Source organism: Chiloscyllium plagiosum, unplaced genomic scaffold (genome assembly GCF_037043375.1).
Source record: "Chiloscyllium plagiosum isolate Xiang-an unplaced genomic scaffold, Cpla_swu_hap1 HiC_scaffold_1, whole genome shotgun sequence".
NCBI classification, from domain to species: domain Eukaryota; kingdom Metazoa; phylum Chordata; class Chondrichthyes; order Orectolobiformes; family Hemiscylliidae; genus Chiloscyllium; species Chiloscyllium plagiosum.
In genome coordinates, this window is record NW_028270139.1 from 132,175,382 (window position 1) to 132,236,329 (window position 60,948).

The 60,948-nt window shown below is 41.7% G+C and overlaps 1 protein-coding gene across 1 annotated transcript; it reads left to right on the forward strand.

Annotated features, from left to right (window-relative positions):
- Positions 1-18,061: 18,061 nt before the first annotated feature.
- smad7 (SMAD family member 7) lies at positions 18,062-60,698 on the forward strand. The gene is made up of 4 exons (XM_043718074.2): positions 18,062-19,315; positions 20,534-20,587; positions 26,805-26,879; positions 59,795-60,698. Exons 1-4 carry the CDS (start codon positions 18,676-18,678, stop codon positions 60,331-60,333), a joined length of 1,308 nt encoding a protein of 435 aa, XP_043574009.1. The 5' UTR covers positions 18,062-18,675; the 3' UTR covers positions 60,334-60,698.
- The last annotated feature ends 250 nt before the right edge of the window (positions 60,699-60,948 follow it).

The window sequence follows — 60,948 nt, forward strand, 5'->3', positions numbered from 1 at the left end:
GTGGTACAGCACTTGAGGATGTCATTTGCCCCATTTTGCCTGTGCCAAGTCTTTGAAAGATCTGTCTGCATAATTCCCATTCTCTGTCCTCTTCCTATAGACCTGCATTTTTTTTCCTTTAAATCATTATTCAATTTTTTAAAAAATATTATTGACTCTACTTTGACCATCTTTCAGGCAATTCATTTCAGGTTATGAAAACTCACTTCATAAAACAAAAATCCTCATCTATCTCTGGTTATTTTGCCAATCAAATAAATCTGTATCTTCTAGTTAGAGAATTCCCTGCCCATTAGAAAAAGATTCTCCTTCTTTTCTCAATCAAAGCTCTTCATAATTTTGAAGACCTCTGTGAAATTCCCTCCTAAAAATGTTGATTTAATCAGAAAGAAGGAAGCCCACTATCTTTGGAAAATATTAAGATTGATAAGTCCCCAGGGCCAGACCAGATTTATCCTAGGCTGCTCCGGGAAGTGAGAAAGAAGGTTGCTAAGCTGCTGGCGAGGATATTTGCCTTCTCACTCTCCATGGGAGCTATACCGAAGGATTGGAAGGAGGTGAATGTTGTTCCTCTTTCAAGAAGGGTAATAGGGAAATCCCTGGCAATTACAGACCAGTCCGTCTTACGTTTGTGGTCAGCAAAGTTTTTGAAAGAATTGTGAGGGATAGGATTTATGACTATTTGGCAAAGCACAGTGTGATTAAAGGCAGTCAGCATGGCTTTGTGAGGGGCAGGTCATGCCTCACAAATCTTATTGAGTTCTTTGAGGAGGTGACAAGATGGGTCGATGATGGTTGAGCAGTGGACGTGCTGGATATGGACTTCAGCAAGGCATTTGATAAGGTTTCCCATGGTAGGCTCATTCATAAAGTCAGGAAGTATGGGCTACAGGGAGATTTGGCTATCTGGATTCAGAATTGGCTGGCTGACAGAAGGTAGAGGGTGGTTGTAGATGGAAAGTATTCTGCCTGGAGGTCAGTGTTAAGTGGGGTCCCATAGGCTCTGTTCTTGGGCCTCTGGTCTTTGTAGTTTTTATAAATGACTTGGAAGAGGAGGTGGGGGGGGGTTAGTAAATTTGCAGATGACACAAAGGTTGGACGTGTCATCGATAGTATCAAGGGCTACTGCATGCTGCAGTGTGACACAGACAGGATGCAGAGCTGGGCTGAGAAATGGCAGATGGAGTTCAGCCTGGATAAATGCGAAGTGATGCATTTTGGAAGGTCGAACTCAAATGCTGAATAGAGGATTAAAGACAGGATTCTTGGCGGTGTGGAGGAACAGAGGGATCTGGGTGTGCAGGTACATAGACCCCTCAAAGTTGCCACCCAAGTGGATAGGGTTGTTAAGAAAGCATATGGTGTTTTGGTTTTCATTAACAGGGGGATCGAGTTTAAGAGCCGCAAGGTTTTGCTGCAGCTCTACAAGTCCCCAGTGAGACCACACTTGGAATATTGTGTCCAGTTCTGGTCACCCTACTATAGGAAAGATACAGAGGCTTTGCAGAGGGTGCAAAGAAGATTTACCAGGATGCTGCCTGGACTGGAGGGCTTACCTTATGAAGAAAGGTTGAATAAGCTCGGACTTTTCTCTCTGGAGAGAAGGGGGAAGAGAGGAGACCTGATTGAGGTATACAAGATAATGAGTAGAATAGATAGAGACTTTTCCCCAGGGCAGGATTGACTGGTACGAAGAGTCACAGTTTGAAGATATTAGGAGGAAGGTATAAAGGAGGGAGGTTCTTTACGCAGAGAGTTGTGAATGCATGGAATGCGTTGCCAGCTGTGGTGGTGGAAGCAGAGTCATTAGGGACATTTAAGCGATTGCTAGACATGCACATGGATAGCAGTGAGTTGAGGGATGCATAGGTTAAGTTAGTATATTTTATATTAGGATTAACCCTTGGCACAACATTGTGGGCCAAAGGGCCTGTTCTGAGCTGTATTTTTCTATGTTCTATGTTCTATCTTTCACAGCCTTCTAATTCGCCAGTGGTTCTTACTTGGAGGAGCAGATGGGGACTGTCAGAGTCACAGCTAGTGGGGAAAGGATGGAACATTAGGTTCTTGAACATGATTGGCATATTGAACAGACATGCTTTTTGACTGGAGTCACAGGGAAGAAGGAACTTCTGTTGTTGGTGTAGAGCATTTTCACATGTAGAATGAATGCAAAAGACATATGTAAGTGTCTTCCCTTGCATATGGTGCTAAAGCATGGTCTGGCTGACAGAGATTACCTGACAACTAACTCGCATCGGCCCGGGATGGAACTGGAAATCTTCCTGCCCTACTACTACCATACAATGCACTCACCCATGGTCCCTTTGGAGTGAGCTCATGCTATATGATGAACTCTAAACACCCAATCCATTGTAAACTTCGAACAGGCCTAGTGGAGACGGGATGCTTCCATCTATAGTTTTATATAATATCCAAGAGAGTGATGACAAAATACAAGATGCTTAGAATCAGGAAATTGGAAACTTCTAAAGTTTCAGAGGGCATCAGAGGAGTCACAGCTGTAAATGGGAAGAGACTAGACAAAGGGACAAAATTTGAGTCAAGGTAGGAAGAAATAAGTTCAGTGGGCAAGCATAAAGCCAATGGGTTTTATGTATAGATTTGGGGAATTTGGCAGAAGCAGCAGTTGGAGATTCTGAGATGGAAGATCATAGGAGGAGAATTTAAATCGACAAATATCCCACTGGCATTTCTCAGTAAGAGGATCTCAAAAGAGTATGAGACTAGAATGAGGCGTCTAAGTGGAGGCGGATTACAGGAGGTGATGAAAAGGATTGTTTAACAGGGCAGAGAATTGCTGGCCAAAGAAGAATACATTGAGTATTCTTGTACTCCGTATACAAGAATGGAAGAAAAGACCAGCATCATGCCAAGCCTGAAATTTATTAAGCTGGGACATAATGGAATAAAGACAAATCCTTTGCTAAAGACTAATCATTCACAGAGAGAAGGGTGGCATCATAAATACATGGCAAGAGTGAGATTAGAAGGAACAATGAAACACGATAAGGTTTTTTCCCATAGAATCATTGAGGTCCACAGCACAGAAAAAGGCCCTTTGGCCCATTGAGTCTGCACAGGTCAAAACCAACCACCTCACTATTCTAATCCCACTTCCTAGCACTTGGCCGATAGCCTTGTATGTCTTGGAGTCACAAATGCACGTTAAAGTACTTCTTAAACGTTATGAGAGTTTTTGCATTTATCATCCTATAGGCAGTGAGTTCCACATTCCCACCAACCTCTGGGTGAAAAGATTTTAGACTTTCTGCCCTTTCCCTTAAACCTATGCCCCAGTCATTGATTCCTCCGTCAAGGGGAAAAGTTTCTTTCTGTCTACCCATCCACGCTGCTCTTGATTTTATACATCTCATGTGTTTACATACAAAAAATACAGGTGAAGCTCACCAAGTCTGACTGTTATTCCTCAACTGAATCTAGACTAGGTCAAAGGTCTGTATCATGTATATATGTATATGTGTACCTCTATATCTAGATAGATAGATAGATAGATTGATATAAAAATTGTTCACATTACTGGGCATACACTGTAATTGAATCTTGAGCTCTAGACTGAATCATCTTGATATAGCACCAATGTGAAAGGTCAGGCAATCACCTGCAGCAATGTAGATCAAATATCAGGTGCTAAAACAGTCTATGGATAAATCACCTTAGCAGATTTGACTCTGTGGTTCTTTCTCGAACAATTACAGAAATCCAGTCATTTCCATAATGCATTTTATGTAGTCTTTTGTTGCTTTACACTAGAGTTTTAAAACCTGTCCCTATACTGTTTGTAAAACAATTAAGCCCTGGCTCCAAATTGTCTGTCACACAACCATCACTAATACAAATGTGGTAACTCTCTACCGTCACTACAGTATTCAGCTGTGCTTTGATTAACACATCTTTCGATTATGCAATATTTCCAGTATTGCTTATGTGTAATTAGCTGGAGGTGAGGTGTAGCATAGGGAGGAAAATGGAGAATGGGACAGTGACACAGCCTTGTTTGAGCCCAACTTTCACTGAGATAGGGTCTGTGGTGGCTCTGTTGATGAAGATTTCAGCTTGCATGTCAAAATGGACTATGAGAAGGGTAGTGATGTATTTCTGAGGGCAGTTCAATTTGAGGAAGGTATTCTAAAAGACTTCACAGCTGACAGAGTTCAAAATAATCTGTGAGGTTTAAAATGGTCATATACAGCAGCTGGTGCTGTTTCTTTAATTTGTCATGCAGTGAAAATCATATCTATGGGCCTTTAGATGGGTGAAAACTCACTTTGGCTTTGGGAGGCATCCTTTGGGAGGAGGCAGTTAAGGAGGAACTTGCAGTGATCTTCCTGTGGCAAAGTTAAAATTTACACAATACCAGGTTAAGTGGCAGACAGTAGGAGACTCCTCTGTATTGGTGCAATCGGGCCTGTCTCCCTGCTCAAACATAATCATGATCACAACATCCTTAAGATCCTCGATATATGCTCCTTCTTCCTAGTTGAGGGATATGGAGGTTGTGCCACCATACCAAGAGTGTATCTCTGCTGTTTCAGAATTGTAGCAAGGCTTCCAACTGCTCTGAAAACCTTGGTGTTTTTCAATTTTTGAATTGCTTCTATTGACATTATTAACAATACCACTTAACGTTGTGTCATTAACAAATTTGAAGATGTGGCTTTCTATCCCATCACCTGTAAGAATAGTTGTTGTTCAAATATGATGGAAGCACAAAATTCATGCAAACATTTCAGAGGATCAAGGAGTAAAGAGCCACAAGTGATAGAGTAATTAGGGAATTTTAGTGGCAGTGTCGATAAATCCTCCCCTGCATTGCTTAGAATGTGATGTTTTCTGTGTTGGGAAGGCAGCTATTTACCTGCTATTTGCCTGTATGTATGTTTGTGCACATTACCTTTTGTTTTGTTTTTTGTAACAGGTAGCATCTTGTTCTAATCCAGTAAACCCTCCAAAATTAATGAGATTATGGTCATTTAAAATAAACAGTCATTAAAATACTTTGTGGGTCTAAAGAGGTATACTAAACATAAAACCTACATGATTTCCTCAAATCCTTTTGGGAAATGGAGTCATGTAAAAACATAGTGCAAGTTGTGAGTTTTAATTTAATGAAAGTACTTCAATTTTTGACAGAACCACTTATACAAGTATGTATTTTGGTATTTTGTATTTTGGTAAGGCAATCTCCTGAAATGCAGGAACTCTGTTGACAATCAACATAAACTGTCCTATTTACTATAGATTGACTGAAAAATGTGTTTCTTAAAAATAAAGTTTTCTACAGAATGGAGGAACTGAGCCTAATAGTTGAGTGACAGAGAGAAGGGAGAGAAGAAAATAAAGCAAAAACTGGAAGAAGGAGAAAGCGCAAAGAGAAAGAAAATAATATTTTAATAACTTGTTTTTCAAAGCACTGCAATGTTATTGTGATGTCTGGATTACAAGCATATACCTAATACACAGTTTCTGACTTTCTACACCAAGTCTTAAGAATACATTTTATAATAATTGGAAAAATGCAATGCCTCCATTTTATCTTCTGCAAATATTTCTTTGCAGCTATTTCTTTTAAAACTATTTTAAGCCTGTATTAGTCCCCTGTAATCAATGTAGACTCAACATTTTGATACCTTTTATTTGATCAGCTCTTATGTTGGTGCAATAAAAGTTCCAAATATTTTGTCTGTCCTCAAGGTTATGTGAAGTTGTGTGGTAGCCATCTGGGAGACTCACACTCTTGCTTCCAAGTTAGCTCTGATACATAGAAACTAATGATACAGCTTTGAATAATTTTTGCATTTTGTTTTTCTAAAATTTTCCTGATCACAAACAAGAAAAGATTAGCAGCTACGTAAGACCTTACATCTGTCAAAAGTGTTTCGAGTAGTACTTTGGAGCATAGTAGTTATTGTTATATTGGCAAATGTGACATTCATTTCATGCACAAGAAGTTTTCACAAACATTAATGATCCAATGCAAACAGCGAGGACATAACTTCCGTCAATCTCTGTCTCAAGCGGGAGACACAATGGTTAGCTTGGAGAGTTTAGCACTGCAGTCATATTCTGCATTTTCATGGAAAACACTGAATAGATTCAACTCAGGTAAGCAAATCAAACAAAGCTGTTTAATCAATGTCACTGAGGCTTAACAACTCAACCCAGTACAATTAGAAATGTTTGGAAATGCACTTAGTTTCCTGATGGCTAGTTATCTCCAGGTTGAAATTCATTCTGTTTACCACCGGACCCCACTTTCAATGAGGGGATGGCTTGTTTTGTAGAATGGTTTCAGTCGCAACAACAGTCCTTCACATAGTTTTTCAAAATATAAACTTATTCATAAATTTCTAATGTATATTGCAATAGCAGTTCAAATTTAACATTACCAAACATGCAATACAGTTTAATTTCTTTCAATACAGTCCATGATCCTCTGAGGTGCCTCACTACATTTCTAATTAGAATATTCATAATTTGCATTTACATTTTATGACAGACATTCTTTGCTGCATACAGTTTTCCATAGGTTCCAGTTTCTCGGTGATAAATAAGGCTTTCTGGCAGCTGCACCGCTGCACTGCTGCACCCATGCCTTAGTGCACCGCTCAGGACACAGCAAGACCATTCCAAGGTCTAGCCCTTTGACACTTGATTCTGGACAGCTCTTTTTATTGGGAGGCCAGCATGTTTCTGGCAGTCCAAGGAGCATCTTTCACTGGATCGATAAGTCTTCGACATGCAATCATAGGCACAGCATTCTGCTAAGTAAGGGCTTGGCCTCACTTCATCCCAACACGATCTCACTAAGGTAAGACTAGGTCAAAGCAGGACCAGTATCCCATTACCAAGTCACTCTTTATTTACTTGTGCACAATACACTGGCTGTGGCCTGCCAGGGTGGAGTCAGTCCCCTGCACTGAGGCAATTCTAAATCCCCTGATTATTTTGGTCAGCCAGGGCATTCATGATTGGCCCAGGTTAACAACCCAATCAAGCTAGCTTTGACAAAGGGTCAGTTAGACTCGAAACATCAAGTCTTTTCTATCCTTACAGATGCTGCCAGACCTGCTGAGATTTTCCAGCATTTTCTCTTTTGGTTTCAGATTCCAGCATCCGCAGTAATTTGCTTTTATCCAGTGTTTAACCCCAATCAAGGATCTCGTAAATGTGATATACCTGGGTGAAGTGTGGGCGGTACGGTGGCTTAGTGGTTAGCACTGCTGCCTCACAGCTTCAGAGACCTGGGTTCGACTCCCGCCTCAGGCAACTGTTTGTGTGGAGTTTGCACATTCTCCCCGTGTCTGCGTGGGTTTCCTCCCACGGTCCAGGGATTTGCAGATTAGGTGAATTGGCCATGCTAAATTGCCCGTAGTGTTAGGTGAAGGGGTAAATGTGGGGGAATGGGTCTGGGTGGGTTGCTCTTCAGAGGGTCAGTGTGGACTTTTTGGGCCGAAGGGCCTGTTTCCACACTGTAAGTATTCTAATCTAAATCACCACATCCTTCAATACTAAACCAATGAATATTAATTAATCAACCAGGCTGGGAGCTGCCTAGTTTTGTTTTAGTTCCTTGGAGCTCTCATCTTTTCTTCAAAATATCTTTGTCTGTTTTAGATAAAGTTCTACGAGCACCACCTCTGCCAAATGGCTATGCTTTGCACTGGTAGCCTGTTCAAATGGGAAGGGTGCTGTATTGAGCACATCCATTTCTCTCCCCATCTATCAACATATGTTGTCCAGACACCAGGTAATAATCGGAATAATGAATTGGACATGCCAAGGAGCAGCTCAACTACCAGAGCCAATGTGGTAGAGTCCAAGTATTTCTGATGCATCAGTCACCAAATCTACACAACACAGTACCACAACAGAACACAGACACTTGACTTGTATTATTCGTCTACAACAATTTGTATTTATCCAGTACCTTAGACATAGTAAAACATCTAAGATGTTTCCCAGGAGTGTTATCACAGTAAATATGACACTGATAATGACAAGGGTCATATCATTTATCCACTGAACTGCTACCAAAGGAGTCCCTATTGACTGTCAATGATGCAAAATGGCAGAGGCACTTCTATACTGAAAGGAAAGCAAAATACTCTGGGTGCCAGGCCTGAAAATGAAGGGTTGGATTTTACACACACATCGCTGATGGAGGGTGTTTGTTCAATCCAGTAGGTGGCCTGTCCACTGGTTACTCATCCACCCTTGCCCAAAGTGCTGGGAATGGTATTGGGACAACCATCTGCCAATACACCCCTTGAGGCCCTTAAGAGGGCAATTAATTCTCACTTAAGGGCCTCATCGTGCTGCCACCAGCTCATCTCCCATGACAGCCCTCCCCATCCCTCTCCAGGGCCTGGAAGCTCAGCATCCATGGAGATGCCCAAACATTCACCTAAATTCCCATCTAATGTCACACATCTCTGTCCCAAATACTGCAGATCTGCAGACCCTGAGCCAGGGGATCTAGTTTCTCCGGTGTGAAAACCAATCTTTTAACCTACTAATGGCCAATTACTCTTTAAAGGCAGCATATAGTTCCCTTGACAGGCTGTACCCCCACTGACTTTAGTGCCCAAAGTTGGGGAGAGGAGAGGGATTTGAGGGAATTCTGTGCCTCATACAATTCAGGCCAAGAACAGAAAATGCTGGTAATACACAGCAGGTCTGGCAGCATCTCTAAAGAAGGAGTGTTGATATTTCAATCTATGATTTTGCATCAGATGTGATATTTATAGTAAACCAGTAATATTTTACCTCAGAATCCAGGCAATTGGCAGTTGTAAGTGGCTTCCGTGTTTACAACCATTCAACCTAAGGGTAGCAAACTCAAAATACTTTAAATAACTGGGTCTACTAGTTTGTTGTGTCCATGAGGGAGGTGAATTCAGCAATACGCCAATCGCAGGTGCATATCTACTAGAATTAGAAACAAAATTCAGTATTAAAACAGCTTTGTATTTTTTCTCTGAGGTATATATGCATTGAGCCATATGTATGCTTTTACTGTGAATGCTGTAATTGCTTCAAGCATTTTGTAGTGACAATTCTTTACATATGCCCCTTCAAGTATTATGCATGGATAATGAACTGTACACAATAGGTATGAATAGGACATGGGGCTGGCCCATTGGAATTCACTGCTTTACTTGGATTAGAAATGCACTTACTTGAATTGAATGTACTGGTAAATTCATCATTCTGAGAGAGACTTTCATCTCACTTGCATGCCCCCAGGGTAACCTGGGAAGTGATCTTCAATGTCACCAGCCAGGACGACTTCCATAGAGGTGTGTCTGTGGCCAATCTCTGGTGACAATGCTGGTTTAATTGTTCTGAATATTCTTTACTGTCGATTGAAGACATTGACAAATCGTTTTGAAGACAGTTCTATCCATGAAGATATAAATATTAGGTGATCTGATCTGTGTGCCGTCACATGGATTTGATGGGATCAATACTTAGAAATGATTCCCTTTGCTGAGGAATCAAAGATGAGGTAACAATGTGGAGTGAACTATTTATCAAAGCAATCAGGAAACATACTTTCATTGAAATGGTAGCAAAAACTCGGAATTTGTTTCACCTCACAGCTACTCCCTTGGCCTTGCCATGCCACATGCTATCACTAGTCCCAGTATATAATTGGATGGTATTTAACCCTGATAAGTGAGGTGATGCACTTTCGAAGAAGAAACAAGAGGAGGGAATATTCAATGAATACAACCCAGGTCACTGAGGAACAGAGGGATTTTGGGGGTAATTAGTCACAGATCCCTGAAATCAGCAGAGAATGTGAATAGGATAGTGAAGAAGGCATATAGGCCACTTGCTTTCCATCAGTCATGGCATAGAATATAAGAGCAAGCAGGTAATGTTGGACTCTTACAGTGCGTTGGTCAGGCCACAGCTAGAGTACTGTGTGCAGTTCTGGTCACCTCACTACAGGAAGGATGTGGTACGACTAGAGGGGATTCACCAGGATGTTGCTTGGGATGGAACAATTGATCTACAATGAGAGCCTAGATTGGCTTGGTTGAGAAGGCTGAGTGTGGACATGATTGAGGTGCAAGTGATTATGAGGGGTATGGAAAGGATGAATAGAGAGAAGCTTTTAGCCGTGGTTTGAGGGGTCTTTTAATGAGGGCATAGTTTTAGAATAAAGAGCAGGAGATTCAGAGGGGATTTGAGAAAAAATCCTTACATTCAGAAGATGGTAGGAATCTGGAATGCACTGCTTGGGAAGGTAGTGGAAGCCAGAAATCTTTAAACCTTTAAAAATTATTAGGATGAGCACTCAAAATATCATAAGATTCTGAAATATGGGACAAGTGCAGGAAATTGAGATTATCAGTTGTAGTTAGGTTGGTGCAGACTTGATGGGCCAAAGGGCCTTTTCTACGCTCTACGACTCTAAATCGATCTCAGTTAATGCCATCTTAGATTGGTTTGTTGTATCATTGTCCACCTATAGCCCCCTTCCACATTGCTACACACCACTTTGTGTATCTATCTCTGGAGAAAACTATCCTCCAATTCAATTAAAGTCTGAAATGTTTTGACTATTGCCCTGCACTCACCCTATAACTTTACCCTCACTTCTATTTAGTAAGCCCCCCCCCCCCCCCCCAAAAAAATATTATTCTCTCCTTTCTTGGCCATAACCTCTACCAAGGCCCTCATGTCTGCTCGCTTAAGAGATGCAGACACAAAAGGATATGGTGAATGCCATTTGCCATCAGATATGGCTGAACTACTTGAATCATTATTGGTCCTGCCTTGTCTGCACAAATTACTCATCATTTCACAATTGTAAATGGGATGGTAAGCCCTGCTTCTTTTCTATACCTCTCTGTTTTTCCTTCTTAAACCCTTTCCCCTCTTTCCTCCATCCTCACATCCAACAATAAATGCCAGAAGCTCATGCGCTTTTTTTGTCACTAGGACTGAGACTATCTGATCAGCTATATCTATTGCCCTTCCAGGAGCCCACCAGACCAAACATTATTTAATTCCACTCCCTGCTCTAACCCTGTACTCACATCTTTCTCTAGTTTCTCTCTTATCTCCCATCAATGTCCTGTCCCAACTCATCTTGTCCTCTATATCCATTTCTGCACCTATCACATTCCCATTAAACTGTGAATCACCCAACTTCCCTCCTAATTCTTATGTTAGACAACATTAATAACTTCCTCTCTTCAGGCATTGCACCTCACACCTTTAAAATCTATCCTCATCAACCCTCTTCTCAAAAAAAAGCCTAACACTTAAACCAAATATCTTGGCAAACCAAACTCTCCCAAAATTCTGTTTGAATCCTTCCTATTAGGTTTCAGCCTCTGCCATAATACTAAAACAGTTCTAACCAAAGTTACCAATTACATTTTATATGCCAATGACAAGGGTCATCCTTCTTGATCCATTGACTGCATTACCCTCCTGAAAGGGCTTTCCATTGATGTTTAGTTAGGTGGAATTACTTGGTTACATTCTTATCAATCTTATTGAAGTCAACTGATAATTGGAAATAATTTATCTTCCTGATACTGTGCCTCTGATGTACCCCAGTGCCCTTGGCCCAGTTCTATTTCTCATTGACATGCTACCTCTTAGTCACATTGTCTGAAAGCACATTGTTAGCTTTCATGTGTACACTGATGCACCTCCCAGCTCCTCCACTGTTGCTAAACTATCAAATTGCTTATCTAATACTCCAGTACTGAATGTGCAGAAATTCTCTGCAGTTAAAATCTTGGGAAGACTGAAATCATTAGTTTTGATTCCCATTCCCAATTCCCCACTCATTCCTTCTCACTCACTACAATCTCAGACTAAATCAGTCTGTTCACAAACTTGGTGTCAAATTTTACCCCAAGTTGAACTTTCAAATACATACTAACATCAATATTGATATTCTGGATTAGTGGTGCTGGAAGAGCACAGCAGTTCAGGCAGCATCCAAGGAGCAGCTCGGATGCTGCCTGAACTGCTGTGCTCTTCCAGTACCACTAATCCAGAATCTGGTTTCCAGCATCTGCAGTCATTGTTTTTACCTCAATATTGAGATTGCCTATTCTGCTTCTATAACTTTGTTTGATTCTGTCCAGTCTCAGTTAACTGTTGCTGAAACTTTCCTTCATATATTTGTAAACACTAGATTTGACTATTTCAATGCAGTCCTAGTTGGTCTCTCATCCTCTAACCTCTGTGAACTTCAGGTAGACTAATATGCTGCTAGCCATGTCTTAACTTGAAGCAAGTCCCAACAACCTTTAATGACAGGGTGATCACTGAAGTACATTTACTCCTGATAAACATAAGAACTAGGAGCAGGAGTAGGCCATTTGGCATTTGAGCCTGCTCCACCATTCAATAAGATCATGGCTGATCTTTTCATGACCTCAGCTCCACTTACCTGCCCTCTCACCATAACCCTTAATAACTTTACTGTTCAAAAAAAAAATCTATGTTAGCTTTGAAAGCATTTACTGAGGAAGTCACAGCTACTTTACTGGGCAGAGAATTCCATAGATTCACAACCCTTTGGGTGAAGAAGTTCCTCCTCAATTCAGTCCTAAATCTGCTCTCCCTAATTTTGAGGCTATGTTGCAGCTGTATAGGCTGCTGGTGAGGCCACACCTGGAGTACTGCATGGAGTTTTGGTTTCCTTACTTGAGAAAGGGTGTACTGGCACTGGAGGGGGTGCAGAGGAGGTTCACTAGGTTGATTCTGGAGTTGAGGGGGTTGGCTTATCAGGAAAGACTGAGTAGACTGGGATTTTATTCATTGGCATTTAGAAGAAGGAGGGATCTTATAGATTCTTATAAAATTATGAAGTGAATAGATAACATAAAGGTAGAGAGGATGTTTCCACTGGCGGGTGAAACAAGCAATCTCCTGATGTTGCAATTCTTATCCTTGTTTTCAAACCCTTCCATTGTCTTGCCCTTCCCTATCTCTGTAATTCTATCAAATTCCATGCCTCAAGATATCTCTGATCATTAAATTCTGACTCCTTGAGAATCTCTAATTTTAATTGCTTCATCATTTGATCGTCTGATCTAATATTCTCTTAAGTGGCTTGGTGCCATACTTTATTTTATAATGATCTTGTGAAGTGCATTGGGAGGTTTTATGATAGTAATGATGTGACAGAAATATAAGTTGTTGTTAAGTGCACTCAGTCTTTCTATGTCTTCGCTTTATTAATTTTCAGCATACTTTCTGTTTAACTTAAACTTTCCTTGATTATGAAAGATGTGAATGCTGAAATGGTACTCTTTTTTTTATCAAAAATAAGTTTCCACCTTGGCCCCTAATCAACCCCACCATTCCCCTTACCATCTTTTTATCGGACTACCAAGGTAACCCATGGATTGATGCAGTTCTGTTGTATCCTACACTGCTGCTACACTGTTTTCCCATGCATATTAAATGCTCAATTCATAGTTGTGTGTTTTGTTCTCATTAAGACAAAGAATACCAGTACTGGAAAAATGAACTATTTTCTAATTTTCCAAGCCAATGTCCCACATGATATCTCTCAGATATACCATGATTTGTCCATATGTGAAGGAAATTATCTTACATTATACATCTTAATCAGATGGACCATAGAGGCCAAGGAGTGGCAGATGGAGTTTAATTTAGATAAATATGAGTTGCTGTGTTTTGGAAAGGCAAACCAGGGTAGGACTTATACACTTAATGGTAAGGTCCTGGGGAGTGTTGCTGAACAAAGAGACCTTGGAGTCCCCAAGGACAATAGTTCCTTGAAAGTAGAGTTGCAGGTAGATAGGATAGTGAAGAAGGCGTTTGGTATGCTTGCCTTTATTGGTCAGAGCATTGAGTTATATGAGTTCTGAGGTCAAGTTGCAGGTGTACAGGTCATTGGTTAGGCCGCTTTGGAATATTGTGTGCAATTCTGGTCTCCCTGCTATAGGAACAATGTTATGAAACTTGAAAGGGTTCTGAAAAGATTTACAAGGATGTTGCCACGTTTGGGGGGTTTGAGCTGTAGGGAGACACTGAATAGACTGGGGCTATTTTCCCTAGAGCGTCAGAGGCTGAGGGGTGACTTTTTAGAAGTTTGTAAATCATGAGGGGCATTGATAGGGTAAATAGACAAGGCCTTTTCCTCGGTTGGGAGAGTTCAGAACTAGAGGGCATAGGTTTAAGGTGAGAGGGGAAAGATTTAAAATAGATCTAAGGGGCAACTTTTTCACACACAGGGTGGTGAGTGTATGGAATTAGCTGCCAGAGGAAGTGATGGAGGCTGGTACAATTGCAACATTTAAAAGGCATTTGGATGGGTATATGAATAGGAAGGGTTTGGAGGGATATGGGCCGGGTGCTGGCAGGTGGGACTTGACTGTGATGGGATATCTAGTAGGCATTGACGGATTGGACTGAAGGGTCTGTTTCCATGCTATACATCTCTATGATTCTATGACTCTAAGAATCAATTTAAAAGAGATCTAAGGGACAACTTTTTCACACATAGGTTACTCTTTGGAATTAGCTGCCAGAGGAAGTGATAGAGGCTGGTACAACTACATTTAAAGGGCATCTGGATGGGTATATGAATAGGAAGGGTTTGGAGGGATATGGGCCAAACGCTGGCAAATTGGACTAGATTTTTTTAGGTTATTTGGTTGGCATGAATGAGTTGGACTGAAGGGTCTGGTTCCATGCTGTACAGCTCTTTGACTCTATGATCGGAAACAGTTGACCTGTCAAGAAGATCTGATCCATCCATCCAGCCCTATTCAGACATGAGCAGTCTGCATTCATTATCAACTCACTTTCACAATGCCAAAATTTAAATGAAAAACCCTTTCACCACTTTAGGGGACAAAAAAGTCAGAAGTTCCTTTTGAACCCCAAGGACAATCAAGCAAACTGTCACTTGATGCTGAACTAAACCCCATTTTTTAAATTCATGAATGGGCATCATTGACTCAGCCAGGATTTATTGGTTGTCCCTACTTGCCCTTGAGAAGGCGGTGATGAGCTACCCTCTTGAACTGCTGTAGTCTGTGAGCTGTAGGTAGACCCACAAAGCCCTGGGGAGGGACTTCCAGATTTTTGACCAATCGATAGTGAAGGAACAGTGATATAATTTCAAAGTCAGCTAGGTGAGTGGCTTGGAAGGGAACTTGCAGGTAGTGTTCCTATATATCTGCTGCTCTTGTCCTTTTGTAAGTGGTTGTCAGTTTGATTAGATTACCTACGGTATAGAAACAGGCCATTTGGCCCACCAACTCCACACCAACCCTCCAAAGAGTAACCACCCAGATCCTACCCCTTTTTTACCCCTGACTAATGCACCTAACACTATGGGCAACACAGCATGACCAATTCACCTGACCTGCACATGTTTGGATTGTGGGAGGAAACCCACGCAGACACGGGGAGAATGTACGAACTCTATACAGTCACCTGAGGCAGGAATTGAATCTGGGTCCCTGGCACTGTGAGGCAGCAGTGCTAACCACTGAGCCACCATGCGGAAGGTGCTGTCAAAGGATCTTTGAGTTTCTACAGTGCATCTTGTAGATAGTACAAGAACATGGAAGGAGGAAAATATGAAGTAATCCAATACTGATTCAAAAAAAATCCAAAATACTGGAACCAACAAAGAGACTTGAGGGTCCAGCTACACAGATTATTGAATCACAAAAGCAGAAATTGCTGGAGAAACCCAGCAAGGCTGCAAACTGTTCTGAAGAAGGGTCACTGGACATGAATTGTTAACTCTGTTTCTCTCTCCACAGATGCTGCCAGGCCTGCTGAGTTTCTCCAGCAATTTTTGTGTCTGTGTGATTCAGATCTCCAGCAGATCATTCCAGCGTCACAAACAGGTATGAAAAAAACTAAAGAAATGCTGGCATTTAACTGTGGAGGATTTGAATTTGGGGTGCTTCAAGTAAGTCTTCAACCATACAAATAATATCAGTCTGGACACTATGCCTAAGCAAGGATCTGATACGATGACAACATTTAAAAGGCATTTGATGGATGCATGAATAGACAGGATTTATGGGCCAAATGCAGGCAAATGGGACTAGATTAATTTAGGATATCTAGTTGTCACGGAGAAGTTAGACTAAAGGGTCCATTTCTGTACTGTCCAACTCTACGACTCTATTGGCCTTAGAAGGTCTGCCATCTAGGTTTACTGGAATGCTGCTTAGACTCAATGGTTCAGCTCAAGAAGAAATTTAACAAACTAGGGTTGTATTTCTGAAGAAGAGTCATAGTGGAGTCAAAACATTAACTCCATTTCTTTCTGCCCAGATGTTGTTGGACCTGCTGAGTTTCTTCAGCATTCTCTGTGTTTGTTTTTATGGTTGTATTTCCTGGACTATTGAAGATTAAGGTGTGGTTTCACTGAAGTTTTCAACATATTAAAGGAATTGATAGGATAGAGCAGAAAAAATATTTCTGCTGGTGGGAATCTAAGTCACAGTGTAGAAATTAGAAAGACTTGCAGGAGTGAAGTTATGAAACTGCTGTTCACACAAAGGACGGTAGAAGTTTGTCGAATTCCTTTACATGATTGGTAATTGATGCTAGATCAATAATTAATGTTAAATCTGAAAATGATAGGGATTTATTAACCAAAGGGATTAATGGAAATGGGGTAGGCTGGTCTTGTGATTATGATAAAATTGAACGGCTGAATAGGATCAAACAGCTAGTTGGCCCACAACTAATGTTTCTACTCTGCACGGTAACTCCCCCAGCTAGACTTTGGGAGAGGAGAAGTTCAACAGTGTAACATAAATTCAAGTTGTGGTTGGCTTCTATATGAAATATCTTGGATCTCGTCATAACAATAAGACTTTAAGACATAGGAGGAGAAGTAGGCCATTGAGACTGCCCCACCCCATTCAATGAGATCACAGCTAATCTGGTAATCCTCAACTCCACTCTCCTCATAACTCTCGATTCCCTTACTGATTAAAAATCTGTGTCAGCTTTGGATATCCTCAATGACCCATCCTTAATGGCCCTCTGCAATAAAAAAATCCAGAGAATCACTACCCTCTGAGAAGGAAGGAAAACCTTCTCATCGCTGTTTTAAACAGATGATCTCTAACTCTGAAATTAAGCCCTCTGGTCCTCCCAGATTCTCCCAGAAAGAACCTCTCTCCACTGTTAAGCCCCCTAAGAATCTTTGGTGTTTTAATAAGGTCACTTCTTATTCTTCTAAGCACTAAAGGTTACTAAAGCCCAACCTATTCATGACAAATCCACCCGTACCCAGTGCCTAGTGAACCTTCTCTACACTGCCAGATTATCTTTCCTTAGATAAGGGACCAAAACTGTTCATAGTGTTCCAGCTGCGGTCTGACTAGTGCCTTGTGTATTTTAACAAGACCTCCATTCTCTGTGTAATAAAAGCCAACAGTCCAATTACCTTCCCTGCTACCCAGTGAACTTGGATACCAGCGAGAGCTCATGAGACGGAAATTATTCTCGTTGGTCTGTGGAATCGCATTAAGATCAATAGTTTCAAACCTTCAAGGCAACCCTCGAAATCCGACTCAGATCTATCCCCCCCTCTCTGTCTCTCCGTGCATCATATCGCCCGGCAACAACATCTACAAGACAGTCTTGCTTGAACAGACCGTTTACCTGGTTCCCTGCTGGTTTGACAGAGGAGGCAAAACTGAGAGAGAGAAAAAAAATGACAGAAATGTTCATAGGAGAATCCGGATAGAGCAAGTTTCAGTTCCCAAAATTTCCCGATTGATTTTCTCTGCAACCCCCATTCCCCCCCCCCGCCAAAAAAACAAACAGAAAATTGATAGTGCATTGTTGCCTGCTGAATGTTGCCTGTAGTTTGTATGTTACAGGGGGGAGATTTGGAGGTTTCTAAGTAAAAGGGGCTGTTTGTAACGTGATCGCTTGTTTGCGTAACAATCACTTTAAACCGGGGGCCGCGACAAAGTGTCTAGACACACACGTGATCGACCGCGCCAATGCGCAGCCAAAGGCAAGAGCTTGTAAATTTCAAGCCTTGTGTCAGTTTCAGCCCGGAGTCCGCAACACTCAGGAAATCCACAAGCAGAGCTGTAAACGGAGACAACTTTCTCGGTCTTATTTTTTTTTTAATTTTCTTTTCCTCACCCCTCCCTTTAAAGGCCGCTGTGTTGTGTTTTAAATTATTGTTGGAGGGAGGCACTAAGTTAGTGAAAGGCAACTGGGAAGGAGAGACAGACAAGCATACGCACGTCAAGTCAAACCAAAGAGAAAGAAAGAGAGGAGACTGGAACGGATTAGAGACATTGCATGTGTATCTATAACCGCCGAAAGGAAGAAGGGAAAACGAAGGAAGAGAGCGATCTCGACAATCATCAGAACCGCCGGATTAAGGGCTTGGATTAAACTGTGGCTCCCCAAAAGCCAAGGAAGGAACAACAAGCGACCGCTTGGGTTACATTTTAATGGATACATATTCTTGGCTACATTTTCCCTACTTTATGCCGGTGGGTTACAATGCATGATTGTATCTGTGACCCATCCTCCTGTATTTAATTGTAGTATTGTTAAAACCAATTTAACAGGATCTTTTATTTTTTAACCTGCCTAAAGATAAGGGGCTGGCGTATGCTACAGATTTGTGCGGCTGTTACTGTGTCGTTGCCATCGAGGACAGGCTGGATTCATGTTTTGCGGATATGTTTTTTCTGTACCTGGCTGGGTTTTAGCGGATTTCTCTCTGGCGGATCTTCGTCTCGTATGTTCAGGACGAAACGATCGGGTCTGGTGCGGCGACTTTGGCGAAGCCGTGCATTGGGAGAAGCAGACGGCCAGACGGATAAAGAGGGCGATGCAAGCCGAGGAGGGGGAAGAGGAGGGGGTGGAGGTGACGGAGGCAGTGGCAGCGGTGCCGGGGGATGTTGCGGGGCGAAAGCATCCAAAGCGAGTACCTCGGACCCCGAACTGAAAGCCCTCACGCACTCGCTGCTGAAGAAGCTAAAAGAGAAACAGTTGGAATTATTGCTGCGATCTGTGGAGAGTAAAGGAGGAGCCCGCACTGGATGCCTCCTTTTACCCAAGATGATTGAGCCCAAACTAAGCAAACAAACTTACTCCTTGCCGGTACTGATATGTAAAGTCTTCCGCTGGGCTGACCTGAGGAACTCTTCAGAACTGAAGAGACTTTATTGCTGTCAATCGTACGGAACGAATAACCCGGATTCCGTCTGTTGCAACCCGCACCACTTTAGCAGACTGTGTGAACTCGGTAAGGTCTTTCTCAATTATCTGAATGCACCTTTTCTGTTACTGAAAAGTATGCCTTTAAGAGGAAAACCGAGTTGCGGGACTTTCCTTGTGGCTGTTCCAGTCCAACTGGGGGCCACCTCGGCGCCTCCATTTGTTGTTAAAAAAAATCCCACCACAGTTTACAGTAATTGGGATCCCAACTGAAGTTCTGCAAATTTTAACCAGCCGCCGCTTTATTCACATCCTGAAAGGTGTCCCTTTTATAAGAATTCTGTGAATCTAACATTTAAAATAAACACTCACCAGAGTAGATTTGATCTGGAAGTTTCATAGTGCTATTTCATGGACAAATCGCTTTTTAAAATGAAAAACTGGGGTCATGTCACAACGTTCTGCTAACATCTGAGATTGATCCCGGATTAGTATTAACTCCGAGCGATCCGGTTTACAACTGAATTTTATTCCATACTAATTCAGGGTCAGAGTTATTAAAAAAGAACATGCGCTGATTTAAAACTGCCCTATCAATCCAAATATTACTGGGCCAATATTGTCCCTACTCAATTATGTAAATTTGTTGCGAATTCAAAGTGTTGCCTAATAATAATCAATTCTCTATTTGCATAGATTCTCATTCAGGATTATGATGTAAAGTGAAACTTGAGTTAGATCGACAACGGAGGCGGGGGGGGGGTGATAAATTGAGTTTTTTTTTAAAAAAGTGATTGCGTTGAAGTATTTCTGGGAATTGCTTGAACATGAAAAGCTTGTTGTTTAAGTTCACATTGCTCTTACAAGGGAGCAGGAGGCAAGTTGTTTTAAATGCCCTATAAAACCTGTCAGATGTATCAATCAAATAACTAAAAGTTTTGTTTTAAGTTTGTCTAGAAGGCTTGTCGCCGCGGTAAATGGGTGATTTTCCAGTTAGATGGCGCGGTCAGATCTTCAGCCAGACTGATTCAGTGTAATTTCCAGAGCAGAAGTGGTTTACGTGAGCCAAGGAGGGGCGATTAGACACACAAGTTGCATATCAGTGAGACTGGCGCCAGGCTGACTCTTTTGTTTATGTGACTGTTAACTATCAAGGCAATCGCCGCCTTCGCTACGCTGCCTCCAGCCCCCAGAGCTAAGACAAATAGTTTGCGAAAGAATGCTGGCTCTCCTACCAGCGTTATCATCAATTTCTATCTCTTTTCTCATGGCTTTGACTTTTTTTTCTCTCTTTTTATGTTTCCAGAGTCACCCCCGCCTCCTTATTCTAGATTTCCAATGGACTCATTCAAGCAGCCTGGTAAGTGGTGTTTTCGCGTTATTTCTCATAGTAATCCAGATGTTTTTGTATGTAAATTGAAAACGATTTCCTTAAAACGTCCCACCCCACCTCCCCATCTGCTTAAAAGATTTTACTATGTGTGTGTGTAGAGGAGAAAAGTTGTGTTTTATTGTAAGTTCTAAAATATTTGATTTATTACATTTTGAAAAGTATTAACAATGAGTGAAATCTTGAACACTGGAAAGTTGATAGCAGCTTTTATTAGGAAAGGAGCATGATTCAGAACTAATCTGGGGCATAGCTAGAAACTCGATCCTCCAGGGGAAATTTGGGCTGGTTTCTCACTTTTATGGTGAATGTTAGAATTTTCACAGTGTACCATAGAGTAATAAATACACCTCCATATACAGCCCAAGACAAGACATAACATGTAGAGTTTTCACACAAATTGCTATGAAATTGTTGTTTATCTGAACAGATGGAAATTTTGATGCATTGAGTTTATTAGAGGTTCTGGAGCCAGTGAAAAAGTTATTACCAAATTCTTGGGTTTTGCCCCATAGCTGCCTACTTGTCACTTTACAGGGTTTTTTCCCATATGGTATAATGTTTTTTCGGAGGTTAAAACACTGATGGTTAGCCATCTATTTGTTGGGGAGAATCCTGTGACTGATCAACTTGGTATTAATCTCTTACACCCATTTCTCTCACTTTCCAATAGAAATCAATTGAAAAAATGATTGAAGGAAAGAAAACTCTCTTTGTAAGCTCAGAGCATTCTGTTGCAATGCAGGAAGTTTGACAGCTGATTTGCAAACACCAAGCTCCCATGCTGATCATGTAGTACACACCAAGCTGAAAATGTGTTGCTGGAAAAGCGCAGCAGGTCAGGCAGCATCCAGCGAACAAGAGAATCGACGTTTCGGGCATAAGCCCTTCTTCAGGAATCCGAAACGTCGATTCTCCTGTTCCCTGGATGCTGCCTGACCTGCTGCGCTTTTCCAGCAACACATTTTCAGCTCTGATCTCCAGCATCTGCAGACCTCACTTTCTCCTCAAAGATTACACACCAAGCTCCCATGCTGATCATGTTGTACACACCAAGCTCCCATGCTGATCATGTTGTACACACCAAGCTCCCATGCTGATCATGTAGTAATGACCAGATCATCATTGTATTGGTTGAATGGTAAATAGTAGGAATTGTGCCTTGTTGCCCCCTCACTCCAACTAGCTCATAACCGCTGGGGGCAATTGCATGGTCTCACTATGATATCAATTTGCATAAAGTAGCTCAATATTTCGGGGATCATGATTGAAAACCACTTCTACATGACTCAGTACCACACACAAGTCAGTGCACTTTAATTTTTGTCTTTTAGCGAATACCTTGCAGTTCATATATAATTGCGCTTACAAGAGGCTTAGGTGTGGACTCAGTGGTCTAGCTCATGTGAGTTCCAGCTCAGTCACCTGGGACTACAATGGGATCATTAACTCACATGCAATCTTCAGTAGCATAAACATAAAAATGTTGAAACTCATACAGGATGGACTGGTGTAAATAGATGAGTCTAGAGAACTATTGGAGATGCAATCCTGATGTTTCCATCTCAAAGAGACCATTCTTCTTTATGATCTCCAAGAGTTGGACAGTATCCCTTGGGTGTGACCTGTTAATGCCACTTGAAGCCATTCTTTATGGTGCATGCAAATAGAATACCTATTCAGGAAAGGCTGTATGACTCACACTTCATATTTGCCTAGCTATTTGTGTGTATGTGGAATTGACCACATCTTCAACCATACCCAGCTCCCAACTGTTACCATGACATGAAAAGCATAATGTCTACTCAGTAGACTTTCATGTTGAATGGAACATTGCATTGTCAGTGCAATTCCTTTACACAAGTTTCTTCCGTTAGAGATGGGACTTCATGCAGTGCAAGTCCTGTTGTCATATAGCACTGAGTAGAGTGTGGCAATGTATTCTAATTGTTTATGTGATTTGAACATTAGAAGATGTCTAAAGTAAACCTTCAGAAAAAGAGGTAGGAAAATTGGCTTTGTGTAAGGTGAGCTGAGAAGAGTATCTGTGGAAATGGTCACCATATATTTTAGACAGAGAAATTTGTTTTAAGTTAGCAGTGTAGTATTTTCATGTTGGAGACAGACATTGTGGGTTTAAGTTTGACTCGAGAGACTTGAGCACAAAGATCCAGATAGACAGTTCGGTGCAGTGCTGAGGGAGTACTGCATTATTGGGTATACCATCATTACATGAGACAGTATACCATAGGGTTATTTCAATGAATAAGGGAGTTCACCATGTCATGGCCAATATTTAATCCTTGATTGTCACCACTGAAATAGATTATCTGAACTTGATTTTATTTCTTTTTGTGGGTTCTTGCTGTACACGTCATATTTTCTATGTAACAACAATGTTTGTATTATTGAGATTTCATTATAAACTGGTCTGAGATTTCCTGAGATTGAATGTGCTGTATCAATGTGAGAATTTATACAGCATCATTGATGCATGATTCCTTTTCCAATGAAGTGCATTGCAGCCACAGACCTATAAAGTATGCCTTTTTTCTCTTTACACCCACCTTCTAAACGCTCTGGATGGGTTGGTGTGTAATTCCATGAGAATTGACTACATGCTTGTACTGTTGGAAACAAAGCTAACTTCCCAGTCCAATTTTCTCCAGCTCTTAAGGTGACTTGCAATAAAGTTCTTATTGACCTGAGGAATTTCACGCCTATGGGCAGAAAATCAAAACTGCTACAAATTGCTACTGACCTTTCATGTTCAAGTTCTTTGCATGTGACAGGAGCATATGAAATTGTGTAAATTGTAATGTTTGTTCATATATTTTTATTTTCTTAAGTGAGCTGAGGACCTGGCAGTCCATTGAGGGATTATGCCTGGACTGTGTGACATCTGTACTGGGTATTTACCCTGGGATTTGAAGAAGTAATAGTTCAAAATTGATTTCTGTGTGAAAATCCTGCTGGATTATCAACAAACTTTTGATTTAAGGAGGGAAGAAATTTTAAAATCTTTTAAATTGATTTTGATTTTATTAATGATTCAGTAGGCTTTAAAGTATTATCATCATCTATCGAACTCTGGTACAAAGCACCTGCATTGCTAAATAATGTACCTATTTCATTTGTGAACTTAGAAAGTGTTAGTAAGTTATTTGACTATAGGGACATTATAGCTGAGCCTAATATATGGGTCACATCTAATACCTACGCGCATCATTTTCAGCAGCGCGATGCAGCAGGAGGTTTTGTTGATTCTTTTCTTTTTTATCTCTCCCAAACCCAAGTAGGAGAGACCGAGTCTTTAGTATCATCATTGCAATCCCAGTTGAAGGGCTTTAAAGGCAATGGATCTTTGGCAAGTAGCAAAGTTAATATGACTCAGGCTGGAGGAGCAAAATGGCTTACCACTTTCCATTCATAAACATGGTTCATTAGTTTCTGGCATTTAATGTACTGTAACTTAGGCTTGTAGATGTTTTGTGAGCAGAGAGAAGAATGATAGGAGCATTCTTATTGATCGGTACAAATATGGGACCATGATGTGCATGAAGCAAAGGGACATTATAAAACCAAGCATATCCAAGTTTTATATGCATTCATTCCCTCTTATGGAGTGTTTCTACTTGCAACTAATTAGATTTCTGCCTGGAGGGAAAAATATCACTTTGGAAATTTAGCAATTGGTAACAATATACAAATTTACTAACAAATAAAATGATTTATTGGTCAGCAATCACAGAATCTAACCTATGGGGTGGGAGGGGTGTGTGGCGGGAGTGGTGTGGAGGCTGTACACAGCGGCTTGAACAGACTGGAGGCTTAGCTAAACAATTTGGGCCCTCAAGTAAATTAGACATACAGCAACTTCTGCACCTGATGTGTCCCATTAGTTGAGTGGAACAACTTCCTGTGAGGTGTTGACATAAAGGTTAACATTATGTATGTAAACAGAAAGCCACAATCTGAAGCTGCACTAATGGAAGGGAAAGCCCAATAACTTTCGAGGAAGTAATGCCGAGTTTAGTATTTGGAAGCTACAGAAAGGCTTTCCTTCTGGGTGGGAGTGAAAACAAATATAAGTTTAAATCCCATTTCTGTGTACCTGCTTGTCAACTTTAGCGACGTGTTTTTATTTTTTAAAAAGTCAAATTTCAACGTGTGGGCCATAAATAAGCATGTAATTAGTCAAACAATCGACATTGGCAACATAAGTTTTGTTTTTTGTTCCATGTCCTCTGCCAGCCAGTGTGACCAGTCAGTGTGGCTGAGCTCCAATCCCAAGGAAGGCTGTGTTGTTGTACAACACTTGGGCACTTAGAACTTAATTTGCTCACGGCATGAAGTAATATTTATTTTTGAAGGATTCTAAACAATGGGAAGGTAAAACATGAATGTGAGGAACTAAGCCACCTTCACTGTTATCAGACTTGGTGTCGGAGGTGTTCCGGCTGATGTCGATGCCCCTAGGTCAGGGAGGGCTCCTCTTTGTCACTCTTGCATGTGTGCAATATATTGGGTGACAACATGCTCAGGTATTGTCTACAATTTCAACACTTCCCACACCAAAGAAAATAGATCAGCTGCTCTCAAACATTTGGGCTAACGTACTAGGCGGACATTCCAGAGGGTTTCTGGTACCTGAGGAAGTGTGTCCCAGTTTGAACACGTGTCTTTAGGATGGGAGAGGAAAACTAAGCTCAATATTGTATAACGCTAAGATGGAATAGCGTGGCAGATATGCTTGTGGCTTTATAAATGTATGAAAATGTCAGACTCAAAACAACTAGCTGTTTTATTGAACTCCTCTTATACAGTTATGTTATAGTTCAGCATTTTGACCTCTACCCTGCAGCAACTATGTTAGCTTCTGGGAAAGAGAAGGAGACAAAACAAATTTTTAAAAAATTGAAGGCCAATGTGTTGAAGAAAATAAATTCCCCTCTGGTGAGCATTAATAGTTTGGCCTAGGCTGCCTTAGGAGCAGAGCTTGCCTGAACGGCTCAGGTAATGTGTTACTTTACACAAACCATCCTTTAAAGTGTACCTTGTTTAGAGCATGGAAAGGCCCCATCCTTGTTAAGAGATACCCCTGGCTGTAAAATATCAGGGGCTGACTTTGGAAAATTTCTTGTGATATGAGCTCAGTGGAATTTGGAGCCAGGGCGGGTGGAGAGTGATGTGGGTTAAAGGTACTTTTTTTGCAGATCTGTTGACAGGCTTTTCAGTTGAAGTCTGAACAGATTCGCTACAGATTCATTTGAAAGTCCTATTCTGAAGCAAGAGAGTTTAAAGAGAGAGACACTTTGTAATTGTGCCTAATCTTTATCAGGGGTTGGGCTTCTCAAAGCCTCTAGGTTTTAGTATTTGAGGTATTTCAGTGTGGCTGGCTGGGAAATGGAGATAGCTTGGAGAAGAGCCAAAGAAAATGGATCCACATTGCTCCCTCGCTGTTCGGCTCTTAATGTGGAACTGTGGCATGAAAACAAGGCTGAATCTTCTTAGGAGATGGCTTTCATCAGCTTAGTCAAAAATGCTGTTGGAACAGGAAAATGAAGGTTAACCCTCTGAGAACTGGATAGATTTTTGTGTTAGGTTCACTGCACATTATGTTTCCCTTTCCACAATCTCCCTAATAAACTATGCAACTGTAACTCTGTGACTGTCTGCTGCACACCCTATGTCACTTTCCGATTGCTTATCTACTGAGTTCCTGAATCAGACAATGAGTCAGAAGAATGGAGCAATAAACTGGCAGTTAGACTCCTACAGGAATTGTCATGGGATTTTGTTCCTGGCGAAGACAGGAACAAAGGAAGTTGGTATTTTTAAATCCCAATGTCCTTAAGTGAGCAAGTTTCCCAAGTCCATTCGCAGTCAGAGAATCAAGAGCTTTACAGCATGGAAACAGCCCCTTCGGTCCAACTAAGCCACACTGACCACGTTCCCAAACTAAACTAGTCCCACTGGCCTGCACTTGACCCATATCGCTCCAAACTGTTTCTTTCATGAACCTATCCTTTATATGTGAATCTGTTGTCAGTGACTGTCAATAACTTTTTTAGCTATAGAGAGAAAGTAATTAGATGTGATGTTTGTGTTTAGTGATTCAAATGGTGTCAGAAAAATATATCCTGAAATATTTCAATAAATGCTTTTCCTTTTTTATTTCTTATAGCAGACTCACCAGATTCTGTGCCTCCCTCAACTGAAACTGGGGGAACTCATTATATGGCCCCTGGGGGGCTTTCAGGTAAGAGACACTGTTGTATTCTCGACAAGTTAATGACTCTTAAGTGCTGAAATGGAACTGTCACAATGTTTTTAAAAATGTAGTTTTGTTAACGACTTTAGGTGGAATTTAATCAGTGAGGTGCGGGTCATGTCAGTGGAAGTGTGCAGCAAATTGAGTGGGTGGATTTAATGATAATATTGAAGGTCAGGAAGCTGCCATGTGGGCCACAGATGATCACAGGTGGTCAGAAAGTGTTTGCACCCTCCTCTGGGTAACTGCAGTGCTTCAGTAGAATGGAGCGGTAATCTGGGAGCCCTCCTCATCTCTTGTGTAGGTCACAATTTTTCACCCTCATCATTTCCCCTTAACTCTTCATCATCTCCTGGGATCCATCATGCCTGCACCTGACGTCCAGTCTACCCTGGTCACCAATGTTTGTGCCACTCCTGACAAGTCCAGCTCCATGACCATTTCCCTGTTCCCCTCCTCTTTCCCTCAGTGTTCAGCAACGATAACTGCTCCCTTATGGTTCCAATAAACCCGTATGTTTGATGCACACTACCTTTTTAACCAGTTGAAAACCAAGTGGTGCAAGTTTCCTGTATGTTGCTGATTAATCTTGAAGGCTTATTTTGATTTGGAAGAACCGTGTTTTAATGATTGTAATTATAGAAACATAAAACATTACATAGAGCAGTACAGGCCCTCCGTCCCTCCCCTTTATGTTGCGCCAGCCTGTAAAATCAATCTGAAGCCCATCTAACCTACATCATTCCCATTTTGTTCATATGCCTGTCCAATGACCATTTAAATGCTCTTAAAGTTGGTGAATCTACTACTGTTGCATTGTTATTCATGACGTAAAAATGCAAGGAAACTAGGTTCTGACCACTGGTTGCTGTGTGTCTTGAGCATCGTTGCTGAAAAATCTTAATCCCTTAAACATAACCCACTGTTGGAAAGCTGAGGTTAAGTTATCTGACCCACCATGATTCCCATTTTTAATGGCCTCATTAAATTCCACCTTTTATTGTTGAGGAGTAAGACAGTTTGAAATCAGAGTGAATGTCTTCATTGTCTGTGTTCTGGCAGAGCTGATTGCCTGTATAGTTTTCATTCCATTTATATCAATGCAATGAAACTCAGGCTGGTTCTTTTTACTGAGTGGCCAAGCTGTTCTGCCAAATAACTTCCAGACAGCACCAACCTGCACTACACACATTGAGAGGAAAGGACGTTGCTTCATGGATCAGTATCAAAATATGGTTTGATTATTCTGGGTGTGTAGTATGCTATGTGATTCCAGATGCACAATGCTGTATAGTATCCCAAATGTATATTATACTGCAGTATTCTAGAGATTGTGGTATTGAAACTGCACAGTGAAACTTGGTATTCGAAGTGTGCAGCATATTATTATGTTTTCAGTGTGGTATTGTAGATAGGCATATTTATATTCTAGACATTATATTATAGGGTGGTACTCTAAACTGTGTTAAGATATTCTATTGCTTCATCCACTATAGTTACAGAAAGATCCTGCTTTGCATGTGGTATGTTGTCCTTAGCAATTTGGAAGGGATCCACAGTCTGAGAAGCAGTTTTGCTGGGAGGGTGTAAGGGTTTATGCTTTCCTGATGCTAATTTACAATGGTGTCATCTTGTGATATCGAATGGGACAAAATCAGTAAGACAATGGCTTGGACAGACAAAATGACCGCTCCCTTCACTGACCTGTGCTGCTGAAAGAAAGCTAAATTGATTTGTTAGTTTCATCCTTCAAATTTTTGTAATCTGCAACTGTATCATTATAGCAGCAGCTGATATTAAATTGCAAATCCACAAGCATTACAGGCCTGAGGCAATATCTGCATTTTCTGCAGAGCTTTACGTCTCATTCAGACTATACTTATGTGTTTGGGCTCTTGAGAAGTGAAGTTGAGTCTATGGATTTATGTAAGGTGGCTTTGACTGGTAGAAAAACATTTCTCGAAGGTTGTTTGTGAAAGTTAGAGCTGGCTTTATATCAGATGCAAGCGACGAAGTGTGTCAGTGGAGACTAAATCCCTCAGATTTTAAAGGAACAGTTCTTCATGAAATCTTTCTTATTTCTACATTCCAATGATTGCAATATATCATGTGGTGAATTATGGTGGGGGTATGACAGAGGTGGATGTGGGGGTGCAGAATTAGCTCTTGTCCTCTGTTTACATTATGCTAATGCATCAACAGACTTGGTCAATGGTGTATCTCCTTTGCGAGTCTTAGTTGAATCTCTCACCAAGTGTTTGACTAATTGTTGGTATGTGGGAAGATTTTTAAAAGTCTGAAACCAAATGAAACATCTGACAATAGGAAATGTATGAAGACACACAGATGAAACTCCCCCAAGCCAGTGATTTTTCACCCTACCCCACGTCTTTCTCTCTCTCTCTCTCTCAAATAAAGTGTTACGAGTTGACATTTCAGTGACTAACATTCTGGTCAGGATCCAACAAGTTAATTTTAGACTGTGGTGCTACGTTATAGGAAGTTGTTGGAACTCAAAGTAACAATCAGCCCCACTTACAGCCATTAACCTGTGCAGGATAGCACTGATTCAGAAGAACTGTGTCACATTTGTTGGAGTTTGTGGAAGTGGGCATGCAGAATCTTCAGTGCTTCATTCAGTTGAAATGAGGATGATGTTTTGTGGTACGTAAATTGTGTCTGGACTGGTTATTTTGGGCTGTACAGCGTTAAGGTGAATTGCTGATAATTGCAGATCTTGTTGCTGCAATTAATCGAGTGTCACTGAATGAATGGACAGTTTAGCTTTTAAGAGCACTGATTTCACCATCCTGCAAGATTTGTAAACAGCAGATTGGCACCAATAATCACAATAACCCTGGCACTGAAATAGAGACTGGGCCATATGCTGTATGTCTATTCAGAGAGGGCAATCTGTATCAACAGGGAGATTGAAATTGAGTTAGTAATGGCGAATGCATATGCCAGGAGTCAGAATAGACATTTTATCAACACTTCACTTGAGATTGGTCCCTCTGTGACTTGATATTTGAAAACAAAATTAGCACACCTTGTTAATCAGGTCTTAATCCTTAAAATTTGTCACACTGAGCCCAAGTAGATCAGCATAATTAGTTATAACTTCAGTTTAAAACAACAATGATTCCTGATTTCAGAGACAAAAACAAACCAGTGAAGTCTGAGTGGGAGAAGTTTTGGGTGCACTTCTGTTATTCAAAAGAGCTTGATAAGGTGATAAGCCTCATGCAGCAATATGTTTATAGTTACACCACAGAAAGAAACCATTCAGCCCATCAGTGTGCCAGCAATATCCTATTGCAATATGAACTATCTTGCCCATGTAGGCCCAGTGACTAATAATGGGTGGTTTAAGAAGGTGGAATTTCATTTGGGTGTGTGGATAAGGTTCCATTGTGACTTCACCTTAATACGAATGTCTCCTAGTCCCAAGACTATTGATGAAATGCTGATATCATGGACACAATGGACTGATTTTTCTTTTAGACCTGGTGAGATACTGTAGGAAAATGAGAGACTGACCAGAGGATAATGCCCACTGTTAGATTTTAGCCTAACCTCAAGCCTCCTTTCCCTAACTAGAAGGTCAACACCTATCCTTTCTTTTACCTGCTGCATACAGATGCCAGCTGTGGAGGCACGAGTTTAACAAGACTCCATAATTTTCTGCTTGCCACTACATTGGCCACATGGAGAGAGTGCTGCTATGTTGAGTCAGTGATAGATGTGCAGATGTTTATTTCATAACAACGTGGTTTTGTAAAAATGGATGGCTGTACGTTTGTAATGCTGGTTAGCTTAATGCAAAAAAATCTGGCTCCACAGTGTCTAATGGAACACAGCACCAATACACAGGCCAGTTGTTATAGGCCTCTAATTCACCTCTCACTCTTGCATCTGACAAGAAGACATGATTGTCTTGTTGGGATATGGCCACTTTAATGAGGTGAGTGCACAATAGTGACACTGTTCATAAATGAGTATAGGCAGCATCTATTACAAAGGCTACCCATCTTTTTGTGTTCTTTCAAAGGTACTAACTCACACAGCGGAAGACAGTTCCTCAGACCCTAGCACCTTCCTGTAGTCGGAGTGAAAATGAGACAGGGTGACACCTTTTGATAAAACACCCTTAGCAATGAGTTATCTCAGCCTGCGCAATAAAGGTGGATTGGGCCATCACTAGGACATGAAGCTTCATGGGTTACAAGTGTGCAGACTTTATTTATGAATGGGAGCAAGCAGCCTGTATACATTCTGTTTAGGTTGCTGGATCATGAGTAGGATTGGGAACATTGCTGAATTTCACCTCTCTCTCTTGCACAGAGATACCAAGACAATTTGGAACGCAACTATCACCAACTCAACACAGGTGGAAGAGTAGACAGAGGGAGAGAAATATTTTTGCCAAATAGGGAAAGAAAGAAAGACTTTCATTTATGTAGCACCTTCCACAACCTCCAGATGCACTTTACAGCTTTTGAAATTCTTGTGACATGTAACGTAGAAACAAAGAAAAACAGGGAATAAAGAATTAATGGTGATTGACTCAGACCTGCAAATGTGTTGAATGGATGAATTTTTTGAATGTTGATGACTATCGATTTTTTTTAAATTAACAAAATGGAATATTAATTAAAAACAAATTATTGTTTCCTTCTCCCATCCCTTCAGTTACTGAAACATGCATGGCTTTTATAAGTCTGCCTGAATCCACCCAGACTTGATTTTGTTAAAATTCATGTCTTGTCTGTGAATATATAAGACCACTCAGTTTGTTAAGGGTCTTCCTGCCTTTGATGCTCCAGTATTTGTTAAATGTTGTGCATGCTGTTTGTGGAGTAGGAGACTTGCTGGATCTGTTTCCCTTAGACTGTGCCAGCAGAGACCGCAGGGTGGTGTGGATTGTGCTTAGCTTTCTTGCTACTCATAGCTAGATTCTTTTGAAAGTTAAAAACCACAAAGGAAGGCTGCTTTTTTTTTTTGAAAATAAAAATGTTTTTAATCAATTTTACAGTTTGTTGTCGCTGGAGCGAACTCTTGAAAAACACTTTTTTTTCCCATCTACTGCTTTCAAAGAGCAGGAAGCGAGTGGGTGATATGTTCAATCTATTGCTTCCTGCTTCTCTCCACAGTACCTCCTTCTCCCCTCCCCCACCCTCACCTTGCTCGCTTCCTCCCTGAAGGTGTTGATAGGGAAGGTTTAGTGGCTGCTATTTGCTGTCCTGTATTTTGTTGTATGACTTTTGACGGTGAGCTGTAGTGTGCATGCACACACACGTGTTATCAGATATCAATCAAAAGTGCAGTGATGCCTGTTCTGTTTGTCTCAACTTCCCTCCATTCCTAGTTCAGAATGAAATATAACTTCTTGTCTTACAGTGAAATATATTAACGTATTCTAAGAATTAAAGCTGTGATTTAACTTGCAGCAAATCAGCCAACATGTTTTCCTCAGTGAGCTATCAGCATTTATTCCACCCTTTTTCTTTTAGTTCCTTTTGTTTTTGTCTCGAGTCCCTTTTTCTCTCAAATTTCACACACTTACACACGCACACACAATCAAATTCAAGTGACCAATCCATTGGTCAGGCCAAGATCTTGTTCTGAAATTCTCTGTTTTCAGTCACCTCTCTCTGATTCTCAGGACACACTCAAACCGATTTAAAACATTGATGTGAGCTGAGAGATAACAACCCGAAGTTTTACTTGGGTGTGATATAAAATTCCACTTGTCTATGGAAGGTGCTAGGAACCCTTTAAAGTCATCAAAGGGATTTGCGCAGCTCTGCTAAAAAATCTGCACATTGTAGCCCTTATGAGTTATTTTCTGCCTGAAATATTTTATAAGTTGAATTGGAAAGTTTAAATTTTCTGTCTCCAGCTTTGTCTCAACTTCTGGGTTTCTTTCCATATTCATGTCTCTTTTTCAGACTTGTTTATGCAAACTGGGAGGGAAGTGTCTCAGTATTTTCCTTTACAAAATGCTTATTCAGCATGCTCCCTGAGCACAGATTGGAGACTGGGCTAGGAGTGATTCCTGACTTGTCCAAACAACTGACCAATTAATGAGATGTACTAAGTTCCACTTCATTTCGCCAATCCATGGGCTGGGAGTCCTGTGTTCTGATAATTTTTTTTATCTTTTAGATATCATCACACAAATAAACAGACCATTCAATAATATCATATTGCTGCTTTTCTGTGTGCTAATTGGCTCTCGTGTCTCCTACATTACAACATTGTGCCTTTCAGAGATACTTTGTTAACCTGGCATATCCAAGCATTTTTTGGTTATTGTGAAAGGGCAAATGCAAATCTGTTTTCACCATCTCAGTAATTGTTGATCTCCCACTCTGTCTCTGCACATTTTTTGTTGTTCTGAACTTGTCTGTGTACTGGTCTCTCCTTTTATCTTTAACTCTGGTTTCCTCTCTCTCTCTCTCTCTCTCTCTCTCTGTTTGTAACTTCTCTTATCTTAGTCTTTTCCAGCCTAAACTCTGTCTCTTGCCATATCCTTAGAGCTTCAACCTCCCATCTTCACCAGTACCTCTTTAACTCTTTTTTTTCCTCTGCAACTATCTTTCCTCTCTCCTCCACCATCTCCCCAACCACCCCACCCTTGCTCCTTCTCTCTGTATGTCTGTTTCTTCCTGTCAAACTTGTCAGCTAGAGTAATGAATGAAGCTCAGTTCAGGACAGGAGGAAGGTCTGGAGACTGGAGCCGGGGACTGACTCAGGTCTCTCTGGAGGAAGAATAAAGCTGACCACTTGAGCTTAATCCCCAGAGCGTTGATGAAGAACTGGCTCCTCCTGGAAGCACAACAATGACCTTTAATTCCCCTTTCATGTTTATAAGATTTTTGTGTTATCAGGTGCAGACAGGAAAGTGGAGTTGAGATCACAACCATTTCAGCAATGGTCTTACTGACTGGCAGAACAGGCTTGGAAGACTTGAATTGAATGGTTTACTCCCCAAGTCCTGTGTTAGAATTTGAGTCTAGGTAGAACACTGAAGAGACTTTGAAGACTATTTAACACTGTTTAAGAAAAGGAATGCAAGCACAACACCTTTTGTTGGCTTTATTTTTTAAAATATTTTAGCAAGTTATGTAAAATTTAGTTCGATATATATTTCCATCGTTTGTACAATCCAATTTATTAAATAGCAAGATATTATGATATGTACCCCAGCTTTCCTTGTGTGTTTGCACAGTTAAAAATCTTACATGAGAGAGTCTCCACAAATCTCCGCATCTTCAATGAAGGGGGAACACAGCACATTAGTGCTAATGATAAGGCATTTGTATCCATCTTGGATTAACCTTATCAAGTGGATGATCTTGTCATCCTCAAAATCTCTTCAGCCTTTGATTCACTCCATGTGATATCAAGAAATGACTGAAGATACTGGGTACTGCGAATGTCATGGGCTTTGACACATTCTGACAATAGCACTGAAAGCATACTTCAGAATGAGCTGCATTCTATCCAAGCTGTTCCAGTTCAGCCAAAAAAACAGAACAAATGCAACCTGGTCAATTACCATCTCATCAGTCTACTTTCAACCATCAGCAAAGTAATGGAAGATGGAGTCTCAGGTAGAGAGGATAGTGAAGAAGGCGTTTGGTATGCTTTCCTTTATTGGTCAGAGCATTGAGTATAGGAGCTGGGAGGTCATGTTGCAGCTCAGCTCTACAGGACATTGGTTAGGCCACTTTTGGAATATTGCATGCAATTCTGGTCTCCCTCCTATAGGAAGGATGTTATGAAACTTGAAAGGGTTCAGAAAAGGTTTACAAGGATGTTGCCAGGGTTGGAGAGTCTGAGCTACAGGGAGAGGTTGAATAGGCTGGGACTTTTTCCCTGGAGCGTCGGAGGCTGAGGAGTGACCTTATAGAGGTTTATTAAATCGTGAGGGGCATGGATAGGATGTAGACAAGATTGTTCCCTGGGTTGGAGGAGTACAGAACCAAAGGGCATAAATTTGGAGTGAGAGGGGAAAGATTTAAAAGAGACCTAAAGGGCAATTTTTTCAGAGGGTGGTGAGTGTATGGAATGAGCTGCCAGAGGAAGTGGTGGAGCCGATACAATTACAACGTACAAAAGGCATCTGGATGGGTATATGAATAGGAAGGGTTTAGAGGGATGTGGCCAAGTGTTGGCAAATGGGACTAGATTAGGTTAGGATATCTGGTCGGCATGGACAAGTTGGACCAAAGGATCTGTTTCCATGCTGTACATCCCTGTGACTCTGTCATCAACAAAGCCAACAAACAGCACTTACTGAACAACAATCTTCTCACTGACATTCAGTTTGCCAGGCCCACTCGTTCCTGGCCTCATTACAGCCTGGATCCAAAAATAGGTAATTGAGCTAAACCTGAGAAAGAGTGAGTGCAACTGCCCTTGACACATGGCATCAAGGAGCCCCCAAAAAAGCTGGAATCAGTGGGAATAAAGATGAAAACTCTAGCAGTTGGAGTCAACCCTGACATATAGGGAGACAGTTTTGGCCGTTGGAGGTCAAGAGGTTCTCAGGATAGTGTCCTAGGCCCAACCATCTTCAGCTGCTTCATCAAGACCTTCCTTCTACCCTCAATAAGGTCAGAAGTGGGGATATATATTGATGACTGCAGAGTTCAGCACCATTAGGAACTCACCTGATTCTGAAGCAGTCCATGTTCAAATGTAACAAGAGCCGGACAATATCCAGGCTGGCAAGTAACATTTGGGCCAGATACATGCCAGGCAATGACCATCACTGATAAGAAAAAATTTAACTGTTATCAAACTTGCAAACAAGGAGCACGAATGGGCCATTTGGCCCCTCAAGACATCTCCACCTTTCAACAGGATCGTGGCCGATCCAACTCTAATCTCCAGTCCACACTCCTGCCTACCCCTCATAACCTTTCATCCTTGTTTACCAACCCTTAAAACTATTCAAGGACTCTGCTTCCACCATTTCAGGATGATAGTTCCAAAAACTTATGACCCTCTGACAGAAAATGTCACCTCATCTCTGTTTTAAATAAGTGATCTCTGATTTCCAGATTCTCTCATGAGGAAAATATATCCTTTCAATATTCACCATATCCCTCAGGGTATGGGGACTGGAGATTACAATTGGATCAGCCATAATCCGATTCCAAGCTCCTCCAAATACAAGCCTGAGCTGCCCAAATTTTCCATATAACAAAAGCTGTTCATTCCATGTATCGGTCTGGTAAACCTTCTCTGAATTGCTTTCAATGTATTTATATATTTCCTGAAGGAGACTATTACTGGACACAACATTGCAGATGTTGTCGCACCAATGGCCTGTATAACTAAAGCATAACCGTCTACTTTTGTATTCAGTTCCTCTCAAAATATATGATAAATTACAACTTTTAAAATTCCTACCACACTTGCATACTAACCATTTGTTAGACATTCATTAGGACACCCAGATCTTTCTGCCCATTGACTACAATGACATCAATTATTGCAAAATTCCCCCAATCGTCAACATTCTGGGAATTACTACAGGGGAACCTCGATTATCCGAATACCAATTATCCAAAAATCGGACTATCCGAAGGAGATCTCCTGATAGAAACATTACATCAAAGAGGTGTTTCCAACAGTCATTGCGTCTTTTGTTTACAGTGATTACACAGGCACCGTCTCCAAATGACCTGTCTGTCCGCCCTTTCTCTCTCTCCCCACACTTTCCCTGGAGATCTACAGGGGGGTGTACCCTAACTCCGTGTCTCCCCAACCCCCCCCCCACCGCTTCCCAGGAATAATCCCTCCAACATTGTCCTGTGCAAGGCAAGGATGGAACCTGTCAAAAATTTGCAGTAAAATGTTGTGTGTGTGGCTGTATCTGTGTGCTATTTGGAGACTTACCCCACAAAGGCAACAAATGCCCCGGAGAGGGGGTAGAGGCTGGTGCTTTGTGCTGGGGGGCGGGGGAGAGGGGTTGAACGGGGTTGGGGGCAGAGGGAGGTTTCGAGTGTGGGGGAGGGTTAAACGGGGTTGGGGACAGAGGGAGGTGTTGGGGACGATGGGAGGGGTTGGACGGGGTTGGGGCCAGTGTTGGGGAAGGGGGGGGGGCGGTGTTGGACCGGGTTGGGGGGCAGTGCTGGGTGGGGGGCAGAGCAGTGTTGGGGTCATTTGAAGGGGGTTGGGGCGGGAGACAGTGTTGCACGGGGTTGGGGGCGGGGGCTTGCGCCCTGTGTGCTGCTGCAGTCTCCTGAACGGGGAGTAGACTTTAAAAACTCCAAGCCCCAGTGGAAAGATATTTAATCGATTATCTGAACGAAATAGTGCCCGCCCATCTTGATCGGATAATCGAGTTTCCACTGTATTTATCAGAAACAGAACTGGATCAGCCGTATAAACACTCTTGTGTTTACAAGAGTAGGTCAGAACCTGGGATTCCTGTAGCAAGTAATTCCCCTCTGGTACCCCACTGACCACATTTAACATTCTTTCCCTTCACCAGTGATGCTCAGTAGCTGCAATGTATATCATCTACAAGATGCACTGCAACAAATCACCAAGGATGCATGGACCAGCATCTCTGTCATAAACCCATCTCTACCACCTAGACGTTCATGAGTAGAAGATACCACCACCAACAAATTTCTTTCCAAGAAATTCAACATTCTCACTTGCAACTACATTATTTTTACTTCACTGTCACTGTTGCTGTATCTGGCGTAGCTACAGCAGATGAACTGTAACAGTTCAAGAAGATTCCATTTCCTCAAATGGAATCAGGCAAAGGCTCTAAATGTTGGCGTAGCCAGCGACACCTGTACCATTTGAATAAATGTATAAAAAGTTGAAAGAGAAGACTTGATGGGTGAATACTGCAGATTGGGTGCAAGTAACTGGAAGTTTCCCTCACAAACACTTCAATCAACTGGGTTCTGCTGGGGCTGGGGGAGGGAAAGTAGAGACAAGACACAATCATAATATAAATCTGCAATAGTTCATTTGTATTGTACTTGTCAGGTAAAGGGACTATGTCTCAAGACCCTGTATCGCCCCTCTGCTATGGTTTAAATAGATGCAATGTGGGCTGACTTTATAGACTTGCTGTGTGATACTAAAATGCATGGGGCATTAGAGAAGTAAATATATGGGTTTGAGTATCTTCTGAAAGAACATGGTAAAAGAGAGCTTAGCTTTAAATGTATAAAAAACCGTGCCCCTCCATTTGCTGTGAATTTAGTCCTTTTGACTATATGCTTATTTTTATTGGTGTTAGGTTCAATGCTTAACAGAAAGGAGACTGAATGAAGTTACTGAAGGGTTAACTCAGCTATGAAATGCCTTTATTGCTCTCTAGGCTGTCTGCCAGACTGGGAGAGCCTTGCAACTAGCCTCTCACACATCACATCACATGACTAGAACAAAAATGCAGTCGGCTAGTAAAGTGTGGAGACTAGGATTTGGCACTGTCTGCCTGTAGTTATTAGTCTTTAACGTTTCCCCCCACCACCCCTGAAAAGCCCCGCACCCACATCCCCTCCTCTCCTGCCCCTCCCACCCTAGTTCCCATCTACTACAGACAGGGTGGGACTTTTTTGTACTCTCTTTGCAGCAGCAGGATGTGGTAAGGAGGGCAGGGGTCTGACATTTGAAGAGGCCCAAAAAAGGCTCATGTTTCAAGAAAAATACGTAAATTGAAAAATAGTTCACACTATAGATTTTTCCCATAAATTAACATAGCCTCGATACCTACTTTTTAAAGGGGGAGTAAGATATACCTCCTCCTTGCTCCAGCTTAGAGTCACCTTTGTGTGGGCAAGCCTTGTTGCTTTTTTTCAAACACCATTCATTCCCCCGCAATCCCACCAAATCCACCTCACAAGAACCACAGAATGCTGCTGTAACTAGTGTTCAATTCCATAACCTATCCAGAGGCAGTGTTTGAGTTGAGATTGAACTCTCAGCTGCGGCCTGGGAGACTTTTCGAATCAAACCTTCGCCTATCTCCGACCCTTGAAATCCTATTTATATCGTAGGAATCAATAGGTTTTGCAATGGCTGGATTCCCGTGAAATTAAAAGAGAAATGCATTGTTTAGAAGTTTCACATCATGGCCTAAATGATTTGATTTTCTGACTTCCTCCTCACTTTTCAATGTTAATTTGGGAGCTTCCTTTCATGGATGCCAGCAGGCTACTTGTACCTCAGAGAAGAGGTCATTCTTCCTGCCTGAGCTATGACATGAATGGAAGAGGATTGAAGGACAAGACAAATGAGCAAGGTCCTGTCCTCACCCTATACGTACACATTTCCAGGACTGGTCAATACAACAATGATGAGGATCACTACTGCTTTTCCATCTCACTGGCACAAAGCTACTAAAAACAGTAGTAACCTCACAACCTGTCCCCGAAGAGATGAGTTAACTGATATTTCTACATGTTAAGAAGGCTAGTACTAATACACTTTCAGTTTAAATGATCATTAGACCAAGAATATTAAGTGTAGGTTAAGTGACAATTCATGTGACCTAAGCTAGTGTTTGCTTGTTTGTAAACCTCATTGGTTTGATTATTACACATTAAAGGGAGAGTCATGTTGTATTATTGAAATAAAGATGTAAACTGTTAATATCTTCGGATGATGACAGTTGGTCTACCTAAAACTCAAATAGTATTATCAATTGTTGACCTGGAATCTGTCCCTCTGTTTCTAAATCTGTGGGGATTAGTGACAGTTGATTGACATTTCTACTTGAATTCATGGCTGGTGTGTTTTCTATTGCCATGGGGAAGAGGGGATAGAGGAAGCCATTTTGAGATCTGATTATAGATTTCCTTATAAACCCAGAGGTATCATAGATAGAAGGGCAGTTGCAATGTTCTGATTTTGTGTGATCTGTAGCCATTTGGGAGAGAGAGAGCAAAAATAAATGTTAAGTGGAGCTGCACCATAAGCAGAGAAAACACTAACTGTATCATTCACAGTGCAAAGGGAAGCTAACGCTCAGTTTAAAAACCAAATTTGTGAGGAGCTAAAACAAGGTTGAAAGCCTCAGTTAACTGAAACTAAGAGAGAATCCCTAGAAAGCTCTTACAATGATAGATATTATTGGGAAAGAAAAAATGAACAGAAGTAAAACCCTTTGGAAATGCAAAACACTTTTTAATTGGTTCCAGGAGAAGTGAATGTTTACAAGACCAAATAAGGTAAAAACTGGGGTTCTGATTGTCATTAAAATTGAATGGTGACAAATCCTGTTAGTTAGCTTCCAGTATCAGTTGCCTACGAAAAGATAATAGTGTTTGGTTCATCATATTCCTATCGTTTACTCATTTGCTACAGGAAGAATTTCAGAATGTGAAATCTTGCTGTGTGTCCCTCTTTCAGCTCATAACTGAAAGCTCAAATTTTGCTTTAAATCCTTATTGGTTTCTTCAGAGACTGTAACATTCCCCAGCAGCAGTTTGAGTGGGCAGTACTGTGTGCTGGATTTATGAGCATTAGAGAACAATTCATGTCATCGCGTGTCAGGGGAGCTTTGCTTAAATTGGGCTGGAGCTTCCTCAGAGCTGTCCCCATTGCAACTGCATGCCCAGTGGACCCCTCCCACCATTATTTCTCCCCCCCCTCTCTCTCTCTCTCTCTCTCTCTCTCTCTCTCTCTCTCTCTCTTCATCCACAATCCCGCTTCCAACAATATTACAACAGCAGAGATGGAGCAGGCCAGAAGAAAATCCAACTTTTTCTGGAAGTGACCAGTAAATATGTAGCAGCAGTGAATGATTTGATAGACATCAGAAAGTGCACATACATCAGCATTTCACAATGTTTAGTGTTATGGGATATTTGTTAGCTTAACATGTCCCCTTTAAGCAGTCACTGCAGGCACAGTTTGCTATCTTATTGTTTGTTCTGGATATTGCTGCCAACTTGTCTGGAACTTGCCAAGGAAATGCAGTATTCTTACAAAACATTTTTTTTATTATTAACTCAGATTGTGAGAGGGCATGTCTACCCTTCTGTCTTCCTTGACCACAGGCCATTGCCAAGTGGCAGAAAGGTCAAGTGAGGCATGTGACAAGCAAGGACATTTTTTAGCGTTGTGCTGAACTTGTAGCCAACAGAAGTCCTGTTGCTGTAGCAGTTGATAGGGTGACCCCCTTGGCTTTCTGCCTTTGGCTGAGGCCTTGGTCACATGTAGAGGCTGACCTCTTGATTCAGGACTATTTGCGGAAGAGTAAGGGGACGCCAGAGGGTCTTATCAGCTGCATGTCACATTGCCTTCCACTGAGAGGACATGGAATACCTGCTGGTGCCGTCTTGTACTGACCTTTTGCGTTCTGCTGTAAGAAAGAGTACTGAAACCTCGTACTAACACTGGCATCACTCTGGAGTCAGGATTGAATGACCCACAGGCACTGACTTGGCTGCCTGCCTGCTGTCATAGAGATATTTCCTCTTGCATGTGTGTGTGTGTATTTCTTACCTTCTGAGCGAAACATCTAACTCTCAGGTTATCCCCAGATCATAATTTTTTCCTGGCAGTTGGTTTAATCCAAGTAGGAGCTCAGTTTTACCCCCATTTAGATTGAGGAGAAGGGGATTATGTATAATCACCACTGTAGGGGACCTCTATTAAAGCACTGATTATTTCTGTTATTTCTGCTCTCTGAAGATCTAGTAAGTAAAGATACTGGCCCAAACCAGAAAGTCCCAAACCCGTGCATAGTTAGTTAACTCAATTACCTTGGCAGTGGGGGTGAGACAATTCACAATTGTTGTGTGAACTGGGAAATGAAAGAAGCAACCCCTTTAAATGAGATCAAAATGGCTCCTTCTGCAAAGCAATCAAAATTGTCTGCAAAAGTTGCTGCTGGACTGACTTGCATATAGAAAGGGAGAGACCACTTGGTGAGGACCTGTAACCTATTGGAGTGATCCACTTCAGGGCAGGAGGAACAAGAGAGAGATAACGACAAAATATTTCAACCTGCTCATTATTGCCAAGTGTTCGGCAGATTTTTTTCGCTTAGATTCATAGAGGCATGGAGTTTTATAGCACCAAGATAGGCCCTTTGGTCCATCATATCCTTACTGGTCATCAAACACCTAACTTTGCTTAACCCAATTTCCAGCACTTGGCCTGTAGCCTTGTATGCTTTGGCATTTCAAGTGTTCTTCTAAGTATTTCTGAAATGTTAAATGTGATTTCCTGGCACTACACCCTTTCAAGCAGTGAGATCTTCTTATAGCTGTGGTACTGTTGACGACAGGTCTATTCACTGCTGTTGGTATTGCATTAACATAATGCATCACACAAAATCTATGTTGTGCAATATTAAAAGCTGTTAACTACTTGAAATGTGAATTTTCCTGTCGCACGTTGGTACCAATACATTCAGTAAGTTCTGGTTCTAAATCTATCAGTTACCACTTCCTATCAGCTGAAGAGGAGGTGTTGTCAGAGTAACTAGTGTTGCCAGAAGGTTCTTCTTTGTCCAAACATGATGACAATCTTTCAATAAGTAATTCGTAATTTCTTTGAGCCTAGGTTTTAATGACAACTTTGTTATCAAGCTCTTAACTGTGCAGTTAACAAAATAGAATATTCCCTGCTTCTCCCTAATTTGCATATATAATTGGCTTGAATGCAATCTTTTTCATTTTTCTGCCCTCTTTTCTCGCACTACCACGATATACTTCCTCTGCTAACTAGCTCTTTTTCCCATGTGACTGTTCTTCATGTGTACACCTAGATTGTGAATATTAGTGGAAATTTGACTGTGTGAGGCCTCACAGCCAAACCCAATGTCCACACAAGCTCTTTTCAGCAGAGTGTGAGTCAACTAATTTGACTCACACTCACTAACTATTTAAAATATTTTATAAATCAGAGCAAGGCACATTTCTGCCTCTCGCACATTCCTATCGCTTGGCGACAGGCAGGAAATCAGGTTGCCCCAGAGGAAATGGCACCTAACCTTGACGGCCAAATCCCAAAGATTGGCTTTGGTTTGCAGGCAGTCCACATTGAGGCCCTGTGGAGTTCTGAAAAACAACACTGAGATGAACTGGTTAATATGTGTTCTTATTCAATGTACACAGGACGGGACTGACTAGAGACCTTTACAAGGCAGAATTGAAGAGGGGAAGACAGACAATGAGAGTACTGTGTTCTATTTATTTAATATTTTCTTCTCCTGTTGGTAGGATGGTAACGTTTCTCTTTAATTTAAATACGGCCTTGATCATTACCCAGAGGGATGTGGTCGTCTGCTTCTTGTTTATGGATATTTCATTCCTTTCCCAGTTTCCTTCCCTGCTGTGAAGCCAAGGAAGCTCTTGGCTGAAGAGCTGGTTTTGATTTGCACTTGGGTTTGGTCCCAGTCCTCTGGGCTTTGCATACTGGGCTCCACCCAATCTCATCTCACAAACTAGCAAAGGAATTACACCTTTGCTTGGACCACTTTGTCGTACTCCTGCTCCCAAATAAATTATTATTCTGCTTGAACAGAAAGTTTGTTTTGTTGAATTAATCCCCAATCCTAATATTTTACAACTATGGGGCAAAGGGCTATACTCCTGTTGAGAAAAATCGTGTCTGAAATTTGTGGTTTGCTGAGGCCTGGTTTGGGTTTTCAAAGCCATTATAGATTGTCGGAGGGAAGTCAGTGGTATTTTGAAATCCTGAAAATATGTTAAAGTGTACTGTTCAATATCTCAGTTGACTTTTTTTCTTTCTGTAATATTGAAATGAAAGTTTTGTAAACATTACAGAAACCCAACTGCCTTCATGAGGGAGAACAGTAGTTGTGATGTAAAATAAAACTGTAACTGATGTAAGAACTTACTCAAGTCAAAGTATTGTAATTGATGATTTCAGAGCATCAGAAGTTTCAAAATTAGGTGCTCCTGTGATTCATTAATAATTAGAGACAAAAAGGGCATTCTCCTTTTTAAGTTAGAATTTCTCACCCACACCAATCATAACAAACCCCGACTCACTATAGAACTACGCTCCTGTTAATACTCAAGCAGCATAAAACATGCAATTCTGAAGAAGGGTCTCTGGACCCAAAACATTAACTCTGCTTTTTCTCTGCACAGGTGCTGCCAGACCTGAGTTTTTTCAGCAATTTCTGTTCTTGAGTTTGTGTTTTTTTGTAAATCATGCAATTTTTGGGTCCTCTGAAAGAGTTTGTTTGACTCTGAAACGTACGAGTGCTGCTTTTAGCCTATTGTCCCATTCCAATTGTGTGGAATTGATTTAAATAGGCAATAAGAAATGCCATCCTTTCTAACTGCTTTCTTCTGGCCTGGAGCTGGGAATGTACAAGCATTTGCCAACTTGCAGACGTCATCAACAGTAAACCTTTAATTGACCTTAGCATTTACAGCAATCAGCCTTTTTGGCCTTAAAGAGAGATAGCACATCTCAAAAACAGCCCCACCTTAGTAACAAAACTACATTGGGTGTTACTGCCCTCCTTAGAAAACACACTTTTGTCTGACTTGTCATTAGCAATGGCACAGGATCTCAACTAGTTTAGGGGTAGAAGTCCAGTGAGTTATGTAAGGAGCACTTTTTCTCTTGAAAACTACGTACTAAAATTTATTTAAACCTTTTGTATATGACTCGTTTGTATTGCTTTGATGTACAGTTAAGCAAAATTCCACTATCCTGTAACATTGTTACCTGAATTGTATCTGTATGTAAATCATAAGCGAAAGTTTGCAAGGAATGTGTCTCCCAACAAATTAGAACAAGTTGAGTGATGTGGAACAATGATGAAAGGTTTAAGCTTGCCTGGAGCACTTCTTGAAGTTTGGACATGTTAGTTATCAATAATTTGTTAATTCCGGATGTTGCGGACAACAATTTGCTTTTAATTATTGTTTTCTTTTGTTGTTGAGCTGAAGTTGCAAATGGCAGTAAGTGTGGAGAGCACTGGGGGTTGAATTGTCAAAACTGGCTCCGATATAGGCAAGTTATAGCATGCTGAGCAGAAAAACAATTAGTTTAAAGGAAGAAGTATCAGTTTAAGCAAGGAAAATCAATGATGTGTCAACTGCTTATGAATGGTTAGGTGGTGAGGGGCAAATGATATTTATTTTATAAATAATATTTCAATGCAGTATCTTTGAATGGTTTTGAAATAATTATTCATAAAGTCACTACCTTTATGAAATAGCTGTGAAATGCTGTGGCCTGGAATTCTGAGTTGCTCCTGCTCTGTTATTGGAATGTTTATGGGGGAGGTTGTGAAGGGGACCTTCATTTCTCCTTTTTGCTTCCCAGTTGGCTTCCCAGACGTTGCTTTTTTTGCCAAAAGATTTTATTGGCCTTTATCTAGAACTGGTACTGGCCCTGGTAAATGTTGGTATTTCAAGCCATTAACATAGCTCTAATTCATCCTTGACACAGACTTGCACTTTGGTTTAGTATAGCATCAGCAAAGAGGGGAGGAAAATGGATAATAACTGTGGGCTGGGAAAGCTCAGCAGCTGCATACCTGGTTGTGTGCCTCTTTATGTAATTGTTTTTATCCTTTGGTGTGCAGCTAGACAGCCTCAGGGCCTCCGATCCGAACACGATCCTGATGGAAAATTCAAGTGCCAGCATTCTGTCTGGGCAGTCTTGGCCTTATATAAACAGGAAATAGGTCAGAAGGCCAGGAATCTTCCCTACCGCCAGCCCCCAAACACTGGCCTCTTTTCCACTTTACTCAGTTGCAAATATATCGGGCTGGTTCATGCGCCCTGGTCGTGGGGAACCACTCTGGGAATCCTGGGCACTGTGTAAAAGCAGCAAAGATGTGCCAAATGGGTCTCCAATGACCTTTGTGTTTTGGAAATGGTTATAGTGAGGAGAGTGGGGCACAATGTTATGAAAATCTGCCTTTGGGGTTTTGAAGGCTTGTGGCAGCATAAGAAGAGTTAAGGGGTCCCCTTGCTGTGCAGGATATTTTGGAAGGAATTCGTCTGCTTGCTCTGCCACTGCTCTGATGCGATTACTCCTGGAAAAGAGCAGGAGGGGAAATTGACATCACGGGCGTGCTTGACTCCACACAGTCATACCTGATTGTCACGTAACTTGTTACATCCTATAATATCTGTCAGATCTTGTGCAAGGGTTTCAGTAATTACTGAATATTTCTTGTTGCTTTGTCATTTGAAGTGACAAAAGCCTTGTTTAATGGTCCTGTGTTGAGATTCGGAGGTTGAAATTAATCATAAATCAGTAGTACAGAATGGCTGATTATTCGCTATGGCTGACCACTGAGGTTCAGAGAACGACAGGTCAAACTCTATGTTTGGAGACTTGTTGCGTAGTTCCACAGTGGCTTTCACTTTGTTCAATATTTAAAACCTTGGCAATATTTTACAAGTCATTGGAAAATTGGTGTAGTGTAAAACTAGCTGCCAATGCACAACATGCCCGCTGTGTGCTGCTGCACTGTTCTCACCTACATGATCTTAAAAGGCCCAGTGCCAGTTCTTGGACCCTGAGTTCAATTGTCAGGGCCCTTATACACTGTGATCACCAATGGTGATTGCTTCTTAGGTACGCTAGTACTACAATAATAGAACAGCAAGCTGGCCACTTCACTGGGCTAAAGTGTTGCTGCGCGCAGAACCCTGAGCCCCCACCCTGGAGCCTGTCATTTGTGTTAGTAAGTGCAGGAAACCTTTATCAATTTTGTGTTCTGGAGACTGGCGTAGCTCTTCTGTGCATCGACCTTGAACTTCTGCTTGGGGTTGTGAAAAGTATTGCAGTCATCATGACACGTTCCTCTCAGCTTCTTAGATTTTATCAATAGAAGTACTCTTCTGCTAGGACTGCTGCCCTTCCCTTTTCTGAATTCATTTACCAGACACTGAAATGAAAACACATAGTTGATTTTTCCTGATGGGGTTTAATATTGTTGGTTCGGTTCTGCACACCATTTAAATTTTCTAAAATATATCTGAGTCCTGTTGGTGTACACAAGAATGAACCAGTTACATAATACACTTCTCTATTCCTCGTTTGCACTCTCTTTCTTTTCAGGTTTCTTTGCGATTTCCTCAATTAGATTACATTGACATACTAACATCCTACAAGGCTGATGCTATTCCGGTTTCAGACGAGCCAAAACACTCAGCCTGAGTCACGCATTGTGTTCCTCTCGTCTGCTGCTGGTTAAATTTCTGGTGGGTGGGGTGCTGTCATTAATGTCATCATTTACTTTGAGTTAATGGCAAGGAAACAGCTGGCATTTTGTCAAGTAGACTGAACAAGGTCTCGATGGGGAGGTTTGATTTTGGGGAGGATATATTTCTTGCCCTGCTTAGACTCCCAATGTTGTCTACGAATGGGTTCAGACAGATCACATACACTACCTCAGTAACAGAAGGGAAAATAGAATATATCCCAGCATCCCCTGCAGTAATTCAGAGAGTCATGAAAAGTCAATTGAAACCTTCAGAGGAATAGCAACTGAAGACTTCTCCAGTTGGAAAGTGACATATGGTTAGGAATTCTTGAGATGAAAGATTGGATAAACTCAATCAGTTAGTTGCCTTCAGATTTCAATCAGTTAAACTCTTGTAAGGATGTGATGGCCTGATGAGTGGCCTTTTCTTGAAGTGCAGGAAAGAGTGGTGTGTTCTGGGCCTAGCTCAGTTTTGAAGCCTCTGGCATGATCCTCTTGTTGTACTGGCTGAGGCGTGGGAAATCAGACCTGAGCTATAAACCAAGGAGCAGATCAAGTGTACGGTGGTGTGTCGATGATATTCTGATGCACAACTGTGACAGCAGCCCCTCAATCTCAATGACAGTGGAACCAGGTCCTAAAGATCTAGACCAGGAATCTGTAAGAGGAAAGAGGGAGGCAGGAAGGTGTGTGAAGTGGTTGTTAATTTGGAATTTAGTTACTGAGATTATTAATTGAAAGGTGTGCTGTGACACGTCCTGTGTAGGATGGATCAGTATGTACGATTGGTGGATCTGCTGAGCTCAGTGCTCAGCCGGAGAAGAAGTTCAGTGTAGTTGTGGAAACATTCTAAAGATTGTGTGGCACAAACCAGTGATTCCTTTTTTGGTTTCGGGGCAGAATTGGCACAGGGGACATGGTCTAGATTAGAGTGGTGCTGGAAAAGCACAGCAGTTCAGGCAGCATCCAAGGAATGTTTTTTCAGCACCATTCTAACCTAGACTCTGGTTTCCAGCATCTGCAGTCATTGTTTTTACCTACAGGGGACATGGTGAAAAGTTCCCTGATAGACTTTATACACTGAGAAGCAGGAGAATTTAAATTCAACGAAAGGATCTGAAATGGGATGTTGAGATAGAGGTGGATACCTGAGGGGCGGAGCAACTGGTCTGGTAGCTGCTTTGACATGGATTCATCTCACCTTCCCACCTTCCCACCAGAAACTTCTCTCCAAGAGCTCACCACATTGCCCTTTGAATTGCTCTACTGTCCGATTTGCTGGTAGCTTATTCTGCAATCTTGAATATAAAGATTCCACTTGCATACCCTTCTGCACTTCCAAAAACATCTAAACTTGTTCAGCTGCTTGTACGACTTGGCAGTATGAAAACTTTCTGTCACATTTTACTGAACGAACAATGCAGCCAGCACTATCAAAAAACAGTCCAATGGGAAGCACGGCGAAATGTCCTGAGGGATATAACAAGGTTTCAGATAAACAGAAGATCTTTATTTCTTAGTTCTGGATCTTTTAATTTTTAACTGGTGTCCCTGGTGCTTGAACCCTTTTGCGAAAGTGGAAAATATGTAATGAATCCATTGGCTGAATAATGTTGAAAACATTATATAATGTCAATTAACTTGTTTGAAATGAATTTGACCGAACGTCTTATTTATCCCAAATTTCTAATTTTGATAAATCACATCTGCATTTTTTAAGGATTGGAGAGTCATTGAAATAATGATCAAAAAGCAGTAGGGGAGGCTCCAGCCAGACTGAGGGAGAATAAAGCTGTGCTTTCGTCCTTCAGACTGACCTGCTGAGCTTTCATTTCAGCTTGTACAGTACAGACAGTTGTCTGTTCTTACTTCGCAATCTGCTATTTGGGTCAGAATAGCTCAGAGAGTGTATACAGCGGGGGTGGATTGGGGGTGGGGTGGGTGGGGATCTGGCAGTGGGGTTGGAGATTGACTGACTAATTTGTTTGCAAATTAACACCCTTTTTAAAAGTAGGAGAATGCCAGCAGTGGGTGATCTGTATCACGAGCAGCAACCTCCCTCTGTCTATGTGGTACGTCTGGGAAGAAAAGCCTTGTGATCAGGAATAGAAATGATTTGATTATAAAGCCAGACAGAAGTAATCATTAACTTCTCCAGGCTGCTGTCTGTCTCCAGTCTGCCGGATGGTGTTGTTTTCCCCTTTGGATGCCACGGGGACACAGTCTGCAGGTTGTTAAAAATTGTAAGGTTGGCCAATGGTTGGAAAGTTTGAAGGGGCAGGGAATGGGAGGTGGGGGGAGGATGGGGAAAAGGAGAATTTGGAATTTACAGAATTTCCTGGCCTTTACAACCACAACAGTTTTCAATAAAAGTGTGACGCTGGGTATGCGATATATTTATGCAATGTTCACTTCAGCTATGATAACAGCACACAAATCACAGATTTTATACTGTTTATGAAACGTTTTATACCCTACTTCTATTGTAAACTGCATATAATTTATCAGGAGAAGTGCTTTTAATAGAATTGTACATCGATCTATATAAGCCACAGTGCCATTTTCAGAGAGTTGGGCTGTTGATATTAGTGAAAACCCATTGACTGAATTATATCATCCCTAACAAAAGGAACTTCGGTTGGGACAGGAGTGAGGGGTTGGGCTTACAGATTACATTGTAGAATTGGGTCTCCAGTATAAAAAATGAAGTATTATAGAAGAAAGACTTGCGGAAAACTTCCACAACCAGCAAAGAGCTAATAGCAAATACCACCACAGTAATGGTAAAACAGCATTCGTATGAGAGGAGAATGCTGATTGTTTTGCAGCTGGACCCTGATTGGTGGACGTGTTCCCATGGCGAATGCACCAGTTAACAAGTAATGACAGTTAACTGCCAAACTTTGCTTAAATTTTAAGCAAGACAGTTTGATTCAGATTTGTCAAGTCATTGCCCTGAGAAATGAACCTGAAAATTGCTGCCACCTATTTTGTTAGATTGAAACAGGCACAGTGAGTATGCATGTTCCTTCTGTTGGCAAAGGAAAGAGCCCTTTGTATTAATACGTGTAGCTTCCAGTGCACACAAACCCAACTGACAATCCTAAATCAATTGTCAAGATAATCAACTGTAGAGTCTGGAATATGCAGCGCACGTTGACCAGTCATCTAATGTTGGACACTATGTGAGTTTTGCAAGGGTGGGCTGGTTGGCCGAAGGGATATGTTGTTTGTTTAATACAATCCACCAGTTTTTGGAACATATGGCCAACATACCGGACACCACACCAAATTCAAACGACAAATTGCTCATTTGTGTGAATAGACAGAACACCTTTTTGGCTTGATGGTAATGTCCTGTTAGTGGCAAACACCATACTCTATGGTAACACCTTTATCAAGGTACATGCCAAACACTCCACACTCTCTTCTCATGTAGTGTAAATGTTATTTTCTCTTTACTTTGTATCGCTCCATCTCTGAGTTCAAGATGAAAAGCTTCACCAAAACATATACTTTTTTCGGTAATCCTAAATTCTCTAGTACCAGACAACTATTGGTAAAATAAATGTTTTTGTCATGTTAATATACAGAGAAATGTTGATTTCTATTGGTTAAATATCATCTAAAATTATGCAATTGGCCTTTTGCTGTTGTGGAGAGTGTACTGGCATTTTATGATACCCAGCGAGTTAGCTAGGTGTAAAATCTTGGAAAAGACAAAAAGCTACCACCAAGAACACTAGCTGCAGACACACATTCCCAAATAAGGAAGAATCCGTTCTACTGAAGGCCTTGAACTGGTTACAAAGCGGGTGCTAACATAGATGTTCAGTTAAAACCAGTGAGCACTAAAATGATCGCTTGCTCAAAACTGAAATGATTACCAGTCTTTTCCCTTTCGGTGTGACTTCTCTTCGGTCTATTTCAATTACCTCATCTACTCTCACGGAACGCAATAATATTTGGCTGTAGAAGATGTTTTTTAAAAAAAAATCATACGTTGGTTATTTATTTTTCATTGCCCCTCCCCTTTAATATTTTACATGCTTGAGACTTATCAATGGATTCAGTCATTGAAACTTGGCAGAAAAGCTTTTCCCATCTCCATGCTTGGTTATGATTTTAAACAATCATGTATGAATTGGAGAGAGGTATTGAATATGTTTTTCACATGTAGTTGAATCAAGCTGGGTTATGGTATCACAATCCCTCGTGTGAAGGCTTCATTACCATGTGATAGAAAGCCAATTGTTCTTTTATATATAAGGTTCGGTTCCATAACTGTATCTCTGCCTTCCCAGCCCAGTGAAAACTGTTCTTTGAGTTTTCTTGTCTGTTGCACTTCTGTAACTAAGTGAAGGTTTATGTAAGACCTCTTCACATCTCCCAAGTGTTTACCATACCATGAACTGCTTTGGAATGCAGTGATGTTAGCATTATTACATTTCTAATACAACATTTATTTTTACGAAAAACAAATGATTTTGTCTTTGCCATAAGTCTGTAATGGGAGCAGCAGTCGTGCACCCTGCCACCCATCTCAATACCTTTTGCCATTTTGTTGGCAACAGCAGAGGATTTAAAATGTTTAATCTTGCCTCCTGCCCTGTCTCAGTTAGCAATAGTTGTCTGGTATTTTAATGAAGGCTTTAGCCCATTTCAAATTAATGGATTGTTGCCTGAGTTAAAGTTGGGGAGGAGGTGGGAGTTCTATTTAGTCACACTGTTCAGATGCTAATATCGGCAACAGTAATTTCTAGGTTCAAATGCTTAACAGGAATACATCTCAGTTAATCTGTTAGCTCTAAAGAGCAATGGAACACCCTTGCCAAAGAGGCTGAAGGTATTTGTCTGAGAGCCTTTTATATAACAGGGCTGGGTTAATACCATGATGGTAGAACTGACAGCTGCAGACAAATATCCTGTAACATAGAACATAATAGTTAGTGATAAAAGAAATGTATTCAAAATATTTACATCTTACTTTCCTCTTAATCTGGTACCACCCTTCCTCACTCTCAGTTGGCACTGTCACGCAGTGCAATGCTGGTTGCCCCCAGTGCCATGTCCTAAAGGGGCCATTTCTTAACCTTTGAACTGTTAAACGTTGATTATTTAGTAGGCAACTTGACTATTAAGAGCACTACAGGGCTGCCTGATCTTGCTTATACATCATTCACACAGCTCTGTCTTTCTCTGCTACAGCGTGATCAAGAGCTGTTTCCTGGCTGAAACGTGTGAGAGCATTTTATTTATTTTGTTCACTGTCAGTTTCTATTAGATAAGTAGTCAGGTATAATTGTCATCTTCGGCACAATAATTTTAAAGTGTGCAAAATGTATTTGCATGAAAATTATGGATGGCCCCTTCACTAAATTTATGCCTATATCTTTAATTGCATAAAATAATTATCCATATTTACCATATAATATAAGGGAAAAAAATGGGACAAGAAGACTCCTAAGACAATTACACTCTGTCTGGAAATAAATTGTCTCAAACTGTAAATCCCCCGCCCTCCCTTTAAGGGTTTAACTTACTTGAGTGAAGTGTGTGCAGCAGTTGCCCTGAAGACAGAGTTGCACTCTGTAATTTGCATGGCTGATGAGTAGCATACGCCTATGGATAAAGAATGTGAGCAGGAAGCAGCAATCAGCTGTCTGCCTCATTCACTGTAGACAGGCTCTTGCAGACAAAAGGAGCAGTGCCTGCTTTCTTTCCCCTTGTTTTATTGTTCCAGCTCCAGCCCCCAGCTCTTGGAATGAATGAGCGGGCTCTCGCAGCCAGGCATGCAGAATGACCTTTGTGTGGTTCCTCTCTTTTATTGATAGTGCTTTACAAAGTGCAAGCAACCCCCACCAACCCCTCCCAGCTTTATATGTTACCTGATAATATTAGCAGGTCCCATGAAGCAGGTCAGAGTCAATAGAAATAAAATATCTTGCTGTTTTAAGTTTGAAGCAAGCTGTTGACCAGACCTTTGGCACTGCGAAATAAGCTAAGCATGCTCTGTCCTCTCCTCCCTCCACAGTTTCCATTCTGCGAGACTGTTCCCACTTTTACCCAGTAGTCTAATTGAAGTGGGACCAAAATGCTCCATTTACAGTTATGTTATGGAACAAGGGAGGCCAGGTGCCAAGTGGTATGGTGTGGTACAGTGCAATATGCCCACCTGGTGTCAGGATTGGGCTGGTGTTGGCTGACCAGTACCAACCCTATCTCCCAATCATTAAAATATACTCCACAGGGTCTTGCTTGAGAACTCGCTCAAATAGATCCTTGTTCGTTTGCCTTAAAGTGATAGTCAGCACGGCTTTGTCTGCAGGAAATCATGTCCCATGAACTTGATTGAGTTTTTTGAAGAAGTAACAAAGAGGATTGATGAGGCCAGAGCGGTAGATGTGATCTGTATAGACTTCAGTAAGGCATTCAACAAGGTTCCCCGTGGGAGACTGATTTAGCAAGGTAAGATCTCATAGAATACAGCAAGAACTAGCCATTTAGATACACAACTGGCTCAAAGATAGAAGACAGAGGCTGGTGGTGGAGGGTTGTTTTTCAGACTGGAGACCTGTGACCAGTGGTATGCCACAAGGATCAGTGCTGGGTCCACTGGTTTTCATCACTTATGTAAATGATTTGGATGTGAGCACAAGAGGTATAGTTAGTAAGTTTGCAGATGACACCAAAATTGGAGGTGTCATAGACAGCAAAGAAGGTCACTTCAGATTACAATGGGATCTTGATCAGATGGGCCAATGGGCTGAGAAGTGGCAGATGGAATTTAATTTAGATAAATGTGAGGTGCTGCATTTTGGAAAAGCAAATCTTAGCAGGACTTATACACTTAATGGTAAGGTCTTCGGGAGTGTTGCTAAACAAAGAGATCTTGGAGTGCAGGTTCGTAGCTCCTTGAAAGTTGAGTCGCAGATAGATAGGATAGTGAAGAAGGTGTTTGGTATGCTTTCCTTTATTGGTCAGAGTATTGAGTATAGGAGTTGGGAGGTCATGTTGCAGCTGTACAGGACATTACTTAGGCCACTTTTGAAATATTGCGTGGAATCCTAGTCTCCTTCCTATCAGAATGATGTTGAGAAGCTTGAATGGGTTCAGAAAAGATTTACAAGGATGTTGCCAGTGTTGGAGGATTTGAGCTATAGGGAGAGGCTGAACAGGCTGGGGCTGTTTTCCCTGGAGCGTTGGAGGCTGAGGGGTGACCTTTAAAGAGGTTTATAAAATCATGAGGGGCATGGATAGGATAAATAGGCAAGGTCTTTTCCCTGGGGTCGGGGAGTCCAGAACTAGAGGGCATAGGTTTAGGGTGAGAGAGGAAAGATTTAAAAGGCACTAAGGTGCAACATTTTCACACAGGGTGGTGCGTGTATGGAATGAGCTGCCAGAGGAAGTGGTGGAGACTGGTATAATTACAGCATTTAATATGAATCTGGATGGGTATATGAATAGGAAGGGTTTAGAGGGATGTGGGCCAAGTGCTGGCAAATGGGACTAGATTAGGTTGGGATATCTAGTCAGCATGGACGAGTTGGACCAAAAGGTCTGCTTCCGTGCTGTGCATCTCTGACTCTATGACTCATAGAACATAGAACATAGAAGAATACAGCGCAGTACAGGCCCTTTGGCCCTCGATGTTGCGCCGATCCAAGCCCACCTAAACTACACTAGCCCACTATCCTCCATATGCCTATCCAATGCCCGCTTAAATGCCCATAAAGAGGGAGAGTCCATCACTGCTACTGGCAGGGCATTCCATGAACTCACGACTCGCTGAGTAAAGAACTTACCCCTAATATCTGTCCTATACCTACCCGCCAGAATATAGACATCTATTTGCTCCCTTCTCTGAAAGTTACTGATTTACACTCAGCTATGATCTGTAAGACAAGAAGCAGGAGTAGGCCATTCAGCCCATCAAATGTTTTCTGCTATTCATTAAGATCAAGGCTGGTCTGATAATCCACAATTCCACTTTCTTACCTTGTCCCTATAACCCTTGATTCCCACACAGAAGATACTAACTCCCCTTGAAGATACTTAATGGCCCAGTCTGGGTAGCTGTTTGTGGTAAAGATTTCCACAGATTCACTATGCTCAGGGTAGAAATTCTTCCTCATCTGTGTTTTAAATGTGCGACCCCTTATTCTGAAATAATACCCTGTTGTCCTAACACACCCACACAGGGGGAAAAAAAATCTCTCCGCATCTACCCTGTCAAGTACCCTAAGAACCTTGTGTGTTTCAATAAAGTCTACTCTCAATCTAAACTCCCAACAGTACAGAAAGCTTGCTTGGGCCACTGTGTCAGTGTGAGCCTGGTTAGTATCAGAATGCTGCATATATCCTTTAGTTTAGATTAGATTACATTACAGTGTGGAAACAGGCCCTTCGGCCCAACAAGTCCACACCGACCTGCCGAAGCGTAACCCACCCATACCCCTACATTTACCCCTTACCTAACGCTACGGACAATTTATCATGGCCAATTCACCTGACCTGCACATCTTTGGACTGTGGGAGGAAACCGGAGCACCCGGAGGAAACCCACGCAGACACGGGGAGAATGTGCAAACTCCACACAGTCAGTCGCCTGAGGCGGGAAATGAACCCGGGTCTCTGGCGCTGTGAGGCAGCAGTGCTAACCACTGTGCCGTCATGCCGCCCAAGTATAGTACTTTAGTGTAAAGTACTGATTCTAAACCAATCCCAAGACTGCGGGGCTGAGGAATTCAGGAAGGTGAGGGTGTGGATTACTGTTAAAAGAGATACGGAGGGGGGGGCTGTTTTTTTTTTAATCCTCCCCCATGTGAGAGAAGGGGACAGGAGGTGAATCAAAGTGGGGCCCACTGCCTGGGATTTACTGGGCTACGATCTAACTTGGCTCATCCCTTTGTGTCTCAGCTTCCCTCTGAGTGAGAATTGAAATAGTAATTATGCGGAACTCTGCTGCTCTGAAGTGTCTGCTGAAGAGTTTAAACCTCAGACTCCTACCACAGCAGGAGGAGAGAGAGCGGGAGTTATTTTTACAATCCAGCACACAGGGTGGTTTGGACTGCCACTTTAAGAACCAGAGCTCAGTTCATCTGGGACGACCAAATAATGGAATCTCTGAACTGGCTGCACTGACGTCTCCCTGAAAATTACTGGGCGGTTTGCAGGGCTGTGAAGATGAAAGGAAAACCGCCCTGGCCAATCTGGGATTTTCTTTGGCGCGACGGGTGGTTACAGTCAGGTCTCAGGAGTGGAATAAAGTTCCCGGTGTTTGTTAAGATTATTTTTGTCCTTGTTTTTCTTTTCTCTCTTGTTTCATTTCGGAGATGAATGTATTCCTGTTTTGTGTGCTGAGGGGCAATGTAGAGGACTGGGGGGTGGGGGGTGCGGAGGTTGGGTGGTGAAAAGAGCCCCACTGATTTCAGTGCATGTTTTATGGAGTGTTTTTTGAAGGAGACTTTTGAAGTAATTTGACACAGATTCTTTCTTTTTTTTCCCTTTTCCTGCTCTTTGATCACTGCCAGTATTTCAGTTGGACATGGCTGAGCTAGAGAGGGTTATGAGGGGCACTGTAAGGGTTGGGTGGGGTAAGTGGTGGGGAGCAGCTGAGATGGGGGGATCGATGGGTGAAAGGGTACAGTTTACGGGGAGTGGGAAAACACTTCCTCATTCTAGCCTCATGGAATCTGAGCAAGCCAACAAAGTTGCCTGCTGACTAGCTCCTGCTGCTAGGATGGAGCCAAATAAATGCACAACGTGTCAAACACACAGAGACATCCATTTAGAGACAGTGCTGTGGGCTGTTGGATTAACCAAAGATACAGAAGAAAAAACTTGAGTCAAAACTGTAAATAAACCAGACATTCATAAAACATTTATGTTCATGTGTCTGCCCTGTTTTGACGTTAATAATTCAGACTAGGTTTTTGGTTAGTTAAAGGCGTGTTACTACCTCTGCTGTTGTGAGTTCTCTCTGGCATGCCCACTTTCCCAAAACAGCCAACTTAAACTAAAATGCCATGTTAATTTAAACAAAAAAAAATCCCAGACTGTTTTTGTACATCAAAACCAGGACTGTGCGTCCAACCTCCCCCTGGTTTAAAAATCACCATCCACACAATCTTTTTTAATAGACCCACGGTCACTGTCTTTTGTTTGGAGAGATGTTTGTACAGCACAGCTCCTAGCTTGACCTGCTTTGCTGGTTCTGTACGGGGGGAGTTGATGAAAGTTAACCTGCCAGTAGCCAAGTAAACATAACCCAAATTATGTTGCTGTGTGTTAGCAGGGCTGCTTCAAGGTGGGCCCATCGAAATTGTGAGCTGGAACTTCAGGCCCTGGTGAGGGTGGGAGAAAGAATTGGACAGGACTCAAATTATTGATTTCTTTGACCATTCATAATGTCAACCATTTTCCCAAAAGCATGCTTGGGGCCTGCAGGATTTCCAGCACCCTCTATGATGCAAGGCTGATTGGGCTTTGTAAAAACCTTGTAAAGGACAATTAATAGAAACTGACTGAAATTACTCTGCATGTCCATCAATGCTTTTGATGCCTTTAGAGGGCGAGGTGAGCACTGTGGGGAGTATAGTGCTTTATTTCCCCCTCCAATTCCATCTTCCTGCTGTCCCTACCCAACCCCTTCGCCCCCTCACCTTTGACGGTTTGCTTTTCTCCCTAACAGGCATCCCTAATGATGCAAAAAAGCTGACACAGTGATTTTAGTGGTGGGAAGGTCACTCAGTTATGTGTAATAGCACTTCTGGGTAAAGTAAAGAGAAACGACTAGTCTGCATGGACAGGGAATGGTTTCAGTGCCAGGAATTGGCAGGCAGACACAAAGGCGGTAGAGGGTTTGGAGACACCACTGCAGTCGGCCCAAGAGTCCTCCCTTTCTTGCTGGGTAAAGGAGCAGCCAAAGGCCAACCAGTGAAGGGATCATCCTTCGTAGTGGTCACCTGGCTGCAAGAATCATCTTTTAATTTATGTTTTATCACATTCAGTGACAGGGCACCATCTTGTTGTGATGTACACTTAGCTTCTTACTGACTACAGCAGCTTCTCAGCCTCTAATTGGCTGCCCAATTTCAAGGTCCCGACTGGTGGCCTTAAATAGGCAGGAAACCTGGTACCATGAGAATTTAAAAGGGTGCTCAATGGAAATCCTGATAAATGCCTGTTTCCTCCAAGGGACATGTAGTGGACTTGGAAATGGTCCCAGCTCCTGCCTCCCATTCCCAGAGGGAAATTCATGCCTGGAGGTTGCCATAGATAGTATCAGCATTTTGTTCACACCCTGAGTTTGTAGCTGTCTAAATTTAACACGTGGGAAGCTAGCTGTGCAAGAGTTTGAGCCATGTGAGAGAGGGTACATGGCCAGCTCTGCTTTTGCGAAAAGTTGGGAAGTCCAAGTGGGAGAGGTGTATATAATGTTGAATCCTCAGCATCATATGCTTCTGGTTTTAGCTGCTCACCTATAGCTGTGCTTGTGCCTGACTGCCCTCACCCTATTGGTGGCCCATCCACTCTTGAGCCTCTTGGGGGCTCTTACGTGGACAACGAAATATTACTCAATCCCAACCTCCTTTCTGTTTCTCCCTGAGTGGAAGGAAGCCATGTTGGACATCTGCAGCTTTAGCTGCACTGCGTAGTGTTGGGGAGATGAGGGGATTCCTGTTTCTGTGTCTCCTCCCCTAACGTTATCCTCCTCACTCTCTTAATCCTTGCTCTCCCCTCCCCTCTCCAACCCGGTAACCCTGAATGGCAGGCATTTTTGTGGGGCTCTGGGACTATTGGATATCCAAATTCCCTGAAGCAGGACTCTCCTGGGGAAAAGGGGCAGAAGTGATCGACAGTTACATTTCTGTGGGGTGAGGCGCGGTGTGGGGGGTGGGGTTGCAGCCATTCAAATGGTAGAGTACTCCTCTTGATATCTTTTAAGCCGATCAGGGGTTTTGGATCCTATTGGCGTTTGGGATCCATGTGTGGCTTCACATTGCTGAAGCGTGTCTTTGTTGCTATCTGGCTTTGGGTGTGTGTGTGGTTCTATGTTGCTGTCATTTCCATGTTTGTGTTTTTTTCCCTTTTGCTATACGAGTACACACTGGTAGAGATTAGTACATTCATACATCAGTGATGACAGTAACCTAACCACATCTATTAAAAGGAAACATTACTGGATTGTCAAGGCCACTGGTTAATAGGAGGACTTTCTCACTTTGCTAAGCTCTGCCTGTGTCTGTGTGTGTGTGTGTCATATAAAACTACTAGTTACATTGAAAAATCCTGACATATATAAAATATTTAATATTTAACATTGCTCTTCCTGCCTCTGCGTTTCCGTCTGAGCTGTTCATAATGTTGTAAAAAACAATGGTTTTGTAAACATTTTGAGCATCCACTGAATTGTGGAAGAGCAGCCACTATATTGTTGTCTTTGGCAGTGAGAAGAAATTGAAGCTGAAGGGAAGATATGCATTTATGTAGTGCCTTTTTTAATCTCATGATGTTCCAACATCCTTTTGCAGCCACTGAAGTATTTTGGAATGTAGTCACTATGGTAATTTAGTAAATATAGCCCTGATATGAATGTACTGAAATTCAGATTATTATCCTGAACATAACCAGCAAATCCTTCTGTCATTTTATTACCTTGCTAAAGTTTCTTTCTCCATATTTCCTCCAATAGATTCCCGAATAAGTCAGGAGCTGGGAAGTCGGTCGCACTGGTGTGTTGTTGCATACTGGGAGGAGCGGACTCGAGTGGGGCGCCTGTACACTGTCCAAGAAGCCTCCCTCGATATCTTTTACGATCTACCTCACGGGAATGGATTCTGCCTGGGACAGTTAAACTCGGACAACAAGAGCCAGCTGGTGACCAAAGTCCGGAGCAAAATCGGCTACGGCATCCAGCTGAGTAAGGAGCCGGACGGGGTGTGGGTCTACAACCGCAGCAACTACCCGATCTTCATCAAGTCAGTCACACTGGACAACCCAGACTCCAGGACGTTACTTGTTCACAAAGTGTTCCCAGGCTATTCCATCAAGGCTTTCGATTACGAGAAGTCTTACACCTTGCAAAGACCCAACGACCATGATTTCACGCACGAACCATGGTCTGGATTCAGCGTCCAAATTAGTTTTGTAAAAGGCTGGGGCCAATGCTACACGAGACAATTCATAACCAGCTGCCCTTGCTGGCTGGAGGTGTTCCTCAATAACCGATAGGAGTGGTGTTATTAAAGGACTCGGATTCAGCAGAGGCGCTTTCAATGAAAAGTAATGAGATTTAATAAAAGAAAAAAGTGTATTTTATGTTATATATAAATATATTATATTACTTGTAAATATGAAGACGTTTTATAGCATTATTTATGTATTGTGCAATGTGTAAACCAGACAAATAAAGATGCACTTTGCTTAATATAAATGCAAATAAGATGAAAAAAACGCCAAAATTTAAATAACACAAAATTGGTGTTCTTATGGGTGCTGAAACCAAGAAGAATGTGTTTTTTTAAATAGAGGAGTTTATGTTCAAGTGGAAAAATAAAATTGTACACCTGATTTAAAAAAAATACTTCGTGTGTCTTTTTAAGGTGAAGCAATGTGAGTAGAAGACCATCTTTGAGTTCCCTTGTCAATGGATTTACAATTTCATTATTCAAAGGAAAATTTCCCCCTCTGGTGTCAATTAAAAACATTTGTGACCTTTTGAATGTCAATAAACCTCCTAAGAATGTGATGAGTGAGAGACGGATTTGGGTTACAGCACATCTTTGAAATATTATTTGGTTTAGTGAAACCTTTTCTATCCTTCATCCAAAAGGCACAGACAAGGTT

Coding starts and splice junctions, on each gene's coding strand:
- smad7 (XM_043718074.2), top strand. CDS start 18,676: ATGCTACAGATTTGTGCGGCTGTTACTGTGTCGTTGCCATCGAGGACA. Junction 19,316..20,533: donor TAGCAGACTGTGTGAACTCG/GTAAGGTCTTTC, acceptor TTATGTTTCCAG/AGTCACCCCCGCCTCCTTAT. Junction 26,880..59,794: donor GGCCCCTGGGGGGCTTTCAG/GTAAGAGACACT, acceptor TTCCTCCAATAG/ATTCCCGAATAAGTCAGGAG.